A 66,170-nucleotide genomic window follows, 5' to 3' on the forward strand; every position below is an offset into this window, starting at 1 on the left:
ACGGGGCTGAGCCTCATGTGCATCCAGACACGAGGGCGAGCTCCAAAACCCCACGTTTTGGGAAGGCTCAGGCATTTCGGGGTCTCCTGAAGCCCCTTATTGTCAGCGAGAGTCGGATCCGTCCCACTTTGGGGGTCCTTTTGGGGCAGTCCTTTTGGGGCTGCTTCCTGAGATTTGGGCACCGAAGGAGTGAGAGCGGGTGGCATTTCCCTGCGGGTCCTAATTTTGGCTCGCTCCCCACTAATTTGCAGGGATGGGAAGGAAGCGGGGCCACCCCATGCACCGAGATGGGTGCCCGGATGGAAAAGGGGCGAGGGTGCCCACAATGGGGGGGGTCTCTGTGCGGCATCCCCTGGGTACGGGGCCATGGGTGCTGTCCCCGGCACAGCTCGTCCAGCCCTGCTGCCTCCCCCAGCCCGGGATTGAGAGTTTATTCACGCACTAATCAAAGTGACATGATGGTCGTGGCAGACTAAAGCCATTCACTCCCCGAGCCGGCGGGGTCGGGAGGTCGCCCAAGTTCGCAAGAATGGGGCTTTTGTCATGCAGATCGGCCCCGAGCGGCCAGATGAGCGTGGCAGGGTCCCCGCCACCGCCGTGGCATCGCGTGGGACCGCTGGGACCGGGGGGCACGGGTGGGGGCACCGCCGGCTGCTCGCGGGGTGGTTTTGGAGGCTCCGGGTGCCGGAGGGGCTGCGGTGTGAGGATGGGGTTTGTTCGGGTTATGGGGTGCAGGATGCTCGGCTCTGGTGTAGGATTGGCACGCAGCCTGCCCCGTGTCCCCCCCCTTCCCATGCATGGGTTGGGAATGGGATGGTTTTGGGTCCCTCTTCCCAGTGCCGGTTCAGCCTGGCCTTACTGCAGGGCTCAGGGGGGTTGCATGGGGCTGTGCGGACCCCAAATCCCCCCAGTGAGACCCCCAGGGTGTCTGCTCCGGGGAAATTCAACCCAAATCTGCCTCGTGCAAGGTGTGGGGATCGTTTGGTGGCTTTACGGACTTGCTGACCCTCGTGCACCCCTAAAAGCACCTGGGTTTTTTTTTTTACACCTGGCTTTTGACCAAAGGGAGAGTTTCCACGAGGGTATTTCTGAGCAAAAGGGAGCTGATGGCACACCATGGATGAGCTCGGTTTTGTTTCTTTTACTGTTGGTAAAGGTAAAATTAAAGGTGTCAAAATTATGTTGGAAAAAGGGTTCTTAAAACTGAGGAAATACCTCCAGGCGGCTGAGCTCTGTCACCTCTGTGGATGTCAGAGAAGGACGAGTTCAGTTTGGGTTTGAGGGCTCTGCTCTGGGAGGAACTGGATAAAAATCCTGGTCAATAATTCCGGGCAGAAGTGATCCCTTTTTGTTAAACCGGGGAGGAAATTTCCAACAAATTGAAATCTTCCAGGGGATTAAAACTTCGGAAAAACGTATGGCCGACCATGAGCAAATTCCGAAAGAAACAAGGTGAAAATAGAGCTTTAATCCCCAAATCCTGTGTTTTTGGTTGTTTTTTTTTTTTGTCAAACCCAACTGGGCTTTTGACCTGGAGAGGGGTGCGCGTGCCCCGAGCATCGCTCGGCCCTGGGCTCCTGATAGAGACGCAGGGCTGGTGGCAGGGCATGAAATCTGCCTGAAGGCGCCTCCCAGCCCGCAACCTCCCCTGCGCCCCCCGACACCGATTTGCCCCCCGGCGCCCTCCGGGGCTGCCCGGGGCAGGCGACACCGTGGGGAGGTTTTGGGGCCGCATCCCAGCTCCGGCTGCTCAGCGGTTTTGGGGTGAAGTGGGTTTTTGCCTCTTCGAACCGTGCCTTTGGGGGTCTTTTATTTGGGTGTGGGTGTATTCTGCGGTGTTTTTGCTGCTGGGAATTTAAGCAGGAAAAAAAATCTGTAAAAAGCTGGGAATTTCCCATTCAACCCAGCCCTGAGAGGAAAGGGAGATGTGTGACCAGACGTGCCTTCGCCATGGGAAAACCCAGCTCGGGGTGCTCAATGCGCTCGGGTCAGAGCGACGGGCAGGAGCAGGGTGGGTGCGGGGAAGGTTTTACCCCCACTTTTCCCATATCCACATTTCCTCGCTCTGAGAAACCTTTCCTTAGGTGATGGGGAAGGTGGCGAAGGGCTGGTGGGACGCAGGCGGGTTTCCTTCGGGGCTGCAAAATGAACCCAGCGACCACCACCCCCGGACAGAGAAAGCAGCGGCGGAGGCACAAAGGGGTGGGCTTTGGGCTTTCTCCCTTTTTTTTTTTTTTCCCTTTTTTTTCTTTTTTTTTTTTCTGGGGGAATACAATGTGATGAATTCAGTCCGAGGGCCAGCGCCACCCTTTAATATACTTTCAGCTAAACGGGGGTTTCTATGGCAGCCGGGAGAACCAGGCGAGCCCTGAAAAGATGTTTGTGCAGCGCTTTGCCAATGGCATCCGTGGCGAGGGGCACCGGTGCCAGACGGGCAGCGCCGCGCAGCCGCTCATCAGGCACCGACATCCACCCCATGTCCCCCCTCCCCCGATGGCTTTTTTTGGGGTTTAATGCCCTCAGACAAAGGGGGATGCGGCTGGCATCGCCCCCGTCCCCATGCCCGCGCAATCGTGGTGGATGCGGCTCTGCCGGGGGCAGGTGCTGGGGGTGGCTGGAGGAGGAGCAGGGCATGGGGTCCCTCTGTCCCCGTCCCATTTTTTGTTTCCCATGGTTTGTCCAAAAAAAAATAGAAAAGATTGGGGATTTTTTTTCCCTGGTTGTGCTGCTTTGGGTACCGACGGCGTGCGGTGTGGGATCTCCTCCCTCTCCTTCCCCACTGTGGGAAGGGGACGGTGGCACCGTGCACGGGGGGATCTTGGTGGCATGGAGGGGCTGTGGGGGTCCCTATTGCCCCTACTGCAGCATTTCGTGGCACCCCCTTCCTCCAGCATCGCAGCTCACTGCTCTGCCTCGTCCACGAGCTCTTTGAAGCATTTCCCCTTCATTTTTATTTTATGGAGAGGCTTCAAATCTGGTTTTTCCCCCAGCAAAGCCACCCGATCCCTGGACCATGGGTCTGTGTTGTCCCCAGAGACCCCAATGTTGGGGTTCCCCTGGGCAGGGGCTGCAGGGAGGGAAGGGTCAGCACCCCCCTGGCACCCTCACCCCGTGCTGCCCCCGGTGCTGGTCCCATCTGGCCCCTTCCCCTCCCCACGGGACCTCCTTGCACGTGGCTTCTCCAAAATCTCCCCCAAAATTCTCCAATTCCTTCCCCATGAGCGTTTCCATCCCTCATCTTTTTTTCCTTGCAGAGAAAACCTCTCAAATGAGGATTTTCCCTAGCAGGGTTCCTACAGATTCAAGGCTGATCTCATTAAGGCAGCCGGAAGGGGAACTGCGTGTTTTAAATTCATGGGCAATACTCGAGCTTTTTCTTTCCCTCTCCTTCCCCCCTTTGCTTCCACTTCTAAGAAAGAATAAGAGCAGAAACTTCAATGTTTTTCTCGGAGTGAAATTGCAAAGTAAATCACTTCAGACTCTATAATGTGGAATATTGAAATGAAAAGTGATTTTTTTTTTTTTAAAACAGGCTCAGCGTTCCTCGAAAAGCCCAGAGCGAAATGTGTTGATCTCATTTCAGTGCTTCTCCCCCCCTACCCCCCCAGTTTCTCATTCAAAACAAACTCTTGGTAGGCACGGGCTGTGCTTCTTTGGATGAATTGTCATTTCCCACCAGAAAATCCTCCGGCCAGCTCCACGCACTAAGCCGGGTGCCCTAATTTGTGCCCAAATATTGATTTGAGCTTTCCTTGCACCCCTCGGCCAGCCCAGCCAAACCCCAGAGACACCAAAACACCCCTGGGGCAGCTCCAGGGCTTGGCCAGGTTTGGGATTCCCCCCAATTTCCACTCCTGTCCCCCCCCACCTCCTCCCCATCCGCCCAAATCAACCGGGGGTGCTCGGCGTGCCCAGGGATGCAGGGTGCGGGGGTTTTGAAGGGAATGGGACTTGGGCATCCCCCCACTCTTCACCCAGAGAGGTTTTGGGAAGGCGAAGCAGCTCCAGGCTCAGGGAAGGCGGTTCCTGGAGGTTTTGCTCCATTCCTGGCGGGCAAAAGGGGCCTTGTGCTGCTTGTGGGGTTGTTGCCAAACGCTTGGCTCAGCACAGGGAAGGGAAAGGGTTTTTTTCTTTACAAGCAGAATTGTTTGGTTTTGTGCTTTTTTTTTTTTTTTTTCCCCAGAAAAATCAGGTGGGGAGCAGCTCCATCTCCCCCTGCCCTAATATTGGAGCCCTTTGGCTGAGGTCAGCCACCTCAACGTGGGTTTTAGTGGAAAGAAGGGGAAAGAAGAGCAGTGGCGGTGGCTTTGCCCTGCCAAGGCAGAGGGCGGTGGGTGCTCACCCTGCCCTAGACACCAGCGAGTCCCCCATCCCCGTGGAGACCCCAGGAGCTGAAACCACCCAGGGAGCTGTGCTGGGTGCTCTGGGTGTGTTTTTGGGACCGGGAGGTGATGGAGCATCTGGGATCATCGTGGAGGAAAGCAGCTCCAGGAGCCTCCGATTCTGCTGGAACAGCAGTGTGGATCCAACCTTGTGGGGGGGGAGCTGCAAAAAGCTGGAAAATGGGTGAAAAATGAACGACAGCTCTGCAGGGTGCTGGGGCAGGCTGGTGGGGACGAGCGAGCCCAGCTCGGATGCGAGGCCATGGGGCAGGGATGCTCGGAGCAGAGTCAGGGGTGTGCGATGGGCAGGGGCAGGATCCTGCCCTTCGTTTTTTAATGGAGCGTGGACACTTCTTAAACTTCCATCAAATAAAAATCAACAGCTTCTTGTATTCGAACAGAAATAACCCTCGATCTGTAAGCCAGATTTTCTTGTCATGAAATATCCGTACAGCCAGTGAGCATTCAACAAAAACACCGAAAAAAAAAAAAAAAGCATGCAAGAATATGCTAAAAATATTTTGACCACATCTGAATTTGGCCAATTGCTTTGCAGTTCCCCGTGCTCCATAGGTAGGATAATAAAAATGTCGTGTTTTTAGATAACACGTGTGATGAAACAGTAATAAATGAAGTTGAGCAGCGCGGAGTTCAGCCAGTCTCGAGGCTTAAAATCGTGGCACGGAGCAGCGATGCCTTGTTGTGAGAATCCCGACACCCGGATCCGCGGCTGTCTGCACGGCTGCAATATCAAACGAGCCCCTCGTCAATACACCGCCGCGGTGGAAATGAGGAAAAACATTTATTAGGGCAAAAATGACCCATCTCCCTAAATGAAAACAAATCCCTTCTCGGCTCTGCTGGCATTTTTAAAAGGGAATATTTGTCAGAGCCGCTCGGCGCTGTATTAATGCGGGGAGTGGGGAGGGGGGGGGGGACTGTGGCGGTTCAGCTGTGAAGAGCCAGTTTATTTTCCATTTATTTTCTGGACGTTAATGGCAATAAAACGCGGGGCACCCCCGCTAATGGGCTGGGAGACAAAGGGCCATTGTGCAGCAGCAGGTACGGCAAGTTGGGGTGGGAAGGGCAGCCGGGGCCGCGCACCTCCGCTGCTCTGGCCCCTGGTTCTTGTGCTCTTCGTTGGGTTTTGGGGGGCATTTTCGGGATGCTGCAGCCCCCGGGATTGCGAGCAGCGAGCAGGCGGTGGGAAGAAGCCCCATGACAAATCCCAAAGGGGTTTCTCTATTTTTACTCTTTTTTTTTGTGTGTGTGTGTGTACGTGGCTGTGCCACGCATCCCGCGCCCGCTCCTTTTCTCTCCCAAACCTGTTCTGGGCGAGCGCTTTGTTAATTGGAACAATCTTATTTAAAGGAAGATGAATTAAAAAAAAAATATAATCATCATCATCATCAGCCGCAGCCAGCTGCCCCCACCGGCCCCCCCCATAAATGTCATTGCTGGCGCTGCCTGGCAGCTGCTGCCCTCCTTTCCCCGCGGCGCGTGCCAGGGCGGCAGCTTTCTGCTGGCACCGGGAAGCATCCCGGTGGGTTTTAGGGGAAGAAAACTGCTCAGCGGGGGTCCTGGGGGGGTTGCTGCGCCCCTTTTAGGGTTTTCCTGTGGCTTGTAGTAAAGGCTGCCCTGCTGCAGGGATGGGGTGTGGGGAAAGGGTGGCAGAGCCAGGCTGGTGGCATCAAGGGAAGGGGGATGCCCCGGAGATCCCGCTGGTCCCCAGTAGTGATGCCTGGCTCTGAGGTTAATTTGGGGGCTGGCAGAGCATCCTGGGGGGGCACCGGGTCCCCTCTCTTTGGGAGCAACCCCATGCTCCTGCCTGGAGGTGGAGGAGCAGAAGGAGGGTGGATATGGGCTGACCTTGGGTTTTGGGGTCTCCAAAACCCTGCGGGGCGAGCGCAGGAACCTTCGTGCCCATTTCCCCCCAACCCAGCCCCGGGGCAGGGGGTGCTCGGTGGGTCCCATCCAGGGCAGATCACCAGGAATAGGTGAGGTTCATGCCTTTCTCGAGGATTTGGGGTCACTGTCATGGTGCCTGTCCCCTTCTCCTCGGCCCTGGGCAGCTCCCACCCGGCCTGTTTGCAGGAGTTTTAATAGGATTAGCGATCTTAGAAGCCCTTGTGTGCTAAATCCCATAACCGGAGCGCTAAGGGGGGAAAAGCCCACGCGGAGAAGGCTGAACCGAGCCCAACTGCAGCGAAATTTCAGGTTAGGCACCACGCTGCTGGGGGCCGCGTTTGGTGGGAATCGTCTCAGGAGGGCAATGCCTTCGATAAAGGTTTCGGAAAAAGTTATCGGGATGGGGAAGGAACGAAAAGCACGCAGAATGTTATCAGGAATTGTTTGTGCATCATTAAAGGATGCGTACAGGCGACTTTATCATCTTCCAAACAATAATGTGCTTTATTTTCTTTAAGAAAAAAAGTTCAGACTGAGCCATGCAGTGTGTGAGCCTGAGTCTGCTTTTGGTGGCGTTTTATTTTATTTTATTGTATTTTTTTTTTCTAGGGAAAAATGTGGTTCCTGCTTTGGGGCACCAAAAGCACATCGTTTCCCCCCCAAACACACCCCCAGTCTTCAGCTCGGTTTGAAAGCCAATTGTGCTTTATTAGGTTCAAGTTTCAAGCTCTTGGAGAAAATATTAAAAGGCATATTTAAATTGCTAGAGATGTTGAAGATCTGTCCTCTCTGGTGCTCCCCTCACCCTCACAGGGTTCTCAGTTCTGGTGCCGCCTTATTCTGAGAACACAAATCACTGCACAAAATGTATCTGGGATCTAAGAGTTTTCCACTGCAAAATCACCCTGCCACAACCCCCTTCCCAGAGCTGGGAAGCCCCCAGCATTGCAGGCACCTTGAATTTTATTTTATTTTTTCCCCTAAAGCCTGTAGTGGTGATGATAGAAGCTGGTTTAAGACTGGAGCAGGGAAGAGCACCTTTTTGGGTACGGGAGCATTGTGTCAAACACCACTCGTTTATATGAATGCTCCTTTCTGATGCTGGGGTGGAAGGATGGGATTTGGGGGATGGTTTGGGGGGATCTGCATCACCACTGGGGTGCAAGGAGGATTTAAGGGGAAAGAACTGGGGATTTTGTGGGCATGCTGGCTCCTTCCCAACCTTGAAGGGCCCAAAAATTGGGTGTCATTGTCCCATGGCCCAGCCCAGCTCCTCGTCCCTTTGCCAGGGCCTGATGCTCGGGTTGGGGACATGGTCCCGGGGTCCGTGCCCCCCCGGGACCCTTCCTCAAGGGGCTGCTCTGTGGGATCAGCGTCCACCCAGGCGGTGACTGAGGGGCCTCGTGTGCCACTGATGTCCCTGCCCAAGTAGCCGTGAGCCGGATTGATGGCACAAAGCAACTCAGCCCCAGAGTGTGACGGAGCTTTTTGGGGTGCCGGGACCCAAAAGGAGAGGATTCTGCCCCAATTTTTGCATGAATTTATGCAAACGGCCCTCTGCTTTCATAGGATGCGCCCGCTGGCAGCATAAGCGAGCCTCCCTGCACGAGGCCACTCTTCTCGCTTCTCCTGGGGTGAGGTTTCTGGGGAGAAATCACCTTGTTCTGCTTTTTGTACCAAAAAAAATGCAAAAAGGAGGGTCCTGGCTCCTGCCTGTGGCACTTGGGGAAACAGCAGTAATAATTACCAGCAATTAATATATTTATGAAGATATTTTCCATACTGGAACACTTGGATTTTTTTGCTTAAACCTGAATTAAAGTGTCCATACGTGAAAAAAGGCAGGAGACAGGGGCAGATGCTGCCCCAATATTTAAACTTTAGGGTGCCAAAGGCTGTCAGGCCACGAGTGAGCTTTTAGGAGCACATCCAGGAGGCAAAACAATTGCACTAGCTCCGGCGCTGGATTTCTGCTGCGCAGGAATAGCTTCCCATCAAATTCAAAAATATATTTGGGTGACATCAAACGTGTTAATTTGGGGGCTGTTTTATGTTAAATGGAATCAAGTAGTGACCGAATTTGCCAGTGGGGGGGAAAAGGCAAAATTCAAGTTGAAAAAAATAAAATAAATCACTAACAGAACTGTGCTGTAAATTAGAAAAGAAAGAAAGAAAAAGAAAGAAAGAAAAAAAAAACTATAATATTTCATGTGCTGTAAATGTAGGGATCGTGTTTAGGTATGAACAAAAAAATATCTAAAATTAAACCCAGTGATGTTAGTGATGGAGCATCAGGTGGAAAGCTTCCAACTGCCCAACTCCTGCCCTGTTTTTTGGGCTTTGCAGGGTTTCTGTGCCGCTGTCGGTGTTTTCATGGGTTTTGTGCATTTCTTCGGCTCCGGGTATTCCTGGGGGCTGCGGGACCCCCCCCTCAGCAGCGCCGTGGGTGCTTTGGGTGCTTTGGGTGCTTCCCGAGCAGCTGGTGCTCCTTGTGCTGATGTCCCTTGGCCGTGGGGCGGTGTAACCGGCTAAAATCCTCGTGTTTGACTTTTTTTTAAATTAAAAAAAAAATAGAAATGTTCTCGTTTGTCATCCCCCCGGCCATTCAAGCCTTCCTTTTGTTCCGCGGTGTGCTTTTTCTCGCTGTCCCCCCTTCCACACGCACACTTTTCTCTGCCCACAAGTGCTGGGGAGGACGGAGGGGCTGGGGAGGGGGCTTTGGGGTGAGCCAGCCATGGCCGGGGGGACCCAGCGGGACCCTCCACGCTGGGATTTTTTCCTCTCCTCGCCAGGGGTTGCCCCAAACCAGCCCCTTCCCAGGCGCGGCACAATGCGAAGCAAACAAAAAACCCCCGCGCTCGCTTTGGCTATTTGCAATTTATTTACGATTAGCCCCAAATTTAACAAAGATGACAGATTGGAAGGGGGGGGGGGGGGGGGGGGGAGAGGGAAGCAATTCAATTAATTTGTAATCTTACGTTTCATTAGAAAATGCAAGAATAATGATCGCATCCAGCAGGCAGGGGAAAAAAAAAAAAAAAAAAAAAAAAAAAAGAAAAATCATAAACGGAGATTTCCCCCTCCCAAATCAGATTATAAAATAAGCTTTTTTTAATTAAATTAGTTGATGCGCAGTTGATCAGAGTAACCCCAGATTACGAGCGAAGTAAACAGAACTAACAACCAACTGGAAATGACAAAGGACACGAAGTTAACTCTTTTCCCCCTTTTTTCCGTGCAGTCTCCGGGGCTGCCGGGGGTGGGGGGGTCCCGGCTGGGGGCAGAGCCGGGGGGGGGTCTCTGTGGGGTGCGGGGGGGCCCCGGCTGGCACCAAGCGACCCCGGAGCAAAAATTCGTTTGCAAACAGCGCTCTGCCGGCAGCAGAAAGGTCCGTGCTTAACTCGCAGCCACTGAATCGCTTTAACCCGGCTTTAAGCAAAAAAAAATAATAATAATGCAGAAAAGGGGCACTTGTGCGTGTGCACGGGGGGAGCCCCGAAATGCCTCACCCCCATCTCGAGCACCTCGGGTAAAAAAGAAAGAAATAAATAAAAAAATCAGAGCCCGGCTCTTCTCGCTCCGTCCCGGCTGGGCTCTGCTGTCCCTTGCTTTTGCAGTTAAAAAATAATAATTAATAATAATAAAAATAAAAATCGGTTAGATTTCTGCTCTGCCTAATTATTTTTTTTTCTAGGAAAAAATGTTCCTGTTTGGTCCCGCGCGGGTTTGCGCCCCCCTCCAGCCGCCCCCTCCGGGCGGGCGAGGGCGTGGGAATGTTCCCCAAATCCCCCGAATTTCCCCCATTCCCTCCCCGCCAAACTTCAGCTTCGTTTTCTGCCGTTTCTCCCCTCATTTCTCCCGCCTATCAAGTCGGCAAAAACTCTTCGCGTGAACTCAGTTTGTCTTTCTTTCCTCTCAAACTCGTTGAAGTCGAATTATTGTCCCCTTGAAACCCGACAGGGGAAGTTTGGGGCAATATCACGCGTTTTTGGGTCTGGTATCAGCTCCGTGCGGGAGAAAGTGTGAAATTTCGCCTGCCGCACGCTCAGACAAAGCCGTCTTGTTCCCCGGGATTTGTCGGGTCGAGCAAGATCCCGTGTAAGCCCGTTCCGAAATGTAATTCTCCCACCTTGTCCCTGAAATTAGCAAACGAAAAAATACTTTTTTTGCTCGGGGCAGAAATCGCAGCGAGCATTTGCCCCCAGAAGTTTAAAAAGGAGATTTTGGTTACGTTATTATTACTGCCACGAGAAGAACCGTTTGCTAATTTGTAGAATGAGCAGTATTCAAGAAATGTTTGGGCATGCTAAAATGCCAACATTTTATTATAAATTATTGTGATAAAAAGTGTATTTTTAATTACAATTTAAAATGCCCAGATGGAAAAAAAAATCTTAATAAGGCTTTTACAGGGTCCTGAGCTGGTGGGAACCAATTTAGCCCCATTGTGTAGCATCATCCTAGGGTATTTCCTATTATTCTTAGGAATTTGGATAGACTCTTTATTGTGAACTAAATATTTTCCTAGTGTTCTTGTTTTTCTCTTAAAAAAAAAAAAAAAAAGTGTCAAAATAAGAGAGTGTTTTCAGACACTTTCAGTGCATAGACAGGAAGATAAAATCCCAGGTGTGCGGCTGATGGAGAGTTTCTAAACTTGGGTCAATCACACTCAAAACTAGTTTTGATTGAAAAACAATCCTCAAGCCTGTCAGGTACAAAAGCTTAATCAGTTCCGAAGCTGGTGAAAATTTTCAGGATGCGATTAAAGCAAAAGGAGGGCGAACACGGCAAGTTTTCACTTTTTAAAGATAAAACAGTTTCTTTTCATCCCCCCCTGCTCGGAGGCATTCAGAGCCGGTGCAGCAAAGCCATTGCTGCTCCAGGAGTTCCCTGGCACAGCGAAGCCGTTTACATTGCAAACATTTTTGTTTCTCGTTATGGCAAGGAGGAGGGGTGGGGGGGAAATAAATGGGTTTTGAGAAAGATCCTTAGAAAAAAAAATGTAAGCTGTTCTTGGGATTTGGGAAACCACAGGTCCTTGCCTATGGTTTCAGGACCCTCCAGGTGGAAATAGCTGCCTACAAAAAGAAAAAGCATGTTTTAGTGAAGCCCCCCCCGATCACCGTGGTTGATTTTGGAAGGGGCAAGCGCCTGCTTTTGTAGGCAGGGCAAGGTGAAGGTCTCCTCTGCTGCAGGTGGAGCTCTCTGCCCTCTCCTCTGCAGGCATTTTAGCCAAATTTCAGGCCACGCCGAGGGTCTTTTGCAGAGAGTTGGTTTTCACCATTGCAATGGGTATAAAATAAAAGCTCCTGCAGGCTTTGGGCAGGTTTGGGGCTGAAAACATATTTTGTGTGGCACAAAGGGGCCCCGGTGCCAGCTGCGGCCAGGGGTCCACAGCAACCCTACTATTGGCACTGCTTGCTGAAATCTCCCTGGCTAGGTGCAAGAGCCCCCACTTTGCACAAAAACGAGGCTGAAGGATCGCTAATGTATCATTATAATAATAATTATTTATTGTTATTAAATCTGGAAGGCAGAGGTGTCCTTAAAAGCCACCCTGCTACCTCAGTCCCCCACCCTTGCGCGTGGTACCAGCGACCAGCATTGTGCACCGCTCTCCAGCTCTGCTCGGCCTTTTGTCAGCCCCCTTTTCTGTGTCAATCAGATGGCTTTTGTCAGGTCCCAGACATGTTGTGTCCACACGCACACAAATATCCCCGCGCAGAGCGTGGGGAGCATGGTGCACATTCAGATCATGCACTGCACCCTCCCGTGCACGAACACACACACACGCGGGCGCACACGCATGCTAAAGAGCCGCCACCATCGCTCCCTCCCTGTTCTTGGGGGGATTTGGGGTTTGGGGACAATGGGAAGCAGTGAGGGTGCTGCTCGAGGCGATGTGGCAGGTGTCCATGCATCCTCGGGGGCTGTCTGTCCCCCTGGATGGAGCCAGGGGCTGCTGGCACCTCTCTCCCTCACTTGACTTTCCCCCCTCATTGTTTTTTCTGTTTGTTTTTTTTTTTTTCATTTTTCCCCATGTTTCTTGAGCACGGGTTAATGTTCAGTCAAGTCTGGGTGGGTGTGTCAAGGTGTTCCTAGAACATATATATTTTGCAGTGCTGTTTTGGTCAGTCTGTGTGTAATTTGTGGCTCCAGGTGACAGCAGCAAGCTCGGAGAAAACAGAATTTGTGTTCAGGGCAACATCCCACATCTCTTCCCACCCAGACCCCTGGGCTCCACTCCCTCAGCTGCCCCAAACCCCTCAATTTCACAGGCACTTTTGGGACCTTAGCTTGCTGAAACTCAGGGAAATCTGGGGCTAATCCCATCACTTTTGGATGCTCTGTGGTGTGGGGCAAGGCTTGGGACCTTCCTGGGGTTGCCAGCTCTGTTCCTTGGCTGCTAAAACAGATCAGTTTTGCAGCTGGCCCCTCATAGCACGGTCCCGACCAGCTGGAATTGAGCTTTTTACCCCAATCCCCATGGTGCGGCCATAACCCCAAGCCACCTAGACCCGGGGCGGCCATAACAACAACCCACACCTTGACGGTGCCCGCAGGTCCCGATGGCACCCGCAGGCCCCCAAGGCCTCCGGGGCCTGGCAGAGGACACGAGGGACGAGGAGGAGGCAGGAGGGCGGTTATGGCAGCGGGCTCTGAAAACCCACAGCAGCCGCCTCCCTCCCGGGGCATCCACAAAATGGCGGCAGGGGCTCCCAAATGGCGGCGGGGCCCCGGCGGGGAAGATGCCGGCGCGGTGCCAGGGCCGCTGCGGAGGGCACAATGACTGGCACATAACGGCCCCTCGCCGCGGCCGCCCCTCAGCCGCGGCGGTGCCAGCTGTAGCCCCCCTCCCCTCCGCCTTGGCACGGGCAGGCGGCCCCGCCATGGCCGCCTCTGAGGAGGATTAAGGCCGCAGTTGTGTCTCCCTCTTTCTTTCCCCCTCAGTGGCTGAGAACAGGAAACGTGAACCTATCTGAGACTAATTGACTTGCAAATTAATCGTTTGTCCCTGTGCCTGATAATTAGTGCTAACGATTTTTACACCCCCCCCCACCCCCACCCCCCCTTTTTGCCTCTCCTCCTCTTTATTTTCCATGGGGCCGTTTTCCCTTTCTTCTTCTTCTTCCCCCTCTCCTTTTCCATCCCCAGCTGCCCCCCGCCGTGGGGTGGGGATGGCAGGGGATTCGGGGGGCCATGGGGCCCGGTGGGGCGGCCGCGCCAGCACCCACAGCTGCTGCTTCGCTTCCCACGACTCGGTGCCAGCCCCGCGTCTGCCCGCCAAGGACAATGAGCGGGGGGCCGGAGAGGGGGGCTTGGGGCTTTTGGGGGGGCTGCAAACGAGCTGGGAGACGGGCGGTGGGGATGTGGCGCCGCTTTGGATGTGGCTGCAGGGCAGCACATGCTTCCCACCTTCCCAAATCAATGGGGAAGGGGCGTCAGAAAATATAAAGGATTGCATCGGTTCGCGAGGATGGAGGATGGGGGGGGGGGGGGTGTTGTTCCCCAGCCTTCCCTCTTCCTTTATTTGGGGGGGATACATCTCTTTTTGCACATCGGGAGGTGTTGATCCTCAAGGAGCCCAGTGATGCTCTGGTTCCTTGGATCCACGAGCAGCGGCTGGTGGGGCTTTGTCCAAAAACCTCACCTGGACCAGGAGTCCTGCAGGGCATGGGCGATGCCGCTGCTGGAGCCTGCAGTTAGTAGGGGATAGAGGGAAAAAAACATTTTTTGGGGTCGTTCCCATGGTCCACAGTGCAATGACTCCTCTTGGCGCTGTCTCGTGCCTGAGCCTGGGAGCAGCATCTGCTTAGGGCTGCAGGGAGAGACATGCTCCAGTTCGCTGGTGATATTTCAATGGGAAAAGCAGTTTTGCTGGAATCGACACATTTTACGGGAGCATTTTTTCCTGTCAGCAACAAAACAACCCCGCTAATATATTGTTCTAATTCTTTTATTGAGGACTGGTAACGTGAAATGCCACGAAGTACCTTTATTTTGATTGTTTCATTCCGATAAACTTTTGCTGGGTTCTGTATCTCTAATCAGACCGCACTATCTAAATCACCGGGAATTCTGTACGTCCTCTTCTGATACAATTCAAACCAAAATGCCCCGCTGCCTCTACACGGGAATTCTTGAGAAATCCCACGTGCCAAATTTCATTTTTTTTCCCTGTCATTGGGAAGAAAGAGATATCATTTTGGGGAAGTGCAGGGGGCTCCCCTTTCCCCGCTGCTGGACGGGGTCTGTGCCCTCCCCGCCGCTGGCTGCGGGTGGGAGCCCCGTGCCCACCTTCCCCCCGCTCTCCTCCAGCCACATCCTCCTCTGCTGCCCCACCGTAGATAATTAAAGGGATCCTTTTCCTTGCAGCTTGCCTCCCCAAGTGCTTCTGGTGCCTGACACGATTTGTCAGCTCTACCCCTGCTGTAATCCTATTTTTGCCACCCCCTCCCTGCCCTGCTTTGTGTCCGGGGCTCTCTTCCCCTCTCGTCTTGCAGCTCCCGCTGCTCAGCTGTTCCCTCTCTGGCCGGTCCCTTCCCTGGGAGCCTGCAGTCCATCAACCCCAGTGCAGCTCTTCAACTCGGCGCTTATCAACTCGGCGTGTTTGGTTTGACCAGAGTTAATTGCACACAAGCCCCGGCCGTCGGCACACAGGGGCTCTTTGTTCCTGCAAGAATCGCCTGCCCTGTAGGGTCGTGGTGGCCACGACCTGCCATCCCCGAGGGTCGCTCCACCGACGTGCACTGTCGATTCAATCGGGCACCGTGGCGGAGGGTGGGATGGTGAGGATTGGTGCGGTGAGACAGCCGAAATAGGGAGAGGGACAGCCAGGAGCGGGCATTGGAGCCTTTTGGGGTCAGGTTCATTGAAGTAATGCAATGATTAGCAACGACCATCGAGCTTTATGGCTGAGGAGAGAGGGTGACAAAGAAGTTCGGGGTGGATTAACCCCCGTCAGACCTGTACAAGAGGTCTCCCAGATTAAGTTGAAGTTCAGTGGTCTGTGAAGGCTCCCTTTTCACCGGGGTGCTGTGCTGGAGCAGCTGTGGGGCCGGGGATTGCTCTGCAGCCCGTGGCTGTGGACCAGGCTGTTGTGGCATCTCAGTTCCCCACACACCAGGTTCAATTCCCCTTAACTAACACCCTGTGTCTTTAGGGACCTGAGTCCCCATGTGGCTTTCCTGGGGGGCTTTTCAAGCTGCTCGGAAGCATCCAGTGAACTCTTATCGGTCTTGTGCGTTTCCTCCAACAGGCTCGCGTTGTGTTCTCATCAGTACGGTGCTAACAACATGAGGACCATCGCTGTAAAGCACCTGGCAAGCCATGGCAGCCAGGGCCTAGGGCTCCTGGGTGGCACTTGGTGCTGCTCAGAGCCAAGGGAGCTGGTCAGGGATGAGCCACTTTGCTCTCCTGCCATCCCTTGGGGCTGGCGTGCCTGGAGGTGGCTGCTAGGAGGTACCAGTGCAACCAGCGCTGATACTGGTGGAGGGCTGGAGGCACCAGCCCTGAGGTTTTGGTGCCCCTGGGCCAGCAGAGCCCTCCATGGGGACCCTTCCTGACCTTCCCCATCCAGCCAGGTCCTCCTCTGCTGCTGCTGGGGAAGGAAACCTCATCAACAGCCTCTGGGCTCCACCTGAGCGAGCTCCAGAGAAGGGTCAGGCTCATTTTGGAGGATGCAGGGGATGGTGGCTGGCAGCAGCAGTGGGGATGAGCCCCTTGTGAGCATTTCCTTGGTCCTTCTGAGCATTTTCTTAGCCCTTGTGAGCATTTCCTCGGCCCGAGCCATGGCTCAGGCAGGTGGGAACGGCCCCGGAGCGGCGCGGGCTGGCGAGACGCTGCCTCGAGGCGGTTTCCCAATCCTGCGCACCTGGTACTCCGTCAATGCAGCCACTTGGCTAAATGTGGGTCATTGTAGGAGGGTGCAGCCACTCGAGCAAACAAGCCTCAATTGCCCACTGATTGGGGTGGCTGAGAGCACCATCGCTGAAATTTCTGAGGGGGGAGGCATTAATAATCCCCATTCTGTCTCTGCAGCCCTTGCCCCCTTGTTATTTCTCTCTTTGTGTCTTAATTTGGCCCATTATTATTATTTTATAAAAGGGCCCTTTCTCCACCCCCTCCCTCTTGAAGACACTCCTTAGACCGATGGGAAAATGGCAAGGAATAATTATGAAAAACATCAGTGGAGAGAGGGCCATCTGAGAGGGATTAAAGGATTACAATTAAAACTCATTTTAGGGAGGTGATGTGACATTAGCGTTTTCATTCTTCCCCCCCACCCCCCTTCCCCAAACACCCTCCAGGCTATCTGGGTCTAAGTTGATTAAATGACAAACTCCAGCTCAGAGGGAAACAACAACAAATTAAAAAGAGAGTAAAATGAAAAACAACAACCCCCCAAAAAAATGATTTGCGAAATTAAAGCGAAATTGAGGTCACTGAGAATTATGGAAAGTCCTGGCAGCAGCTGGAAACGGGGTGGACAAAGCACCTGCTGCTGATACCGGGTTCCTGGCGGTGGGAGCATCTCCCCTCTGCCTGGTCCAGCGGGCAGGGGGGGGTCTGCGAGGGGTCTCCCCCAGGAGCTGGGCTGCAGAAACGCCTCGCAGGCTTGCGTCGTGGTTTCGTGCCCACCCTCTGCTCCACGAGGTCTCGTCCCCAGGAAGGGGACGCGGGGTTTGGCCGTGGGACCCTGCGCTCGTGGTGCTTTTCCTCCGTCGGCTGCAGCTTTGCAGCAGGGAGCACGGCCCGGGAGAGGTGAGCGTGCAAAATGCTACCGGGGGCCGTGGAGCCCTGGTTTCTGCCTGGGTGCTTTCCCTCCTGCCATCGCTGCCTGGCACGTTGTTCTCTGCTCTGGCTGCTCCGATTCACACTTTGCAGCTCCTACTAGTGGCTGGAGCCAGCCAGACCCTGCCTCGCTCGGGTGGGCTTCGTGCCGGCCGCGGCACGGTTCCGACCCCCGGAAAAAAAAGCAGAAAGAGTGGAGGGCGAGGAGACCTGCCCTCTCCTCCTCGCCCATGGGTTTCCTGCCCCTTTCCTCCTCCTGATGGTGTTCCTGAGAGCAGGAGCTGCTCCGCGTGTTGGCTCAGTGCTGTCGTAAATCAGGGGCGGTGGGAACGCTCCGGGGAGCTGGTGTTTCCCCGTGCCGGGACTTCATTTTGGCAAGGAAACGGAATTATAGACCGATCGCTGGCCGTTTGGGCTAATGGTGGTGAAGCTTGGGATGGGGGATTTCCCTCCATAAATCAGAAATGTCTACGAATCAAGTGATTCTGATGACGGGGGCACCTAAACCCATGCTGGCAGCCCCGTTGGAAGGGGAGACGATGGGAAGACGCGAGGCAGAGCTGTGCAGCTCGGATTCACGATGCTTTTTGGGCTGCAGGGCCCCAAACCCACATCCTCTGCCCTGAAAACACAGATCCCACTGCACAAATTAAGGCAAGGAGACCTGCGAGCACCCGAGCTGAGGTCGCTTCCCCCCAACCCGTGCGTTTCAGCGGTGGGAGCAGGGGTCGGGCACGGGGAGGCTGCGTCCCACGGCCTGGCACGGCGGGCGCCCCATCACGTGGAGGCACACGTGGGCACGAGCGCTTGTCATGTGGGGTGCCACATCGTGTCTCGTACGGGGAGGCAGGGAGAGCTGCAAAAAGCTTAACGGAAGGGAAACTCCCCCTCCTCCTCCTCCTCCTCCTCCTCCTCCTCCTCCTCCTCCTCCTCCTCCTCCTCCTCCTCCTCCTCCTCCTCCTCCTCCTCCTTCTCCTCTCTCCCCCCCACTAGATCCAGCCTATTTTCTTTCCTCTCCTTTTGTTTCTGGTTTCCGGAACTATGCGGCAAAGCAAAGCGTGGGGAGAAGAAAGAGGCTGAAGAGAGCTGGCATCTGGCAGGGAAAAGAACAAAATAGCGGAGCAGGGCTCTGGGCGGAGGTGCAAAGGGCCCCGGACCTCGCCAAGCGGCGGCTGCCCAGGACCTGGGCGAGCCCCAGGAAAAATCAGGGTCTGAACAGGGGACAGGCTCCCGGGGAGGTGCAGAGCAGCACGGGGTCAAGATCTTGATGGGTGACGGTGGCAGAAAGCCAACCCTTGAATTTAGGGGCCGTGTGGGCACCTCTCTGGGTGCCCCCCTGCATCCATCCCCCTGTGCCACACGCCTCCCCCAGCCCTGCACCCTTAGGTGCGCCCCGAGCAGCTCATTTCTGGGTGCTCCCAGCACCAAGGGGCCGGTCTTTAGGTGGTCTCATCCTGCACCCGTGGCGAAGCACAGGAGGAGGAGGAGGCGGAGGCGATGCTGCCGTGGTCGCTGCCTCGGCTGCGATTTTCGGAGCGGCGTGTGTGCCTCCGCGATGTCCCTTTTACAGTCGGGGTGAGAGATGCCTGAATATGTTTGATTCCTGTTTTTTTTTTTTTTTTTTTTTTCCTCCGTCCCGGCCAGCACAGAGAGGTCTTTGCATACAGCCCTAGTGAAGATAATGTTAATTGGGTAAATTAATTAGAACCAAGATGCAGTGTTTTCCCCCTGAGGAGGAAATACAGTAAACTCCATTTTTTTTTTGTGAGCTGTTTTATTCAGCCAGGGGGGTCGCGGCAGAATAGCGGTGTCAAAGGAGCTGCCACTTCCAAGGTCCTTGTGTCCCCCCCGTGCCGCCCCAGAAAGGGAACAAAACTCTGTTGACAGCAAAGTCCCAGCAGGAGCCCTGGGCTGAGGGGCACGGGGCGGCGAAGCGGAAAGGGTGCCAGGTTTCCGAGCGCCGTGAGGGAACAGGCTTTGGTCTCCGGCATTTCAATGGGCCGGGGGAGGCAAAATCAGTCCTTTCAGGGTCGGTCGCGTTGTTCTCTGTCCCTACGGGGACAACGTGCTGCTGGCAGCAGGATGGGGCGCAAGGGACAAAGGGGGAACGGGGAGCGGGCACGGTCCCACCTCGGGATGCTCCCGGAGGCACCCGGACCCCGGTGGCTGGGCACGGGGAGTGGCCCCAGGAGTGGTTTTGCAGCACCCAGGGGTGTTTCTGTCCCAACACCTTTGTTGTGCTGTCCTTCGAGGTGCACAAAATGCCTCCAGTGCACGGGCACGGCTGCACCACGCTCGCTCGCTGACCCTCTCCTGCTGCAGCCCTCGGATTTGCAGCTTTTTAGGCTTTGGACCCCAAAATCCCTCGACCAGGAGAGCCCAGCCTGGACGTGGGGTGTTTCTGAGTGCCTCCACCACCCGTGCTGTGGGACGGGAAGGTTTGGGGCTGAGCAGCGGCGGGTTTGGGGATTTTCACGCCGGGCGCTGCTGCACCCTGGGGATGCTCAGGGCTGGTCCCAGCGGCGTTTTCCCAGCGCTGCCCCAGCACCACCTCCCGTCAGCATCCCCCGGCTCGCAGGCAAGTGCATCCTGGGAATTTCCTTCCCCAAATACCTTCACCCCAAGCCCGGTCGGGCAGACAACCTTCCATCGTCATATTTAACTCCCCCTCCCGCTGCTGACCGAAGCCAGGATGAAAGCAGCTTTTTTTTTTTTTTTTTTTCCCCTCTTTCTTTCTTTCCTTTTTTTTTTTTTTTTTTTTTTTTTTTTTTTTAATGGCGTTTCATTAGCCTCCAAATCAGACAGGCTAAACAATGGCGTTCTGTCAGCGATGGGCTTTCGTGCTGATTTCATCTCCTCTCTCATCCGTATGCAAACCAGGCTCCAGCAGGCTTTGGCCATGCCATGGAAACCGAGGTGCAGGCCCGGAATGGGGGTTCTCGGAGTGAGAAATCTCCCGGTCGCTTTTTCCCATTTGCATAATGCAACTTTTCTTCCTGCAGACACTGAGGCGCTTTTGTTTATAGAGAGCCCAGGGAAAGGGGGGTGCCGGGGCCGGAGGGGGGCCTTGGGGGGAGCGGGGAAGAGGAGGACAGCGCTCGCCAAAGGAGAAAGGAGCGGGGAGACTGGAAGGGAATAAATATGAGGATGGGAACCGGGAGATGGGGCAGGGACGGGTCCCCCCCCGGGTGCTCCTTTGGCCTCTCGGTGGTGGGTGAAGGTTTTGGGGTCCTTGGGGTGCCGGGGAGCGGGGTGTGCGCTGGATGAAAGCCTCTGGTCGTGAGAACCCCCCAGAGGGAGCAGGAGCCTTGTTGAGCCCCCCTTGAAACACCTCGAGGGGTTCGTGCAAGGAGCCTCCAAACCTCAGCTGGGGGAAACCGGAGGAAGCTCGGGGGTGAAACCATCCCAGGTTTACGCCCAGGGATGTGTGGGGACAGAGGTTAAGGGCACAAAACCGCAGCCCTTTCCTCTCCCTTGAAGCGCAGCGAGCTCCAAAGCCTCAAGGGGAGGTGGAGGAGGCAAGGATCCAGCCCGAAGTCTGCTTCCCAGCGGTGTCCCTCGTTTTTTTGGGGATACTCGGAGCAGTTTGCGTCCTGTCGTGCTCCTCTCCCTCTGCAAAGCAGCAATCCAGACCTCCTGAGATCAAACCGGGGAGCAGGGGGTTGCTCTGACCGCTCTCATCGTCCCCGATAGCTGCGTCCCCTAAAAACGAGCCCAGGCTCCATCCCAACCATCAGGGCATCTGATTTTTGGGTGGGATGGGTGCGTGTCTCACAGCAATAATAGCAATAATCGCAGAGAAATGTATTCATCAGCGACACACGACAGACACGGAACCTGCAGTTAGGAGTGTTTGGAGAGGCGTAAAAATCCCTGGGAATAATTCCGAAACGGGGTGTGGGAGCTGAAGCTGGGGAGGTGGGGATATTTGGGGGTTTAGCCTCAAATTGGGGCCGCACTGTTTTTAAGGTGATTCGGTGTGAGTTGGACGGAGATCAGGGGAAAGTCCTGGCATGGTAAAAATGGAGTTGGTGCTCCAAGGACAGGCATGGGACATGTCACCAGAGCGAAGCCTCAGCAGCACGTGGGCACCGCACGGCTTTGATCTGGAATCGGATCCAACCCCACTTCCAGGGCTGTTTGTGCTTTGGGGTCTGGTTGCACACACGAGTGGGGACCCGGCGCTCCTCCATCCCCTCCAGAGAGCAGCTGGGATCCATCCGAGGTGACCCAGCTGATGTAAAACACCAAATCTCAGGCGGGCAGCACCTTCGTTAGCGCAGCCCTGCGTCACCGGCGTGGCTGCGATGCTGCTAACGCGCTGTAAAAGGGATGGGGATCTTGAGGAGGCTGCTCTGGGGCTTTTTTTTGGTTGTTTTCAGTCTGATTCCTGCAGAAAGTGAGATCTCCATGATCGCAAGGGCGCATCTGTCGTTTCTCACCTCTCTCCCAGGAGCTTCTGAAATGGGGCGACTTCAGCCCCGTTCGGCTCGGTGCCGTTTCCCGATCCCCAGCCTGCAGGGACTGCTTTGGGGCTTCGGTTGGGTTTATTTTTCGGAAGCTGGTGTCTGGTGTTAGCTCCGAAAAGCAGCTTTTGCTTCCACACACAGGACTGGTGAAGGTCTCAGCCCAAGGAGGCTCCTGGGGATCTCACCCCAAAAGGATCCCCGCTTTTATGGGCACTGCCTGCCTGCTCCTGCCCGCGCCGAGTGCCCTCCTCGTGGAGCAGGGAGGTTGCCCGAGCACATCAGGGGCAGTGCCATGAGGGGAAAGGAGCCCGCTGGAGTCAAACACTCGCCTTGGGTGCAGGGGGAGCTGCTTCGCACATGGCCGTGCCAGCAGGGGAAGGGGCAGCTCGCTGCGGCGCACCGGGCTCCGCCGGAGCAGGGAGAGGGCTCCCCGGCATCGCTTCCACCCTCCGGCCCACTGGTCATGCCAATTTGTCACCAAGCTGGGATTTCAATTAAACCCCCAAAGGAGGGGTCAGGGGTTACGCAAACACGGTGGCAAAGGCCACTCGCCTGGAGGGCTTCCCCCGGGGCCGCCGCTGCCGGCCCCTCGCTTTACACAGCCCCAATTGACCCGGGCTGAGGGCCGGCATTGTTCCCCCCGTGCGCCATTCAAGAGGCCGTTTGTCAATAAAATTGACCTCTGGGCTCCCAGGGATGCAGCCTCCTCCTCTTCCTCCCTCTCCCAGCGGCTCGGAGCGGAGCCGGCAGCACCTCGACCGTCCCCGTGCCCCGGGGGGGGGAGCAGAGAGGGGCGAGCTGGGGGGCACGGCAAGGCCCCCGGTGTTGTGCCGGGCTCTGCCCTTTGCTCCCTGGCGTTTGACCAAAACCATTTGGTGATTTCCAGGCAGAGCAATTGGGGAATTCATCTTAAGCACCGGCATCATCCGTCCCCAGCACCGGCATCGTTCCCCCTCTCCGGTTCTCCTCTCACAGCCTGCGCCCCTTCCCCACGAGCACCCCGTGATGGTTTCCCACTCCTCTCCACCCCTTGACGCAGGGACCCAGCTTTTTTTTTCGTCCTCCATCAGAGCCAAGTCCTTTTTCACCCCCAGCAGCATCTCTCCGTACCTGCCTCACTCCCCTTTGTTTTTTCGGGGTACCACGGGGCTCCCCATGGGTTTGGGCCCCGCTTGTGCCAGGCAGCGTGGTGAACCTGCAGCCGCTTGGCCGAGCGGGTATCGCGGAGCAAGTGGCAATTAGCGTGGGTAAAGAGCCCCTTAGTGCCTGTCCCTTACATAACACCTTTGTTCCCTCGTAAATAGACTTGACTCCTGTTTTTTTTTTTGCCGGGGGCCTTTATTCCCTCTTGATTTTATTTTATCGTTCTCGGGACCTGGCGGAAGAAGGAGCCGATTGTTCGCCCGGTGGCACCAGCGATTTTAATTGCTCTGCCCCCGGTGCTGGCACCCGGGGGCTCGTTACGCCGCTGGCACCGAGCAAACGGAGCAAACCGTAATTGCAAGGGGTCAAAGGGGTGCTCCTGCTGGGGGGGGCTTGGCAGCGGGGCCGGGCTTTACCCCCCCTGGGGTTGGGGTCAGGGAGGGATCCTGGGTGGCTCTGGGTCGGGATCGGTTCACGCCGTGCCCTCCTGTCGCCAGATAACGCAGGGATCCAGGGGGATTTGCACCCATGGGTGGTGCCGGGGTGCCATGGGGCACTTTGGGGTGCTGGTGCCAAGCACCGGGGGTGCTGTTGGGGCTCCCCCTTTGTCACGGCACCGCTGGTGTTCCCGAGGCCCCGATGCCAGCACCGGCGGTGCCGCGTGGCCGCGGGGAGCCCTCGGGCGCTGCTCTTTGTTCGGAGCGGGGATGTTCGGGGGGCCCCTGCTCCTCTCCGGAGCCTCCCCTCTCCCATCTGGCACCCATTATCGGGTGCGTGCCCCAGCCCCGTCTGACACGGAGCCTTACAGGTGTCGCTCGGATAACGATTCACACTCCCAGGAAGGTGGGAAAGATGATTAGCTGGCTTTCGATCAACCCGCACACGGCATCAGCTGGGCCTGGGGGGGGGGAGGCGGCGGGGGCCGCCGATGTGTAAGGACACGTCGGGAGCCCGGGCTTTGTCCTGCCCCTAATTCCAATGCACTCGTGGGCACCCCTTTTGTGTGCCTTAGTTTCCCCAGCTGTAGCAGAGAGATGTTGTTATTGCCTCGCCGTGTGAAACACCCTCGGAGCAGCTGATTGAGCTCAAAAAAAAAAGAAAAAAAAGGGGGAAAAAAGAAAAAAAAAAAAAGAGGTGATTCAGGCAGGGCTCTCGGCAGCTGGCGCAGTCGGGGCTCCCGGGGGACAGGGCTGGGAGCAGGGGGGGTGATGTGAGTTAGATGAGCCCGTGGCTATGGCAAACAGCAAAATCAGCTTTTTTTGCCCCATTCTTTGTGTGCCCAGGCCGTGGGGCATCCCCCTGGGCTGGGCTGCGGGTTGCGAGGGGTCACGGAGCACAGCGTGCCCTGCCAGGCGGGGAAACTGAGGCACGAGGGGTCTCGGGGCTGGAGAGACATCAGGGTGAGGAGCCGAGGCTGCTCCCCGCGGGGATGTCACCGTCACCCCAACATCACCGCCCGTCCCGGGCCCCCGGTGCCGCGGGCAGAGCCGGCGTTGCCTCTCCCCGCAGAAGCGGGGCTCCGGGATTATCCGCTCAGCCGCGCCATCTGTTCGCCAAACTGCCATCATTATGTTCGACTTGGGAAGAAAACGGCCCCTACAGAGAAGCAATTTGTTCGCTGACGAAACCTTTCAGGCTCTCGCCGTCCCACCCGACCCTCGCCGCCGCGCGGGCGAGCTCTCGGCGCGCTCGCCGGGGCTTAAACAATCCTGCGGGGAGCGCGGCGGCGCGCGAGCCGGCCGTGGGGAGGGTGCGGGGCTCCCTAATCCGATTACCAAACATAACAGCCCTCGGAGGGGCCGGGGTGGGCGAGGGGAGGAGGAGGAGGAGGAGGAGGAGGGAGGTGGGCTTCGCGCCCGACCCTTGCGTCGGAGGGTCTCGCAATGATCTCACTGGAGGGGCTTTTCTTCCCCTCGCGGTGGGTTGCTTTTGAAACGTGCCGGGAGGGGATGAAAAAGGGGCAAGGGGCTGCCTGGGAAAGACAGGGGGGGTGGGAAGGGGGGGTGGGAAGGGGCTGGGGGCTGCCGGCCGGAGCCCTGCCCCGTTACTGCTTCTCCATCCCATGTCCCCATGTGTGCCGGGGGGGTCCTGGCCATGGGACGCGTCCCCCCTGGTGAGCAGAGTGGGGCTGGGGTCTCTGTGTGGAGCGGGGGCAACAGAAGCCCCCCAGTGGCCGTGGTGGCAGCGGGGATGGAGCCGTGTGCCCCATTGCCGTGCGCTTTTTTGTGGGATTTCGGTGGCACCAAAGCACCGAACTGCCACGGAGTTTCACCGGGTTCTCTGTAAGGAACGACCCCAAACCCTCGGGAAGTTTGGGGCAGGGTTTGATGCGCATCAGAACCCAAAATTGGGAACTCCTGCTGTGAAATGATTCCTTTCCTTCCACCTTTGATGCAACCTTTTCGGGTGCTCCGAGAGCAGCAGGAGTTAACAGACAGCGGTGCCATGCGGGGCCGTGCCGGGTGGGCAGCAGGGCGCAGAGCCCCGTCTCCCACCGGTGTCACCCCCCTCCTTCCCGCTGCCCCCCACCCGGGTGCCATCCCTGGGTGGGATGGAGCTGCCCCCCCAGCACCTGGCGAGTGCCAGATTCTGGCACCAGAGGTGTGAAAGCGCCTGGAAGCTGCCGGCAGGACGAGGCCCCCCCAGGCACCCTCCTGCGGGGGACCCCGGCACGGCCACCACGGCCCCCCCAAGAATCCCCGGATGGCCATAGGAGCATCCCTGTCTCCAAGGGGGGGCATTTTCCTGGTTTGGGGGGCTTCTGCTCGGCCACAGTCCCTGTGGGAGGTGTGGGGTGGGAAGGGGGACTCAGGGGCCACCTCGGTGCTGGGGACCCTGGTGTCACCCTGGGCTCTCCAGGCCCGTCGCACCCTCTGGTGGCGAAGCTCTGGAGGATTCCCCCTGTGGGCGAGGATCAGAGCGAGGCACAAAACCCACAGGGTCCCCACAGCATCACCGTATGGGGTATGGGGGGGTGCGTGGGGGCCTTGCTTTCCTCCCAGGAAAGAAACCCGAAGGCAAATCCGCCAGCAAAACCGATGCGTGAATTTATGGGGAAAGCCTGAAGTTACGAAAGGAAAAGTATTTTAATTGTGGCGTTCCAAAGCGTCCATAAAAAAGTCTCTGCTGCTTGCCTTTCCCCTAGGCACACCCCTTCCCCTAAAAAAAAGCCCCCCCCCCGTGGCTCTCCTCTCTCCCCCACGTCTCAGAGAGCAGCGGGTGGGGAAACTGAGGCACGGGAGCGACACCTCTCACGCTGAGCAAGGTCTGGCTCCACGTCGCATCCCCGGAGCAAGCTGAGCCGTGCCTTCACCCCCAAAAATGCTGCAGCATCTCCTCGCCACGCACCCCGCTGCTCCCCAGCCATAGGGACCGGGTGCTGGTCCCATAGGGACGGATTTGGGGCCGCCCGGTGCCGGTGTTGCTGCTGGAGGCGTCGAGCCCGGTGCTGCAGGACCTCAGCGTGGCCTCGGGGCCGTCAGGCGAGGGTGCTGCCACCCAGCTCCTCGTCGCTCGCCTCAGGGTTGAGTCCGTCCTCGGGCACCTGCAGTGATGTGGAGACGTGGATGTGGATTTGGGGGGGGCTTTAACGGAGCTGCCTCCCACCTTGGGAACAGGGAGGGTCCCCACCCCAATAAACCCACACAGAGGGTTCCCATGCCAATAAACCCCTAGGGTGCCCCCAGATAAACCAACAGGGAGGGTCCCCACCCCAATAACCCCCCATGGAGGGTCCCCACCCCAATAAACCCCCATAGAGGGTCCCCACACCAATAAACCTACAGGGTCCCCACAGGAAGGTCCCAATGCCAATAAGCCCCCAGGGTGTCCCCCCCAGTAAACCCTCAGGGAGGGTCCCACCCCAATAAACCCCCAGGATCCCTCCTAATAAGCCCCCAGGGAGGGTCCCCATCCCAATAAACCCCCAGCATCCCTCCAGGAAACCCCAAGGAAAGGTCCCCATCCCAATAAACCAACAGGGTCCCCCCCAGTAAACCCCCAGAGAGGGTCCCCACCCCAATAAACCCCCAAGATCCCCCCAGTAAACCCCCAGGACGGGTCCCCCACGCCCCCAAACCCACTGTTACCCCCCCCAATAACCCCATTCTTTACCTCTCTCAGGACCTTGTTTTCCATCTCCGGGCTCTTTGGGGTCGATCTCAGCGCCCTGATTCTCAGGAGGGTTCCTGGGGACGGCCGGAGCCGGGCGGGGGCGCACTGAGCGCGGGGGTCTCCTTGCGCTCCCCGGGCTTCCCCTGCCACCTAGCGGCTACCGGGGGTGCGCACGGCCGCGGACACGCGTGGGGGGGGTCCCGGGGAAGGGGTTCCCGCAGGAGAAACTCACCCGTGAGGCTGCCCCCGAGGGAGGCCAGGATTAGGGTGAGGGGCAGGGCGCAGAGCTGCCACCACGCCTGGCTGCTGGCCGTGCGGCTGCCCTGGGCCACCAGCGGGAACACGTTCTCCATCCTGAGGGTAGAGAAGGTGCAGGGGGGGCTCTGCTCGTGGCCGGAGAAGCCCCCAGCTCGGGGGTCGTGGGGCAGTTCCCTCCCCACCCACCCTAAATTTAGGGTCTTCTCACCTGCCGCCGTAAGCGTCGGCGGTGGCCAGCCCCGCCAGCAGCGTCCCCACCAAGGTGCCCAGGACCCCCGGCAGCCCGTGGACGTTGTGGACCCCGCACGTGTCCTGGATTTTCAGCCTGGAGCTCAGGATGGGCTGGGGGGGGAGCACGGAGAGGGGGTGAGGGGGGACGCTCGCCCAGGGAGGCTGCGCTGCTGCTCGTTTTGGAGACGATGCAGCCCCCCCAGCGCACCCAGAGGGGGTCCCCCACGTCCCCACGTCCTTGGTGTCACGGGGGGGACTCACCGAGAGGAACCTGGAGCCCAGCAGGGAGAGGTGGCTGGCCAAAAACCCCGCCACCAGGGCCCCGAAAGGGGTGAGCAGCATCTCCCCGGCCATCCCCATCACCGCCGCGCCGACCAGGGCGGCGTCCTGGAGCTGGGCCTGGTGGAGGACACGGTCAGGGCACTGCTCCCGTGGAGAACGTCACCTTTGGGCCGGGATTTGGGCTGCTTCAGGGCTCAAGCTGGGTCTTCACGAAGCCGAGGGAGCCAACAGCATCCCCTTGCCCCTTTATGTGCCCCGTGGGAGGGGACAGGACCTACCGCCTGCAGCGTGCCCTCCTCGTAGAGGATGGGCGAGAGGACGAAGGTGGCCAGGGTGCTCGCTGCCATCGAGAAGTAAATGTTCAGCACTGCCCAGGGCTCGGCGCCGTCCTGCGCCGTGGTGGCCGAAGCAAAACTGGGCCAAAATATCCAGAGGTAGAGGGTCCCTGCGGGGAAGGGGGCCAGGAAGGTTTTGGCACCGAGGCCGCTCCCTCCGGACGCAAAACGGGACCGAGGTCCCCATTTGGCAGTGCAGGAGGGTCACGCTGGGCAGGAGGAAAAGCTTTTTCCCCCGTCCCTAGGGAGGTGGAGGCTCCCTATCCTCGGGGATTTGGTGGCCTCAGGCTGCCCCGTGCTCCCAGCACCGTCCCCGTGCCCCCGGTGCCGTCGGGCTGGAGCTCCGTACCGAGCACGGCGAAGGCATCGGGCTGGCACCCCGCGTCCTGCTGCTCCCCCCGCTCATCCACACGGGGCTGGCGCAGGGCTCGCGAAACCATCAGGCCGAAATAAGCTCCGAAGGCGTGGACGGTCAGGGAGCCCCCGCTGTCGCTGATCTGGTGGGTGCAGGAGACACGGGTGGGGATGGGTCCCGACGGGGGAGGCAGGAGGCCCGTGGCCAGCCTGATTTTGGGGGGGCCACTCACCCCCAGGAGGCTGAGCAGGATGAATTCGTTGCAGGCGAAGAGGGGAACCTCCAGCAGGGTCATCAGCAGCAGCTGGATGGGGTTTACCCTGCCCAGAACGGCTCCGGATGAGATGAGGACGGCGGCGGTGCAGAAGTCGGCGCTGACCATGCTGGGAAGGAGAGGGAAAGGTGTGGGGATGGATTTGGGGCTGCTGGCTGTGAGTGTGGGCACCACAGGAAGGGCTGGAGGTGAGCCCGAATCCTGCATCCCAAACCCTGAATCCCAAATCCTGTGTCCCAACCCCTGCATCCCAAACCTGGTGTCCTGACCCTACATCCCAAATCCTGCATCCCAAATCCTTTGTCCCAACCCCTACATCCCAAATCCTGCATCCCAACCCCTACATCCCAAACCCTACGTCCCGACCCCTGCATCCCAAATCCTGTGTCCCAAACCCTATATCCCAAATCCTGCATCCTGACACTTACATCCCAAACCCTGCATCCCAACTCCTACATCCCAAATTCTTCATCCTGACTACATCCCAAACCCTGCGTCCTGACTCCTGCATCCCAAATCCTGCATCCCAACCTGTATATCCCAAATCCTTCATCCTGACCCTTACATCCCAAATCCTGCATACCTACATCCCAAATCCTGCATCCTGACCCCTACATCCCAAATCCTGTGTCTTGACCTCTACATCCCAAACCCTGCGTCCTGACCTCTATATCTGAAATCCTGCATCCCAACCTGTATATCCCAAATCCTTCATCCTGACCCTTACATCCCAGACCCTGCATCCCAACCCCTACATCCCAATCCCACACCCTGCATCCCGCTGCTCCTGCAGGCTGAGCCAAGGCTGTTGGTGCCAAGGGGACGGGGTGGCTCGAGGCAGTCAGGGCCCCCCCGGTGCCCCCTAAAACCCAGCTGACGGCTCCCAAACCCGGTCCCTCTTGGCCTCCCCATCCTCCGGAGCACAGCGGTGAGTTTTACAGAGGAGGGAGCCAGCGTGCAAGGGATGGAGCCGGCATCGGCACCGTCCCGTGGCGGCACCTGTCCCCGCCTTACCTCTGTGCGCCCACGTAAATCTTGCCCTTTGGGGAGAAGTAGAAAAGCCCCTGGGCCAGGAGAGCCCACTGCAGGGCGAAGGCCACCACCAGCAGGCTGGTGGCCACGCTGCCCGGCCCGTAGCGGCCGAGGAAGGCCAGCAGGAACCCGAAACCGAGGAGAGCCTGGAGGTGGGCATCGCGGAAACCTGGCGGGGAGAGGCACGAGGGGGGATTTGGGGCACGTGGGGGCAGGCGCGGGGTCCTCTCCGTGGGCGGTAGCGGTGCTCGCCCAGCCTGCTCGGCCACCTTTTGGGGTTCAAACAGGTTTTGGGGTGCTGGAGCCTTCAGCCTTCCCCACCCATGTGTCCCAGCGCCCACGGTGGATGTGTCACCGCCCTTGGAGGTTTCCGGAGGGGACCGTGGGTGAACGCCTGTCCCTGCCCGACGTGTCCCTTCCAGCTCACCCCACGTGCGTCAGCCCCACGCAGACAGCAGCCTAAACCCCACGTGGGGTGCCCCACAACCTGGAAGCTTCCTGGGGCGGGTGACACGGGCGCAAAGGTGACCAGAGGAGAGGTCACCGGCCACAGCTGGGGACCCCCCTGCTGCCCCTGGAGACATCAGGGGGGACGAGGGGACCCGAAACGCAAACACCCAGGGATGTCACCCCACAACTGGCAGCAAAACCCAGCAGGGGGGACCCGGGTCTCCCTTGGGGGATGCGTCCTTTTGGGGCTCGGTGCCGTGCCTGCCCCGCAGGGACCGGTGACTCAGCACCGGGTGCGGTTACGCGGTGGAACTGGGCAAACCGGCCAGCTGCTATGGGGCCGGGGCAAAGGGCTGGGCCCGGGTGAGTTTGAATCACCCGCCTGGCCCCGCTGCTGCCCCAAAGGGGCTACGCAGGGTGCTGAGCCCCCCCTCCGTGATGGTTGAGGGGTACGGTCAGGATCAGCCCCTGCAAAGATGAAAACCCCATGGCGGGGGCTTGGGGCGGTTCCCTCGGTGCTGCGAGCCCTGCGGGTGGTTTTGCAGCCCCCCAAGCGCTGGGAGCAGCTCCTGGGCTTCCCATCAGGGGATTGGGGGCACGATTGGGGCCACCAAGATGTGGGTCCCCCACCAGCCATCCCTGCTGAGGGCTTCCCCACCTGGGGACTTGTGCCGGGGTCAGCACGCGCGCCTCCCAGCCACCAGCCCCCCTTGGGGAGCACACAGCACCCCGGGGAGCCCCACGTGCCCCCTGCTCCCTTTTAGGGTGCGGTTCAGAGCATCCAGCAGCACCAAGAGGTTCTGCACCCCTCGGGGACGGCGTACTCACGGGGGTACCCCGACCCGGGCTCGGGGTCTCTCCGGCTGCAGTTGGACTGCGGGGAGCAGAGGCCGGGGTCGCTCTCGGGGCCGTACCGGACAAAGGCGGCGAAGAGGATGATGGTGAGGAGCTGGAGGAAGAAGCACAGCCCGGCCAGACGGAGCCTCGAAGGGGCAGCAGCACCCTCAGCCATACCGGGGGGGGGGGGGGCAACAAACCCCAAATCGGGCGGGCGGCTCCCTGCAAACCCCTCCTGTGGGGCCGCCGGCTCCTGCCCGCACCCCGGAAGGATCGAGGCAAACAAGGGCGAGGAGAGGGGCCGGAGGCTGCTGTTGGCAAAGGAAAAGGGGGAAGGAAAAGGGGAGGGGGTCCCCTCGGGGGGGGTCCCCTCCCTGCCGGGCCAGCTGGAAGGCGAGGGGTTTGTTTGCTTTGCTCTCCTCCGCTCGGCTTTCCGTTGGCTGCTGCCGCCGGGACGTGTTTGTTGTGCGCCCGGAGCGCAAACCCCGAAAAGGAAGAGGAAGAGAAAGAAAGGAGCCCAACGAGCGCCTCGCCTTTGGGAAACGGCTGCGGTGGCTCCCGGCCCTGCCAGGCTGGGACTTTGGGGACCCGGAGCTGGGTTGGGGTCCCCGCACGGGGCAGGACCCAGGGCTGGGGTTGTGGTTGTGGCGGGGCCGCTGGGCGCTGCTGCTGGGACACCGCGAGCACCGGCACAGCCCCTTCGTGGTGCCGCGGCTCCAGGAAGCAGCAGCCGGCCCCAAACCTCAGCCAGGCGCTTTTAGGGGGGGATTTAGGGTCTGTTTTGGCAGCCACGCACACAGCACAGAGCCCGCAGCAGCACAGAGAGGAGCGTGCCGGGCTGACCCCGTTGATTTTTCCTTTCTTTGCGCTTTTCCGTCCCCCTCTGGCTCGTAAAAATCACCGAATGGTTTGAGCTGCAGGGGGGAGACGTGGGGGGCTGCTCGTGCAGGCAGCTCCGAGGGGGTTACAGCGAGCCAGGGAGGGGGCACATGGTGCTGACCCCCCCAGGAGGGTTGTTTTTTGTGCCATATGAGGCCGGGAGCGCTGTGTCCTCCGGGGACAGACGGCCACTTGTCTCGCCCTTCGTTTGCCACGAGCTTCGTCCCCCCCTGGAGCTGGACCCAGGGCTGGGGGTGCTGATAAAGGGGGGGCCCAGCACACAGCCCCATTGTGCCCCCCTGCTTTGTTCCCGGCCCCAAGGTGACAGCAGGGGAGCCTCTCGGGTGGCTTTTGGGGTGGCAGGGGGGACCCCAACCACAGGAGCCCCGCAGGATGGCATCGGAGAGCTGGGAACTCGCTGTGGGGGGGCAGGAATTTAATCCGTGAGGCAGGGAGCAGCGTCCCCAAGGGGGACTGGTGCCCAGGGGGGGTCTCTGCCCGCAGCAGGGGCTGCGGAGCCCTGCGTGGCGCTGACATTTTCCCCTGAATTCCCCGGCTCTGTGGCCTGCGAATAAAAGCACGCTTGTTAGCCGGGAGCGCTGTGTTTTTGCCCAGCAGAACAATAAAGAGAAAGATGCTCACAATGGGAAATTGTGCTTCCTCCTCCCCGTGCGTTCCTCGGGGAGGTGTTTTGGGGGAAAAAAAAGAGAAAAAAATAAGAGAGGAGAAAGCAGGAAGAGACGGGGACGGGGCAGGGAGCGAGGGCACGGCCATGGGAGCAGGCACCGAGGGGCCGCGGTGCCGCGGGGCTGCCGGGACGCTGCCAGCACACGGACGGTGACGGTGACAGGGACACCACGGGGAGGGCAGGGGCCAGCTGGGAGCACCCCAGGCCACCCCTTGCACCCCTGGGTCCCCTCGTCCCAGCAGCACGGCGCAGGTTTGAGCTTCCCGGAGCCCTCGGTGCCACCGGTGCCACGTCGGGGCGGCGGTGACGGAGCCGGGACGTGGGCGCTGGGCGCTGGAGGGGGTGGATGGGCACGGCGGCTCCCCTGGGGACGGTAAGAGGTGGGGTGGTGCTGGGGGGGTCCGATCCTGCCCGGCTCAGTGCTGGGCTCATCCCATGTGGAGTTGTCCCCTTGGCAGGGCAAGCGTTGAGCCGATGGCTGCGGATGTCCCCACCGCGTCCCCTGGTCCCCAGCGAGGCCGGGGGCCGTCCCGCTGCACGTCCCTGAGCCCAACGCTCCCCCCGGGCACCCTCCTGCCCCCAGCTCCAAAGATGCTCCGGCTTCTCCTGCTCAGCTCCCTCTGGCTCCTGGCAGCGTCCCCGACCTCCAGCACCTTCCAGCGACCCACGGGGAGCCCGGGTACGGAATGGGGACAGGGACGGGGACGGGGGGCGCAGGGCGCTGCTGCTTGGGGACGGCACCGGGGGGGCTGAGCTACGCTGAGCCAGGCTGGAAAGCAGCTGGAGGTGCCGATGAGGGCGGTGGGGAGATTTTGGGGGCGTCGTGGAGGTGTCCTGAGCTGGTGCCCGGCGCCCCGCAGCCGCCCCACGCCTACAGTACCTGCTGGAGCCCCTGCACGGCGCGGTGCACACTCAGCGCGGTGCCACCGCCACCCTGCCCTGCGTCCTGCGCGCCCTGCCCCGCAACTACCGGGTGAAGTGGAGCAAGGTGGAGCCGGCCAACTACGGGGAGAGCGTCATCATCATCACCAACGGGCTGTCCCACAAGAACTACGGGCCCCTCAGCCCCCGGGTGCGCCTGCGGCACAGCCACCGCTACGACGCCTCGCTCACCATCACCGACGTGGCCTTGGAGGACGAGGGGCGCTACCGCTGCCAGCTGGTCAACGGGCTGGAGGACGAGAGCGTCTCGCTCACGCTGCACCTCGAGGGTGAGCCTCGGCTGCCTTCCTGGGGTGGGGAGAGGGTCCCGGGGGGGAGAGGAGGCTGTGGGTGCCCCCCTTTGCAACGCCCCTTGCTCCTCAGCACCAGGTTCTCGGGGGCAATGAGCCAAAACCCTTTTGGAGAGAACATCTCCGTCCCTCTCCATCCCTGTCCCCCCTCCCCAGGCGTCGTCTTCCCCTACCAGCCCAGCAACGGGCGCTACAAGTTCAACTACCACGAGGCCAAGCGCGCGTGCGAGCAGCAGGACGCCCGCCTGGCCACCTACCAGCAGCTCTACAAAGGTACCGCCCTGCTGCTGTGGGAGGGGGGGACCCCAAAAAAAAACCCTTCCTGCCCCCAAAACACGCCCTGCTGGACCACGGAGGAGGGGAGAGCTGCATGGTGATGCTGAGGTCCTTGGGCGCAGCGCGGCCCCGTCCCTCAATTTGTCAATTTGTCAATTAGTCAATTTGTTAATTTGCCCCCCCTCGGCTCGCCCCACAGCCTGGACGGAGGGCTTGGACTGGTGCAACGCAGGCTGGGTCCTCGACGGCACGGTGCACTACCCCATCATCAACTCCCGCGAGCCGTGCGGGGGCCGCCTCCTCCTGCCCGGCGTCCGCACCTACGGGGCCAGGGACAAGCAGCGGGATCGCTTCGACGCCTTCTGCTTCACCTCGGCGCTGCAAGGTTGCCTCCGACATCCCCCGTCCCCATCCCCGGAGCCCACCGGGGGGACCCTCGTGGGGTTCCGCTCACCCTCCGTGTCCCCACGTGTCCCCCCCCCAGGTGAGGTCTACTTCATCCGGGGCCACCTGAGCTTCAAGGAGGCCGGGCAGGCGTGCCGAAACCACGGGGCCACCGTGGCCAAAGTGGGGCAGCTCTACGCCGCTTGGAAATTTTCGGGGCTGGATCGCTGCGACGGGGGGTGGCTGGCGGACGGCAGCGTCAGGTACCCCATCACCGCCCCCCGGCAGCGCTGCGGGGGGGTTCCCGAGCCCGGCGTGAGGAGTTTCGGCTTCCCCAGCAAGGAGCAGAGGACCTACGGCACCTACTGCTTCGCGGGGGCGTAGGAGAGGTGGGCTGAGAAGCGGGGGGGACGGCACCCAGGTGGGGGGCTCCAGGTGGGGGCCGGGGGTCTCCGGGTGGGGGTGGGTGGTTTGTGCGTCCTCCGGGGAAGCGGTGGGGGTGATTTTGGGGGGCTCCTGCATCCTCTGGTGGAGCTGCTGCCCCCATCCCAGCTGCTCCGGGGCTCGCTGGGCGCTGGGGGCTCGCCAAAAAAGCCAGTCCCATTGCCAGCCCAGGAAGGGGGGCTCCAAAACCCCCCGATCCCCCCACCCCCGGTGTGTTTCTCTCCCCATTTTTGCTCCCCGCAGTCGCGAGGACAGTGGCCGGTGCAGGCGCGCTGGAGAGCTGGGCATTAACGAGCGTGACTAATGGAGTTTCGCTTTCTTAATTAATAAAGCGACGGTAAAGCTGCACGCCGAAGCCGTGCCCTCACCTGCCCTCTGCCCCCGGCACCTCCCGGGCTCTCAGCCATGGGGATCTGCCAAGGACTTCTTGTTTCCAGCAGTCCCAGTTTATAGGGACCCCCCCCTTGGGGTGTCCTGGTGTTATCGGTGTCCCTGGCACCGCTCTGGGGGGGTTTTGGGGTTGGTGACGCCGCCGGGGACAGCTCTAAAAAGCACTGGCACTGGAGATAGCGGCGTGGGGAGACCCGGGGGGGTCCAGCCCTACAAGGTGCCCCCTTCCTCCTGCACGTCTGCCAGCAGCAGCTTCCCAACCCAAACCCTGCCAGCTCCCCGCGGCCACCGGGATTTGGGGATGTTTTGGGCTGCGCCTCCCCATTTCCGTGGCTGTGGGGACACCGCGGTGCCAGCAGCACTATCGTGCACCCCACATTCCCAATTTTCGGGCCGGGTACCCCTGCCTCTGCCTCTCGTCTGCCCCGTTTATCTGCTTTAATCCCACAGCAGCACCCAGGGGGGTTTGGGCGATGCGCACCCCCCCCAGCAGTGTGGCCGTGTCCAGGGCACCGCCTCGGTGTCCCCATCCCACTGTTATAGGGTGAGGACCCACGGGGCAAAGGTGCTCCAAGAGGCTGGAGATGATGCTGCCACCTCCAAGCTGTGACCCCCACCCCAGGATTCCTCCCCCCCAACCCGATTTTGGCTCTGTGGTCCCTCCAGGACCCCACCAGCCCTCGTGCGAGGTGAGACGCCAGGCGGGTGGCTGCCGGCTCCTTTTTGGGGGATCTTTAGTTATGGGGGTTTCTTTGTACAGATATAAAACAAGCAGAGGGCGGGCACCCACGGGGCAGGCTCCTCGCCCCACCGGTGCCCCCGCTGCCATCCCGGTGCCGTCCCCATCCCCCGGGGAGCCTCCTGCTTCGGGGACCCCCTCAGTCTCTGGGGTGCTGCGCCAACCCTGGATGAAGGAGAAAAAACAAAAAAAAACAAAAAAAACAGATGAAGGGAGAGATGCTGGGGTACGATGCAGGGGGAGGGGGTCGGGGACCCCCCCCCGGTGCTCACCAGGGCGGCAGGAGAGCTGGGGCTGCTCCCAGGTCCCGTCCTCGCGGCAGCGGATGAGGGGCGAGCGGCGCGGGGCGAAGCCGCGGCGGCACTGGTAGCGGGCGGTGGAGCCGACCTCGTAGCGTGGCTTGGCTTTGCCGAAGGCGTGGGCATTGCCCACGGCGGGGGGGGGCCCGCACTGCACTGCGGGCAAGGTGGGGGGCAATTGTGGGCACCCCTGTGCCAGGCGGACCCCTCCCCTTGATGCCACCCCCAAGGTTTCCAGCGTAAACCCCAAGCAAGGGGAGGGTGCCCCCAGCCCCTCTCCTCTCCCCGTTTTGGGGTCGGGGATGGGGGAGAGGGGGGTAAGGGGGGGGGCAGGGCTTACCCAGCCCCATTTTGCAGGTGTAGGAGAGGTGGTAGTTGCAGGGGACGTCGCTCCACTGCCCCCCGTCGTGCCACACGATGACCACGCAGTTCTCCCCGGAGAGAAAGTAGCTGTCGGGCTGCCCGGGGTGCCAGTTCTCGTAGAGCTGAAACATGGGGGGGGGGACAGGAAGGGCTGGGGGCTGGGGACAGCTTTTTTTTGGGGTGACACGGGGCCCCATCCCCGTGCTGCCAGCCCCGGGTCCCAGACACCCGGGGGCTGCTGTGCCCGAGGCGTCGCGCGACACTCGGCGCCGCCGCGGTTTTGGCAACGGCTTCAAAGCCCGGCGCTGACTCACCCCAAAGGATCGGTCCCAAGGGATGGAGAAGGATGAGGAGTTGCCCCCGGGGGGGCTCCTCATTTTTTGGGGGGGTGCAGGGAAGGCTGGCAGCCTGACTTACCAAGGGGCTCCCGTCAGACCACTGGAAATCCCCCTCGATGGTGCGGTCGTTCAAGCCGATCCATTGGTACTCCCGGTACTGGTCTGGGGGCACGGGGGGGGCTTGGGGGGCACAGCCGGCCCCCAGCACCCCCGAACAGGGCTCAAGGGCTGGAGGCTGTTTTTGGGGGGGGGCTTGGGCGAGGCTGGGAAGTGGGGAGGGGTCGCCGGGAGAGGGCAGCAGAGCCCTGGTGTCCCCTCCTGTCCCTGGTGGCTTTGGTGTCCCCGGCAGTGAGCCCTGGTTCCCTCTGTCCCTGCTGTCCCCTGTCCCTCTGTCCTCCTGTCCCTCTGTCCCTGCTGTCCCCTGGCCCCATAACCCAGTGGAGCAAGGGGCCCCTTTTTGGCTTAGCTTTCCGACCCTAAACCCAGCGGGGCGAGGGTCCCGGTGTGCCCCCGTTGGCTCCCGGGGTCTGTAGGGTCTGGGCCGTCCCCACGTACCGTTGATGAAGTCCTGCTCCTCGGGGGTCAGGATGGTGGCCAGGTGCCCCCCGTAGTGCCTGCACTGCGTCTCCGCATCCTCCCAGCTCCTCCGGGTGGAGAAGTGCTTGTAGCAGGCTCCCTGGAAGCTGTCCCAGCCGGGGCTGCACCTCCTCAGCGCTGAACCACGGCGGGGGCCAAGCGGGGAGAGAGGACAGGGTCAGCACCGCGGAGCCCAGCCCGCGAGCAACCCCAAAAAATACCCCAAATCCCTACATTTACGCCTCCGGGGCTGCTTTAGGGTCGGCACAGTGCTGGCCCCGTGGGACTCACGTCTCTCGCAGCTGCTCCCTCCGTAGCCGGGCAGGCAGAGGCAGGCGAGGTGGGCGCCGTCCTCGGTGCAGGTCCCTCCGTTGAGGCAGGGGTTGGGGACGCAGCCACCTGCAAGGCACGGGCGGCCCCGCTCAGCGCCGGGGTTTCGGGCGAGGGGGTGCGGGATTTGGCCACCCCGTGCACAAAGTCTGGGGCACGGTGGTGTGCCCGGAGGACTTGTATCTGGCTGGGTTTTGGGGATTTGGTGTCCCCCGGGCGCACAAAGCCGGGAGTTGGGCGCACCCCTCGCGCCGGGGGCTCGTCGCCGTGCCAAGCCCTGGGCTGGGGACAGCTTGTGTTGGAGTGGCGCCGCGATGGCTCTTTTGGAGGGGACATTAAAAGGACAAGCCCTTGAGCTCGTCCTGGCCGCACGTCCTCAGCCTGGGGGCGAGGCGAGCCTCGTGCCTGCCCCCCAGCCCCGCAGCTCTCACCTTCAGCCTGGCCGGGGCTGAGAACTCGCCCGGTGCCGGCGCCAGCCCCCAAAGCCCTTCCCTGGCTGGCACCAGCTCGTTCCGGTCATTAAGGCACGCGGTCATTAACCCGTCCCCGGTTCAAGAGCATGATTAAGGGCTCCAGCGGAGCGGGGAGCGAAAGTCCTTGACACCCCCCCAGCGCCTCGGCGGCTGCCACCGTCCCCTCCGTGCCAGCCCCGCGGCGCCGGGGACGCGCGGATCAGCTCCAGCGGAGCGCAGCGGGGCGAGGGACGAGCTATTTAGGGCTCGGGCACGTCCGGATCTCTCTGAGGGCATCTCTCCTTGCCAGGACAAACGCAGCCGTCCTGCAAGGTGCGGGGGTCCAGCAGGACCCGGGCACCCACTGCAGAGCATCGTCCGGGGGGGGGCACAAAAAGGGACCCCGCTTGGGACATGGGGCAGCGCCTGATCGCGGAGCTGGGAGCATCCCGGGGTTGGGGGCTGGAGGGATTTGGGTTGAGGTCACAGCTCATGCATCCAGCATCCTCCCGCAGCGTGGGGGTCCCACCTCAGCCCCCAGGGGGCTCGGGACTGCCCCCGTGCACCCCACAACCCCCTAAAACCCTGCAGCGCTTTGGGGCGCTTGGCCGCGTGCACCTTGGGGGTGCTCCCTGGCACGAGGACGTGGGTGTCGTCCCCCCCCCCAGGGCATAGGGGACGGGAAGCCCCCGGCTCAGATCATGCTCAGCCCCCAAAAGCCCTCATCCAGGGCTGGGGGGCGCAGGGCCGGGGGGATTAGTTCGTCAGTGGGGAACGCGAGCGAGGCAGCAGGCGCGAGGACGAAGGGAAGAGCTAGCCGAGGTGCGTGTTCTAGAAAGCTTTTAATTAATTCCCTTTATTAGTACCACTGTTAGTCAGAGGAGGGTTCGGGGCCTTCTTTTGATATATATATATCTTTTTTTTTTTTTCATGGAAACAGTCATTAAAACACTTCACAGAAGTAGAAGAGAATTAAGTGCATGCGGAGCTCAGACCAATTTGTTTGACAAATATGCGCTTCTCCGGACCTTTAACCTTCCCTTACCCAGCCGAAGAGAGGAGGAGAGAGAGAGAAAGAGAGAGGAAAGAGACAGACGGACGGACGGACGGACGGACAGAGGGAAGCACAGCGTGAAGGAAAGGCGTTGCTGTTGCCTAGTGCCAGCGCGCAGCCAGCAGCGCTGCCCCCAGCGCGAGGGCAGCGCGGTGCCGGGGGTCCCCGGCCGAGCTCGCCCCCGCCCCGAGGCTGGCACGCTCGGTGGGGAGGGCGGGCAGGGGGGCGTCCGTGCTGGGGGCCGGGTCCCCAAAGGGGGTCCCTGCTGGAGACACCCCGGGGACACCAGCACGGGGAGAGGTGAGGCCATCCCCGAGGGTCCCACCTGGTTCTCCGGGAACGGCTGGAAGGAAACCCTCCACGGTTGCGACAGAGGGCACGGGTCGCTCTTCCTCCTCCTCCTCCTCTTCCTCCTCCTCTTCCTTTTCCTTCTCCTCCTCTTCTTCTGAAGACGCAGCGGGGGTCCCGTGGGCAGTGCCCGGGGTTTGCGGCACAGCCTCGTGTCCCGTGGCCGGTGCGTCGCTGCCACCGGGCACCTCGGCGTGCCTTGGGGTGACCACCGTCGCCTCCACCGCGGGGACCGTGCCCCCGTCCCCTGGGGCCGCGGGCGAGGGGAGCCACAGGGCCCCCGACTGCTCCTCGCCGTCCTCCTGCAGCTGCGAGGGGGGCAGCGGGGACGCCCCCCGGGGGCTTTCGGCCACGTCTCCGGACAGCTCGGCGTCCTCGGCACCCCCCGTGGCAGGGCCGGACCCGCGGCCGTGCGTCCCGTGGCTGTCTGTCGAGGTGGCAGAAGTGGCACGGGTCGGAGGTGTCACCCCGCTGTCCCCGTGCCCGGGTGGCCCGGGGCTCCTGGTGTGGGCCGGGCGCCCCACGGCTTCCCGCGGGCGGCTGGGGAGGCTCGAGGGGGCCGCGGGGGGCTGGGGCTGTTCATCGGGTGGCTCTGTGTCACCTGCTGAGGCCACCGCTGGGGACAGGGCATCGGAGGGTCCCTCAGCTCCTGCCGTGTCCGGCTCCGTGGGCTGGCTGGGGTCTCGCCGTCCCTCCGGGCTCTCTGCTGCGGTGTTCCTGGGGTCCCCACCCAGTGCAGAGCCCACGGCTGCTCCCTCTTCCCCTGCAAAGCGCAAAGAAGAATTGGGGTGAGACGCCTGCGCCCGCACCCGGTGCTTCGGGGATCTGGGAGGGAGACGCGGCACGAAGATGCTCAGGGAGGCAGAAACAGCCCCGGGGCCACGGGATGCTTCCCCCTGCGAACCGGTGCCATGCTCCGGCTCAGCCACCTCGTGCTGCAGCACAGCAGGGTGCTGCTCAGCCCCTCGCCACCTCCTTTCCCTCCTCGGGCTCTTGGCGTGGCTAAAGCACCGGCCGGTGCCGACCCTGCCCAACGCACGGCGCTGCCTCGGCCACGACATCCCCGAGCCGGCGACGTGCGCGCCGGAGACGTCGCCTGGCACCGCTGCGCCGAGCCAGCCCGGCCCTGGGCGCACCCTGAGGGGGCAGAGGCGGCTCGGCCACCCCCGGGCACCTCGGGCGAGCTCCACGCCTGCATCCCTGCGGCTCCTCTCGGCTCCCAAACCCTGAGCGCCGCGGCGGCCGCTCCACCTACCCGTGCGGGACGGCTCTCGCCCAGCCTCTGCGCACTTTCCACCCGTCCCTGTCGCCCCTTCCTCGTCTGCGGGGGACGGGCTCCCCGCTTTTGCACCGCAGCTAAGCGGGATGCCTGCCTCGGGGACGGCCGGGGCCGTGGGGAAAGGGGCGGCGGAGGCTGGGTGACGTCCTCGAGCCGAGGACACGGAGGTAGCTAGCGGGGGGTGCCGGGCCCCCGGCCCTGGAGCATCTTCGGGGGCCAGGCTCGGCTTTTCCAGCTCAGCGTCAGCCGCGTCCTTAAAGAAAGGGACGGCGTAAATAGCCCCTCGCGACTCAATCTCCACTTGCGCTTTGGGCAGCTGCAGCTCCTCCAGCTTTTCTGCCACTGTAACAATCTCCTGGAGGCCCTCGGGCTCTCCGGCTCCGTATTTTCCTGCGGCCTCAGGGATAGAGTTTGTCCCTTCTGTGGGCAGAAAGAAAGCGGGGTATTACTGCCCTGTCCTGGCCCCGCGGCGGCTGGGGACAACCTGGCACCCGCTCGGGGGGACCCGCTGCTCCTCGAGCCCCTCCGCAAAGGGCAGGATCAGGCCCCCCGTGATCAGCCCTGACCGAGCTGGCAGCTCCCAGGAGTTAGTGGGTTACGGGGACGGCGGCGCGGCGCTGTGGGACGGCTCCATCCTGCCTACCCCTGCCCTCGGAGGCAACGGGATTCCCGCTGGGAGAGGGGGAAACTGAGGCACAGAGGCACGCGGCGGCCGCTTGATCCAGGAGAAGTCCCCATCCTGCGAGCCCCCATGGCCCTGAGGGGACCCTCGGGGAGGTGGGATGGGGAAGGTTCAGCAGGAGGGTGGCTTTGTCCCTCTGCCTGCTGTCCCTGTCCTCGCTCGTCCCCTCCTGGGGCACCGCAGACGTCCCCTGGTGCGCAGGGTGCCCTCGGCACCCCGGCTGAGCCCACGGCTGCTACCCATGGGTTTCATTCCCTACCCACAGCCACGACGTGTGAGCCCAGGCAGGCTGCACCCCACAGCCCACAGGGAGCCCCAAAATGCCCCCAGCAGCCTTATGGGGCCAAACTGTGCCCACGCAGCCCCCTCACCCCAAGGCTGGGGCTGGTGGCACCGATCTGGGAGAGCCTCTGCCCCCCAGAGCTGACCCTGAGCTCGCGCAGAAGGACGGCACCATGGGGACGTCCCTGCTCTATTGCGATATAGCAGCATGCAGCGTTCAGACCAGCCCCACCATGTCCCGATAGACTATTAGGATCATGCAGAGCGCCCGTCCTCCATCACGATGCATGCAGCGCTGAGACCATGCGGGTTATCCCTCCCTAACCGAGCTCATGCAGGGCACCCCTGTCCCGGCTCCTCATGCACCACCGAGGCGGCACCGACAGCCCTGCTCCATCGCGACCCGGCGGCACGGCGAGCGCACGGGGGGACCCCCATGCGAGGCTGCACCCCACAGCCCTGTCCGAACCCCTGCCCTGCGCCCCGGGGGTGCCCCGGTTACCTCGGAAGCAGTACGCATCGTATCTGCTCTGGGCATCGGGGAACCCCGTCTGGTTGCGGAAGAGGAAGATGGTTTTGACGCCGGGCAGCGCCCCGCCGCAGCGCTCCCGGGGGGTGACGATGGGGTAGCGGACGCTGCCGTCGGCCAGCCAGCCGGGGCTGCAGGCGTCCAGCCCCGCGCTCCAGGCGGCGTAGAGCTGCCCCGGGCTCGCCAACGCCGCGCCCCGCGCCCGGCAACGCTCCTCCGCCTCCTCCAGCGTGAACTTGTCTGGGGCCGTCTCCAAAAAGATCTCCCCTGCCAAGAGAGGAAGGAGGCGGGCGTCAGGAGAGGGGCTCGGGAACGCGGCTGGGGCTGCCACGCCGCTCAGGGCTGGGTGCGGGGGGCACGGTCTGTCCTTGCTGAGCGTCCTGCTCTGATTTCCCGAGCTGCCTGCGCTTTTCTGAAGCCTGCTGCGGACCCAAAGCTTCCCAAAACCAAAATGTGACCGACACGGGGGCCGCTGCTTCCACCTGGCACACACGAGCAGCTCCACAGCGGGGATGCGGCCCCAGGTCACCAGAGGTCCCCTGGCCACACGAAGCATCAAAGCTTTGCTAAAGTCACCTCTAAAAAGGACCGCAGAGGAGCAAATCCTTGCCCTGCACGGAGCAAGACGCATGTGGCACATTTCTCAGAGGACCCGCAAGCCACCAGGGAGAGCCCAGGGAGCTGAGTGAGGCAAAACCACCCCAGAAATGCTCCCGCGTGGGGAGCGGCACGGCAGCACCCAGCTCCCGCGCACACCGGAGCGCCCAAAGTCTCGGAGAGGCTTCGGAGACACGAGCAGTGCCTACAGCTTGGGGAAATTTCTGCCAGTTCTTGGCCCCGTGCGCTGGTGCCCGTCGGGTTGTGGGATGGGGGGGTTACGGGGCCGGGTTAGTGCGGGGCCGCAGGGAGGGGAAGGGCGCAGGGTTGGTGGGCACCTGGCAGGTCCTCGGCGTAGCAGTAGACGTCGTACATGTCCTCCGGGTCCACCACCCCGTAGTTCCTCACCCCGGGGAAGCCGTTCATGTCCCCGTAGCAAGCCTCGCGGGGCGTGTGGATGGGGTACCTGGGGCACGAGAGGAGAAAGGGGGCTGGCGATGGAAAGAGGGGCACAGGGGGGCCCCAGGAGGTGCCAAATGTGTGCCGGGGGTGCCAAACGTGTGCTGGGGGTGCCAAACGTGTGCCGGGGGTGCCCACCTGACGGTCTGGTCGGCGATCCAGCCGGCATCGCACTGCTCGTAGCCGCCCAGGTAGGCAGCGTACAGCTGCTCGGGGGTGGCGATGCGGGCACCGATCCTGGCACAAGCCTCCTGCGCCTGGGCGAAGGTGTAGGCGTAGCGCATGGAGCCCTCGCGGTAGTGAAACACAACCCCTGGGGGCAGGAGGGAGGCACGGGGTGGGCAAGGGGCTTCGCAGCAGCCCCCCACCCGCCTGGGTGCACCCACGCGCGAAATGGGAGCCGAGGTGTGGATGTCTGTGCCCCCAGCCCCCCCAAAAAACCCTCGCTTCTCCTCCGGGTACCTTTGACTCTGAGGTCGAGGATGTCGTGGCCGTCCTCGATGCCGTGCTGCACGTCGCAGCGGTAAATCCCCGAGTCGTTGGGGCGCAGCTCGGTGAGCAGCAGCGAGGCATTGGTGTACCGCTGGTGGAAGATGGGCAGGGAGGCGCGGAGCCGATAGTCCTCGCTCACCTTCACCCTGTCCCCCCGGGCTACCAAGATCTCCACCTCCCTGCCCTCGGAGATGAAGGTCCACTTGACCCGGGGGGCGCCCAGCACCGCCCTGCGCCCGGCCGTGCCGGCGGTGGGCAGGGGCCCGAGGTAGGTGATGAGGCAGGGGATGGTGACGTCCCCCGCCAGCACGGCGTCCAGGGCAGGGTGCCGAGGGATGGAGACCTGCAGCGCCTTGAGGTCATCTGGGAGGGGAGAGGAGAGGAGATGTGAGAGGGGTCGGCGCGTGGAGACCCCCCCCAGAGCCTGGTTATGGGGTAGGGGTAAGCGCAAGGCGCGGTGACGCCGTTACCTGTGCCATCTCCGGGGCCAAGCACCTCCGGGACCACCGCGGGGGTAAAGGCGCAGAGCAGCAGCAGCAGCAGCGGGAGGGCTGAGGCCATCCTGTGCCCTGCGAGGGGGAGGCAAAACCCAGCAGCGGTGCTTAAAGTGGGAAGGAGAATTAAAACAGCCCTTCCCTGCGCGAGGGGGGCAACGGGGGCGAGGGCGAGACCTCGGCCCGCAGACCCCCGGGTCCTCTGGGGACGGCAGAGCCCAGCCTGGCCCCGGTGGCACGGAAAATCTGAGCGCAGCCGGGCAGGAGGCGATGCCAGAGCCGGAGGCACCGCCGTTAGAAACCTCAGGCAGGGTTTTAAGAACTGGTGTCGAGCAGGGATGAAGGAACGAGCCGCCGAGCCCCGGCGTGGGCAGCGAGTGCGCGTGCACACATGTGCCAGGGGGGATTTTCGGCGTGCCCACACGTCTGCGTGCCCCGCTGCACGCGTGCGTGCCCGCCCGTGGGTGCACACGCGTGTTTGCACATGCGCTTGTGCACGTGTGGGAGCGGGCTTTGGCCGGAGAGCTGCCGGGGGGGGATGCCGAGGGCGCACAAAAGCGCGGGGCGGAGGGGGAGGGACGGAGCAGGAGGGCTTCTCGTTGCCATTCAGCTCACGGCGGAGGTTCCCCGCGCTCAGGCTGGGAAAAGCGGGGCCGAGCAAAGCAGTCATTATGTCCCGGGCCTCTCTCAAGGCTGCCTGGCACAAAGGGCTCTCCCCCGCCGGCTGGGGAGCGGCTCTGAAAGGAGAGCCCCGCCGCCGTCGCCAGCCCCGAGAAGCAGCCCCCGGGGACGCTGGGGACGTCCCCGAGGGGCTCCGGCCACCCCGTGGCACCTCGCAGCTGTGTGGAGAGGATGCGGAGAGGCCCCCGCGTGGCGCCTGGTGCTGGAGGGGGGCACGGCCCCGTTATCCTCACACCCTGCTGCAGAGCCACCTCGGGGCTCGGGGGGTTCCCCGGCTCCCCGTAACAGTGCCGCACCGGGACGGGAGCGCAGCGCCCCTGAGCCTGGGAGCGGTTTTGTAATTTACGAGCTCTTTGTGCCGAATCGATTTTGGCAGCCACCGAAGGGGATTTTGGCACCGCCGCGGGGAGCTCTGGCCCAGGTCGCCAGCTGCCAGAGCCAGGCTGCCGGGAGGATGGCCTCGCTGCCCACAAACCGGGCTCCCGGGGTTCCCATGGGGCCGATGCGTCGGGAATTGGGTGTGAATACAGCACGGGGACCAAGGACAGACAGCCCAGCACCATGCCCCGTGCATAAATAGCCCCTAAAACCATACCCCATGAACATCCAGCCCCTAACACCCTGCCCCATGCACATCCAGCCCCTAGCACCCCCCCCTCCCCATCACGACCTCCCCCAGAACCTGGCTGGCCCTGCCAGAGCCAAGCCAGGGGCTTTTTTCGGCTGGGGCTGGATCATTTTGAATTCAGCCCCACGGCTCCGGAGCGAGGGACGATCCCCCCTGCCCGGGGACGGTGGCCGGGCTCCAGGACGGGGGCTGGCCGCCGTCCCCCAGGGCGGCGGAGCGAGGCAGGCTTTTGTCACCGGCTCCTTTTCTCCCCGTTCCCAAGGCGCCGCGGTGGCGTGAGCGGCGGCCGGAGCAGCCCACGAAGCCCCAGGGAGGAAATTCAAGGGATAAAAAAGTCGGCGGGGAGGCAGCGAGCCGGGGACACCGGGCGTCTGCTCCCCTCCTACGGCTGGGACACCGAGGGTCCGAGGGGCCGGGGGATTAAACCTGGCCTCATCCTGCCCGCGGGGTTCCCGTGGTGGCAGGAGACTCTCAGGCGTCACCGTCTGAGGTTTGGGGTTTGAATCTTTCTCTTTTTTTTTTTTTGCCACAAACGGAAAAAATTTTTTAGCCCACACATCAGGAAGGGAAAAGGCTGGGAGCAGCACCAGGGGCCGGTGGCCAAAAGGCTCGGCGGGCAGCGAGGGGGACTCGGGCACCTCCAAGATCCCGGCCCCGCGGTGACAGCCGGGGGACGGGGACGGCGACGAGGCGCTCGTGTGCGCACGGCCGCCCTCCAATTCCGTGGGAAAGCGGGCGGAAAATGGAGCTGCAGCCTCCTTCGGGACGGGAGCGACCTTTCCATCCCTCTCCCCCCCGAGCCCAGCCCCGCTTTCGGAGGCAGCGAAGCGCCGGAGACGCCGCGAGCGGGCACCCCGCGGCCGAGCCCCTTCCCCTCCCTGCCACCACCCCTTTTGGGGGGCTTTGTCCCCAGCTCTGTCCCCGCACGTGCTGGCTCCCAAGGTGCCCTGGCAGCCCGCAGCGAGGCAGCGCGGTGGAGCAGCGGCTTTCCAGGGATGCTCAGCTGCAGAATGAGTCAGCAGCCGCGGACGGAGCCTGGCCCCGCTCCAGCCTGGCCCCACGGCCCCACCGGCACCGGGCTGCGGGCACCCCGATGGCCCCGGGCACGTGCCCAGTTTCCCCCATCCCCGTCCCATTCCCTTGCTGCAAAGCGCTCCCGCACCCTGCGCCGCCCGCTGCGCCCTGCTCGGCTGCTCGGGGGTCTCCAAGCGCCGAGCCCCCCCATTTGGGGTGGGCACTAGGGTCGCTTTCGGCGCAGGGGGTGCTGCGGGAAGCGCCCGGCAGCCTCTTGGCAGCGGCCGCTGGCAGAGCCCAAAAGGCAGGAAGCAGGTGGGGAGGAAAAGGGGGGGTCCCTCCGGCTGCCGGAGACGCTCCCCCCCCCCCAAAAAAAAAAAGTCTGTGTGGGGAAAAAGGGGTCCTTGTTGTAGGGTCGGGACGTGCCACTGAGGCTTGGGGAGGTTCCCGAGGTGGAGCCGAGGAGGGCAGCCCCCCCCCCGAGGGACCCACGCACGTGGAGGTTTTGTGCGCCCCCCCCCCCCTCCGCTGCAGGGCTCCAGTGGGGAAACTGAGGCACAAAATGGGGCAGGAGCAGCGGGGGGGGGGGGGTGCCCCAGATTTCGGCGGTGCCGCCCGGCCCCTCAGCACCCTCCCTGGAGATGCTCCCTCGAAGATCGCGGCACGCCGAGGAAGGAGCCAGGCTCCCAGTTTGCCCAGTTCAACCCAGTCCCTGCAGAACAGCCCCAAAATCTCCTGAGCTCCCTCGCGCCGTGGTGCAGGGGGTGGGCGAGGACCTGCCCGGAGGGGGCAGAAGCCCCCCAGGGGGGACAAGCAACAGGTTCTGGGTTTTGGGGCTTTTTTTGGCCGGGGAGCAACAAAAATTTGGTGGGATGGGGGCAAGGGCAGCTCTGCCCCCCCCTCAACTGGGGGATGCTCAAGGGCAGCGCCCTCACCCCGGGGTTTGCTCCGCCTGGGGAGGGGGCTTGCAGGAACCCCCCCCCCATAGCCCTGGGTGCTCTGCACGCACGCCCTGGGGCTGCCCGGTGGGGAAAATCCTTAAAAAATGCTGCAAAATGTTCCCCTTCTCCCCCCAGCCCCCCCTGTCCCCTTCGGGACACCGGCAGAGCCTGGAAAAAAAAAAAAGGAAAAAAAAAGAAAAAAAAAGAAAAAAAAAAGGAAATCCCTGCGGTGCTGCAGCCACCCCCGGGGGGCAACTTTTTCCCCCTGCGCCCCCGGGGAGACGCAGCCGGGCCCCTGCCCAGCTCCGTGCCTCAGTTTCCCCCCCTGGCACTGCCCTGACCGCAGCCTCCTTGGCACGAGGACCTGTGCGGAGGCTCTGCCACGGGGAGGGGACCCCAAAATGGGGCGCTCGGGGGGCTGCGAGACCCCTGCCCCCCCCCCCCTCCCCAAAGCCTCTTCTCCATCTCTGCTCGCAGGACCCCTCCCCGAGCCCTGCAGAGCCGCGCGGAGAAACTTGCAGAGCGCACGCACGCTGCCAAGGACAAAGCAGGGACCGGAGCATCCCCACTTGGGGAGGGGGGGTTCACCCCCAAAACCTGCACCCCCCCGGAGAGAGGAGCGAGCCCAGCCCCCCCAAACCCCCCTCACTCTCCCCTGGCGCAGAGGTGAAGGGAGCTCTCCAAACCCCCCTCGCTCTCCCTAGCGCAATACGGCAGGCGCACCGCTCGGCTCCCCAGCGCCTTTGCCCGGCTCCCACCTTGCTCGCTGCTTTCGGGGGGGGGTCCGGGGGTCCGGCACGGGGCTGAGCTGCGGCTTCTCGGGGGCAGAGCTGGGCAGCAGGTTGGCAGCGGGGCTGGGAGCGAGCTGCACCGGGCATAAGTGCAGGGGGGGGAGAAGAGAGGAGCCCTCTGTGTGCGCGTGTGGCCGTGGCCGCGGCTCCTTTTTTTTTTTTTTTTTTTTTTTCTCTCTTCTTTTCCCTCCTCTTTCCCTCCTCCTTTTATATTTTATTCCTTCCCCTAATTAAAAAAAAAATAAATATATGTTACCGTGCTGGCAGGCGCCTCGTCCCTCCCCTTCCCTCCCTCCTGGCAATGCCAGCACGGGACCCGTGCGGCGGATGCGCCGGGCGGGCACGAGGTTTAACCCTGTGGATGCAAGGGGCCCCCCCAAACTGACCCCCCCCCCCAACCTCCCCACCACAGCCCCTCATTTTTTGGGGTGTTTATCCTAATATTTGGCATTTTCAGCTGGATAGGGGAATGGGCTGTGGGTAGGGGTCCTGGTGGCTGTGGTTTTGTTGTGCGCCCCCCTCCTGTGCCAGCTCCATGTGTGGAGCTGGGGGGGTCCAGGGGGGTCCCGGCACACGCCGTGCCTCAGTTTCCCCACCTGCAGCCCATGGCTCACAGATTGCTCCCGGGGGGGTGCTTTAAGCTCGCCAAGCCCCAAATCCTCCCCGCGGAGCAGGATGGGGGTGGGCTGCATTCGGGACCCTGGGTGCAGCCAGCATCGGGGTCCCCCCCCCCCATTAGGGAGCCGAGCTCCAAACCGGAGCTTTTTTTAACCAGATCTCGCTCCAAACTTTCTCCGGCGTGCGGCATCCTCCACCCCGGGGGGGCTGGCGCGGCGCCTGCCGGATAATTGCTCGGGTGAGTTTGCAGAAAGCCGCAGCTCCTGAGCAGAATTAATCACCCGTCGCCCTGGGAAATAATTAGCAGCGGTGGGGAAGGGCTCGGCAGCGAGGCGCACGGCGTGGTGGCACGGGGCTGGGATGGATACGGGACGGACACGGGGACAGACACAGGGACGGGGACAGGGACAGACACGGGGACAGATGTCCCAAGGGGTAGGGGTGACGCTGGGCCCCCCCACTGGATCCTTGTGGATCCTCGTGGCCATGAGCTCACATCCTGCGCTCGGGATTTTGTGGCCGAAATCTCGGGAATGGGGGAAAGGCGAAGTGCCTGCTCAGCAAGGAGCCTTACCAGCCCTAATTGGGAACAAATGTTCCTCTCCAGCTCGCCAAAGAGGCTCCCCCACGCTGCGCCACGGGGCCACCGCGGTGTCCCCGGGGTGTCCTGGGGAGAGGGGACAGCCCCGGGGACAGCCGGTGCCTGGGGGCAGAGCGGTCAGCGCAGGGTGGCAGCGGGGCACAACCCCTATCAGCCATCAGAGAATCCCCACCCCGTGCCCTACAGGAGGTGGTGGGGCCCCCCCAGCCCTCCCCATCCCAAAAGTGTCCCCCGGACACCGGTGGTCCCCAGCTGTGTCCCCTTCGTGGTGAGGCTGGAAGCGTCCCCGTGCCCAGCTGTGCTTCCTCCTCCTCCTCCTCCTCCTCCTCCTCCTCCTTTTTGGGTGGTGGCCCCCCCAAAACCTCCTGCCCCCCACTGCCACCCCCAAGCACCCCGCAGAAGGAGGGACATCCCCATCCTGGGGGGGATGGGCAGACCCAGGGTACCCCACAGGGACAGGGATGTCCCCATTTAGGGCCAAATCCCAACCCCAAGCATCGCCCAGGGATGTGGATGTTCCCCTCCTGGGGGCATCACGACCCCAAGAACCCCCCCAGGGACACCGATGTCCCCATCCCAAGCAGCTCCAGGCCCTGAGCACCCTCGGGGAGCACACAGACCCCCCCCCAACCTGGGGCACCCCGCACACCACAGGGGTTTTGGGGTTTTGGGGTGTCCCCCTGAGCCCTGCCGGATTGCCACGGGGACCAGGGGACGGGGGCACAGCAGGGAAACCCACAGAAGAGCCTCGGGGAGGAAGAGGAGAGCGAGGGCAGGGAGGAAGGCAGCGCTCCGACCCCACATCCCATGGGACAGACACCGGGGAGGCACCGGAGGAGGAAAAATCTCAGCACGTCTGGCTGCAAATTAGGTGGAAAAACGACACTTTTGGGGACCCCAGCGCCCCCCAGGCCATGGCACGGGGGCTGTGGGGTCCCAGCCAGCCCCTGGGTGGCTCCGGGTGGCTCCGGGTGGCTCCGGGTGGCTCCGGGTGGTGTTGCCAGCAGAGGGGACTGTTGCTCGCCTCAAATTGGAGCAGGGTGGGAGCTGGCTGGGAGCCGGCCGGGAGCCAGCTGGGGAGGGGACGTTGCCTTTTTTTTTTCTTTTTTTCCTTTTTTGCCCTTTTCCTCCTTGGAAAGGGGCCGGCGGGGACCCTCCCCACCGCCTCTCCGGGAGAGGAAGGGCTGGGAGAGAAAGAGCTGGCAACAAAAAGTCTCTCCCCGGATGATTTTATGATTTTATTTTTTTTTCGTTCCTTTCTTTTGTTCACAGCAAGCTCGCGCCCTCAACTCCCTCCCCCCGAATAAATCAGCTGGGGGAAATAAAAAGAAAGAAAAAGAAAAAAAAAAAAAGGGGAAACAATCCCCACGACGCAATTCCTTGCCCTGAGGATCGGAGCAGCCCGGGGGGGGGGGGTGGACGGCCGCGGGGCACAACCCCAAACTTTGGGCTGCTCCAGGGGAACCTGTGGCCATCGGCAGCCCCCGTGGGGCTCCCAGCTCCGGCAGCACATCTGGAACCCGAAACGGGCACAGCTGGAAGCAGGGGGGGCTGCTGGGGGGGCTGCTCCGCTCGCCTCCTTCTCCCCCCCCCCCAGCAGTTTGCCCTATGCCTTTTGGGGTGGATCTGGGGTGCTGGAGCAGGATCGGTGCCAAAGTGGTGCCCGTGGCTGAGCCCCAAGAGGCACTGGGGTTGCTCAGAGCATCCCCACGGGGTCGTTTTCTCCTCCCCGGGGTGCCAAAACCCCCCCAAGCCCCACAGTGCTTCGCTCACCCCGTTTTTTGGAGCATCCCCATGGGGTCTTCTCCTCCCCGGGGCGCCAAAACCCTCCACGGCCCCATAGGGGTTTGCTCACCCCGGTTTTTGGAGCAGCACAAAAGGGTCCCCGTGGCCAAGCCCTGGGGGACAGGTGTCTGCCAGCCTCCCTTGGAAAACCCCAAATAGCTCCGCGCTGAGCACCACGGCGGCCAGCCCAGCACCTCCAGGTGCCAAGGACGTGACGTTTTTGGGGAGGGGGCGGGGGGGCTCCCCAGCGGGATCTGAGCCAGAGGGGGGGGCACCGCAAACTGTGCCGAGCTCGGTGGGGAAACTGAGGCACAGCAAAGCCCAGGCACCCCCCCTGCAGCCCCCTCCTCCTCGCCCTCCCCAGCGTGGCGCTCGAGGAGTGCCGGGCGTCCTGAGGGGACACGGGGGGGTCGAGGAGAAGAAAGGGGGGGACACACGAGGATGGTTTGGGCAGCAGCTGCGCCGGCTGCGGAAGAGTTAAAGCCGCTCCTCTGCCCGGGTCTCGGGGGCCTCCCACTCGCCCGGGGTGAGTATGAATAGCTGCTGCGCTCGCCATCGCCGGCACCGCTCCTGCCGGCGTCGTCGTCCTCCTCGGGCTCCCCCGATGCTGAGCATGGAGGGCTTGGTGGGGGCCAGGCTGCTGGGCGAGGAATCGCTGCAGATGTGGGACCTCAACAAGCGGCTGGAAGCCTACCTGGCCCGCGTCAAGTTCCTGGAGGAGGAGAACGAGGGGCTGCGCGCCCAAATCCGCGGCGCCAAGAGCGGCCCCGCCGCCGAGCCCTGGAGAGCCAAGTACGAGGAGGAGCTGCGAGCCCTGCGGGCAGCGCTGGACCGAGCCTTCAGGGAGAAATGCTCGGCTGAGCTGGCCAGGGATAACCTGTACGAGGAGGTGCAGCACGTGAGGAGCAGGTGCCAAAAGGAGAAGGAGGCGCGGGATGAAGCCAAGAGGCAGCTGGCGGCCGGCAAGAAGGAGCTGGAGGAGGAGAGGAGGGCGCAGATCTGGCTGAAGGAGCGAGCGGCGCAGCTGGAGAAGGAGGTGGGAGCCCTGCTGGAGGTGCACGAGGAGGAGAAAGCGGGGCTGGACCGGGAGCTGGCCGGCTTCTCGCAGAGCCTGGAGAGCCTGCGCTGCGCCCCAGCGGCGTTCCAGCCGCTGGAGGTGGAGGATTACTCCAGGAGGCTGGCGGAGATCTGGAGAGGGGCGGTGGAGACCTACAAGGCGGAGGTGGCGCAGCTGGAGCGCTCGCTCGGCCAGGCCAAGGAGAGCCTCTGGAAGGCGGCGGAGGACGGGCAGCAGAGCCAAATGCAGCTGCAGCACCTGGACAAGGAGCTGGCGGCGCTCCGAGCGCGCAAGGAGCTGCTGGAGGACAACCTGGCCCGGCAGTGGCAGGAGCAGCGCGGAGAAGCAGAGAAGTTCCAGGTGGGGAGACGCAGAAAGGGGCGAGGGGGAGATGGAGGGGAGGGGGAAGGAGGAGAAGACCCCCAAAACGGGTGGAGAGGGGCGGCTCGGAGCCCCCCCGGGTGGGTTTTTGTTGCCGGCGTCCTGCCGGTGTTGGGGAGGAAAAAGTTTGTCCGGCTGCAGCACAGCTGCGAAACTCATCGAGGAAAGGGAGGCTGCGGGGGGGGGACGGGGCTGGAAATGCCAGGAATGGCCCCCAGCTGGTGGCTGGAGCTGCAGCCCCCGCGCGGGGCAGGGTCCCCTCTTTGTTCCATGGTGGGGATGGGGAAGGGGGTGTCCGTGGCCGCCCACCCCCCCCCCAAGGACGCATCCTTCCCACGCCGGCATCGCCGGGTCCTGAGCCCCCCTTCCAGCCTCTCCATCTCTCCTCCAGCAGCTGCTGCCCACTCGAATTTCTGCCCGGCTCCTTTCCTCGCCCACCTCTCCCCTCTCCAAAGCCCCCGGGAAAAAAAAATGACCCCCCTTGTGACCCCCTGCGGGGTGCTGTGCACCCAGGGGTGGAAACGGGGGTCACCCCATGGGGTGCTGGGTTTGGGGATGGACCCGGGGACCCTCTCGGTGCCGTGGCTCCGGCTGCGGGCGGCTCCCGGAGCCAAATCCCAGCCTTTCCCCCCCCCCCATCCTCCGGAAGGAGCCGGAGCAATAATTTCCCCTCATTTCCCACGGGAGCCGAGGGGTCAGGGCCGGGAGGAAGAGCGGCGATGGATGGGGGGGGGGTTGGCAAACCCCAGCCGGGGATGGAGCCCTCGGTGCCACCAGAACTCCCGGCCTCGTGTGGGGCGATGTGTGTTTGGGGGGGGTCCCGGTGGTGCCGTCCCCGACCCCCTGCTTGTCCCCGCAGCTGGCCATCGAGGCTCTGGAGCAGGAGAAGCAGAGCCTGCGGGCGCAGATCGCCCAGGTGCTGGAGGACAGGCAGCAGCTGATGCACCTCAAGATGTCCCTCAGCCTGGAGGTGGCCACCTACAGGTGAGCACCCTTGGGTGGGGGGGCACCCACGGGGCACCCTTGGGTGGGAGGGCACCCATAAGGCACCCTACGATCCCGGGGGGGCACCCCGGTGTCCTCCCAGCCTGGTCGGAGAGCGGGGACGGGACCTTTGCCCCCCCTTTGGGACCCCCAGCCCCAATCCCAGCCCCTCCAGATGGCCCCAGACAAAGGGAGGCTGTGGAGGGGCTGGGGAGGGAGGGGGGGGGGGCAATTAGCATGACAATAGGGGCTGTCCCCAGCCCGGGGGCCTCCCCGCCAGAGCTGATGTCACCCGGGGGCTTGGAGGGGATGGGAGGGGGGCCCAGGAGGGGCGAGGGGAGACCCAGGAGGTGGGGGCACCCTTGGGGACCCCCCCGTGCCCGCACCGAGCTGGGCGCACGCAGCGAGGTTGCCAAAGGGGTTGGCATGAGCGAACCCCCCCAGGCCACTTCGTGCCTCAGTTTCCCCCCATTCAGCCTGCTGGGGGGGTTCAGGGAGACCCCGGGGTGATGGGGGCTGTGGGTGCAGCCCCCCCCCAAATTGGGTATCCCCCCCACCCACCCCGGCACCTCGTCTCCTCGCAGGACGCTGCTGGAAGCGGAGAGCACCCGGCTGCAGATGGCCCCCCCGGAGTTCAAGCTGGCCAACGGCTTGCGAGGTAAAAGGGGGGGGTACCGAGGTTCCAAGGCCAAGGGGGGGGCACCAGCACTGTCCTGGCAGCGCCGCTCCCCCCCCCCCCCAAGCAGGGAGGTGTGATGGTGGGGTGCTGGCACCATGCCCCCCCTCCAGGCACCTCGGAGCAGATAAGGGCTTATCTCTCTTTGTGATTCCATTAAATTCCTGCATGGGGGGGGCCAAGCACGGGTCCCCGGGCTCAGCAGCAGGCTGAGAATTGTTTTTTTTTCATAAAAAATATAAAAAAAAACAGACACCCCCCCCCACCACCACCATCCCATTTGGTGCCCCAGCGGCGCGACCCCGCTGCGCTCCCCACCCGGCCCCCCCCCCGGCGGCTCTCCGGGGAGGAATTTCCCACTTTCTGGGGAGGAATTTCCCACTTTCCGTGGCGGGGCTGTTTTAAAAATAGGATCGGGGTCACCGGGAGGGGAGAGAGGAGCCTCTGGGATGAAATTCCCCCAGCCAAGCACCCAGCGTGCCCCCCCAGACCCCCCCTCTCCCCTTCACCCGGTGCCTCCCCGCGGTGTTTCGGGTGCTGCTGTGCCCCGTTGGGGTCCCATTGGGGCCGAGACGTTTTTTTGGGGCCGTGCCCCCCCCCTCCACCGCGCTCCCCCCTGGCTCTTTGCAGATGTCAAGCTGGAGGCGAGCAGCAGCAAGCACCGTGCCGGCCTCACCACCTTCCCATGGCCGGAGGGGACAGCGCAGCCCCCCCGGGCCCTGGGGGACACCCAAAAGGCTCCGACCCCCAAAACCAAGAGTCCCAGCGTGAGGGAATCCCAAAAAATCACCTCGGCCCTACAGGCACCGATCTCTAAGGAGCTGGCTACCCCTACCCACGCCGCCCCGCTGCTCTCCCCGGGGAGCCTGGGCGCAGAGGGTCCCACCCGGCCGGGGGGGGACACAGGGGAAAGGAGCCCGGAGGAGCCCCCCGAAGGTCCCGAGGAGCCCCCCGGGACGCCCCCCGCCCGGGACCAGCTGTACCCCGAGCAGCTGGTGAGCCACGTGCTGCAGGATGCGCTCAGGGAGGTGCGGGACGATGATGCCCAACCCAAAGAGGAGCCCGCACTCGGCGCCCCCCGGTCCAGCCCCTCTCCGCCCGTGGAGGTTTGTGAGAAAGGGGGAGAAGCGGCCCCAAAAGCTGGGGATGGGGGCCCCGAAATGGAGGAGGAGGAGGAGGAGGAGGAGGAAGGAGATGAAGGAGCCGTCCCCGAGGGGCTGGGGGGGGAGCGCAGCGCTCGGCACCGCGGCACCGCTCCCGCTGCGCCCGCGTCCCCCAGCGACACGGAGAGCCAGGAGGAGCCGGGACCCTGGGAGGAGGAAGAGGAGGAGGAGGAGGAGGAGGAGGAAGGAAGCAAGGAGGAGGAGAGAGAGAGCCCACCGAGCACGGGGCAGAGCGGGGGGCCGCGGGGGGCACCCCGGGAAGGGGACGTGAGCGGTGCCATCCGGGCGGGGAGCGGCCAGGAGGAGCCGGAGCTGGGGGAGGACGACGTGGAGGCCACCAGCACCGAGGCTCTGCACCTCTCGGAGGACGAGGAGCCGAGGGGAGCCTGGAGCCCCCCCAGGGAGGACGAGGAGCTCCTGGGGCAGGAGAGGGAGAGGAGAGAGGAGGAGACCCCCCAGGGGGGCATCGAAGCCGCCCGTGCGCTGACGCTGGGAAGCCGCCCGGGTCTCCCCTCCGAAAGCAGCCTGGAGGAGGAGGAGTTGGTGGGGGGAGAGCAGGAGGAGTTGGGGCAGGGGGAGATGCCCCCCGGGGGGGCGGCTGCAGGAGGGGAGAGGGAGCAGGAGACGTGCCCAGAGCTGGAGCCCCCCGGCACAGAGGAGGTCGGGCTGGTGGAAGAAGACTCGGCGGGGGCTGAAGGAGGGGAGACGGCAAACGGAGCAGGGGACGGCGAGGAAGAAGAGGGAGAGGAAAGAGAGGAGGCGATGGGGGGAGAGGATCCCCAGGCAGGAGAGGCCTGGGGGGGCGAGGAGCTGAGGCAGGAGAGCGGCGGCTCGGAGGAGCTGCAGGAGGACGCGCAGGAGCAGGACGCGGAGCTGCAGCCCGGAGAGGACGCCTGGGGCAGGGGGGACGAGGACAACGGCCGAGAGCAGCGAGCAGAGGACTGGGAAGGAGCCGCGGAGGGGACAGGAGGGGACACCGGCGTCACACCCCGAGAGCCAGCTCGGGTGGATGACGAACTGCCCAGCACGGGGGCACCGGGAAGCCAGGAGGGAGCTGCGGAGATGAAGGAGGCGCAGGAGGAGGAGGAGGAGGAGGAGGAGGAGGAGGAGGAAGCTGCCGGGAGCCAGGTGCTGAGCCAGCTGCAGGCACCAACACCAGGAGAAGAGGAGCAGGAGGCTGAGACGACCCCGGGGCTGGAGGAGACTGAGGAGGGGGGCACCACGGAGGCACCCGGGGATGCCCAGGATCCATCCGAGGCGCTGGAGGAGGTTTGGGGGGCACAAGGAGCTGGAGGAGAGCTTGGATCAGAGCCAACGGAGCTGGAGAACGGCAGCAGAGACCCCGAAACACCTCAGCAGGAGCCAGGCAGCGGCGTGGGGGGCGCTGAGCCCGTGGAAGAGGATGCTCAGGATTTGGGGACGGGTGGGATCGAGCTGGAGGACACCCTGCCCGACAGCACCCCGCTGAGCGCGTCCCAAGGGGGGAGGATGGCTGCGGCCAGCCCAAAAACCCCGGAGGGCGAGGAGGCCACGGAGACAGCACCCGGAGCCGAAATGGAGCCGGGGGATGAGGAGCAGCCGGGAGGGAGCCACGAGGAAACGGCCGCCTCGGTGCCGGAGAGCCGCCAAGAGGAGCCGGAGCCGGAGCTGGCTCCTACGAGGGAGTGCGCCGAGGAAGAGGAGGGGTATTTCATGGTGTCTGCTCCCAGCCACGAGGCGTCCAGCTCGGAGGAGGCTGAGGTCTCGGAGGACTTTGAAGAAATTCAAGTTGAAGCCGCCCGGGATGATCTCAAAGCTCCCGGAGACGCCTCTCCGGAGCCAGAGGCCGAGGAGCGCTCGGAGGCTTTTGGGGGCGCAGAGGAAGCTGCGGAGACGCCCCCAGAAGAACGGGAGGTGCCGAAGGATGAGGAGGAAGATGAGGATGATGCTGGGGGCTTTGCCACGGAGCTGGAGGAAGGCTCGGCCGTGCTGGGGGCACAGCCCAGCTCCCCGCTGACCGAGGGGGCGTCTGGGGGGCGCGCCGATGACGACGCCCCCCAGGGTGACGAGGGACAGGGCTCCAGCACCGAGCCAGAGGAGGAGCTGGATGGCACGGGCGAGCAGGAGCAGGGGGCCAGCGGAGATGCGCTGGGACCCCAAGGACCAGCGGAGACCCCCCAGGACCGCAGGGACCAGCAGAGACCCCCCCGGGGCAGGAGGACGAGCGCATCCCCCCGGAGGAGCCCCAGCCACCGGCGGCTCCGGTGTCTCCACCACCCGAAAAAGCACCCGAGGAGGAGCTGCCCCCGGAGGAGGACACCCAGGATGGGGACAGCCCCCCCGCCAAGGAGCCCCCCCACCCCGAGCCGCCTTCCCCGGGCTCCCCGTTGGAGCAGGGAGGTTTGGAGGGGGCCGAGGGCAGCCCCGAGGCCCCGCGCAGCTGCCGGCGGACGTCCTGCAGGACTCGGATATCCTGGAGCTGGTGGAGCAAGCCTGGAGCTCAACCAGGAGCTGGTGCTGGGGCCAGGCTGGCAGCGAGCGAGCAGGGGGGCGGGGGCAGCTCGGAGCCCCCCCAGGAGGATGAGGGGGGGTCCTCATCCAGCGAGGAGCAGCCCACGGTGCAGGAGGCGCCGGCGGAGCCGTGCCGTGCCGAGGGCGCCGAGCTCAACGGGCTGCAACCGCCAGGCCAGCCTGGAGGACCCTGCCCGAATTCGCCGAGGAGGGGCTCACGGCGTGGCCCCCCCGGGCCAAAATAACTCCTCCAAGCCGCTGAAGCCCCCCAAAGCCTCCCCCTGCCCGCAAACACGGTGGAGCCGACGCCGTCCCCGCGCTGTCCCCCCCCGGGGACCAGGTCCCGCGCCTGGAGCCGGAGCCTTGGGCTTCGGGGGACGAGTGAGGGTGGCGGGGTGTCCCCCCCCCCAAATATCAGCCCCGCTCCCTCTCGACAATCGGACGCCTCCCGTAGCCCCCCCACCCGCGTAGCACGCCCGTTCCCTCGTGGTTTTTAACCCTTTTCGTGTGGATTTTGCCTCTTTTTTCAGATGCCGGCACAAGGGCGCGTCCCGGAGCGGGGTCACCCCGTGCGCCCCCAGACCCCACAGCCCCCTTTGTTTCGTGCCCCCCCACACCCCCCAGGTGCGCTCTCCACCGCAGTATTTAATTTAAACCCTCTCATCTCCCCCTTCCCTCCCTGGGGGTGGGGGCACAGTGGGGTTTGGGGACTGTCACCTCTGGGCGAGGGCACCCAAGGGTGCCCATCCCGAGCCGCCCACGCTCGCGGCGCTGCCCCACGGCGGACGCATTCGCTGCCTCGACATTAATTTAATAAAGTCTCGGCCCCCCGGCCCCCCCCTCCCACCTGCTGCCTCCCTCATTCCTTCGGGGGGGGGGGGTGGGAGCGCGACGGGAGCCCCCACGGCTTCGGGACCGGGCTGGGGGTGCGGGGAGGGCGCAACGGGGGCTGTAAGGAGAAGCTGAATCCCCCCCCCCGAGCTTATGGGGGTGTTGGAGCTGGCACACGGCGGGGGGGGACGGGATGCCAAGCCCCCCCTGACCCCGTGCAGCACACTCAGCGATGAGACAGCAGAAAAGTGGCTGCGAGCCCTGCCCGGCCCGGGCACGGTGCCCGCGGGGCCGCCCTGCCCCGGAGCTACCCGGGACCCGAAGCATCCTGACCCCGAGCACGGCGACCACAAATGTCCCGGCCCCAAAGATTCCAATCCTGAGAATCACGGCCCAAAAACTATCCGACACTAAATATCCCGATCCGGAGCATTCCGAGCCCAAGCACCCCAACCCCAAGCAACCCGACCCCGAGCATCCAGACCCTGAGCATCCCAACCCCCAGAATCCCAACCCCCAGAATCCCAACCCCGAGCACCCCGACCCAAAAATCCTGACCCCAAACATCCCAACCCTGAGAGTCTTGACTCCAATCATCCCAACCCCAAATATCCCAACCCTGAGCATCCAGACCCAAGAATCCTGACCCAAGAATCTTGACCCAAGCACCCAACCCCGAGAATCCCAACCCAAGAATCCTGACCCAAACATCCCAACCCTGAGAATCCTGACCCCAAGCACCCCAACCCCAAACATCCCAACCCTGAGCATCCAGACCCCGAGAATCCTGACCCCAAGCACCCCAACCCCAAACATCCCAACCCCAAGCATCCAGACCCCGAGAATCCAACCCTGAATATCTTGACCCTGAGCACCCCAACCCCAAGCACCCCAACCCAAGGACCCAACCCCAAGCACCATGACCCCAAACACCCCAACCCTGAGCACCCCCAACCCCGAGAATCCCAACCCTGAGAATTCTGACCCCAAACACCCCCAACCCTGAGCACCTGACCCCAAGCACCCCAACCACCATGACCCGAGCACCCCAACCCCAAGCACCCCAACCCCTTCCCACCCTTTACGAGCCCCCCCCCCACGGGGTGCGGTGCCCCTCAACCACCCCATTGTGCGCCGGGCCCCGCGGGCGCCTTTCTGCCGGCACGGCGGGGGGCGCCCCAGCACCCACGGGTGCCCCCAGCACCGCAGCTCGGCCGCCGCTCGCCCATGTCCCGGATTTGGCCCAGCCGTGCCCTTGGCACCGGGGGGGGGGGGCACGGGGGGGGGGGGCTGATAAGGGCACTCGGTTTCTCTGATAAGGGCTCTCCGTCTCTCCGATAAGGCCCCTCCAATTTTCAGCCTTGGCCCCACGAAGCCCCCCCCCCGGCCCCCTCCCTGCCCGCAGGCGACGCCTTCCTTTTAAGGCCAAACTCGAGCGGATCCCATAACTCCCCCCCCCAAAAAAAAAAAAAAAAATAAAAAAATTAAAAAAAATCCCCGCTGATTACTTTAATCAGGCGCCGAGCTGCGTTCAATCAGCCCCTGGCCCCCATCCGGCCCCGCAGGGGGGGCCTGGGCAGCCGTCAGCCCGGCGGCAGCTCTGGGTGCCCCCCCCCCCAAAAAAAAAAAAGCGGGTCGTGGCCGTGGGGGCGCAGCGGGATGGGGCCTGGGGGGGGGTCTGGGGGCCTCGCCGAGGGGCTGGGAGCCGAGCGAGGCGGGGGGCGGCGGGGGGCGCATTCCTCCCGAAATGAAGCCGCATTCCTGGCGGCCTGGGGGGGCTGCCAGAGAGACGAGGGGGGACAGATGGCGGGGGGGGGGCAGCCCCCAGCAGGAGGAGGAGGAGGAGGAGGAGGGGGAGGAAGAAGCGAGGGCTGGGGGGTGGCGGTGAGGGGGGGGGACACGGCCATGGGCGCTCGGCGAGGGGCTCCGGCGATGCACAAAATCCTAAATCGGGCGTCCCCAAACGGGACGAGAGTGCCCCCCCCTTCCTACACTCCTAACCCCATCCACAGCCCCCCCCCAACCCATCCAACCCCCCCCAGCTCCTCCAACCCCCCCCAGCTCCCCCAACCCCCCCCCAGCACCCCCAGCCCCCCCCAATGCCGGGGTCCCCCCCCCGTGCCCATCAGAGCGCACCGGGGCGCACCGAAAGCCACCGACCCAATTTGGGGGCTCCCCCCCCCGCCCCACCCCATTTATTAACCCAACCAGACGCAATTTCATTTTGGGGGGGGGCTTTTGGGGTGCTGGATGTGCCCCCCCCCGGAGCTGCTCACCCCCCCCCCCCCTACACCCCAAGGTGCTGGTGCACGGTGCGGGGCACGGCTCGCGGCACGGTGCCGGCCAAGTGGGAGCGTTAAAAAAAATGCTGCCCCCCCCCCCCCAAAAAAAATAAAAAAAATAAAAAAATTAAAAAAAAAGCTGCCCCCCCCCAATCCTTGAGGCCTGGCCCCCGCCAGACAATGCCGGGTGTTTGTTTCCTCGCAGCCGGGGATTTCAATGGAGCCCACACAAAAACCTCCCCGAAGCTTGGAGGGGGGGGGGGGGGGGGGGGGGGGGGGGGGGGGGGGGGAAACAAAAGGAAATGGGGCGGGGGGGGGGGCACAGAATTGGGATGACCTCAGCGATGACTTCACCCGGCTCGCGGATCCCAAAAAATCACGGAAACCTTATAAGGGAAGGACTAAAAATAATAATTCCGCCCCCCCCCCAAACCCATCCCGAGGGGTGCAGGCGGCCCCCGCCCCCCCCCCTCCCCAAAATAAGGGATGCTCGGAGCGGGCAAGCCAGATATAGGGGATATAGGGGAGGGGGGGGCACAGTGACCCCATAAAAAGTCCTGATCCCAAAAGGGGTGTGCAGCAGGTGCCCCCCCACACCCAAAAATTGCCACCCGTGGCGGCACGGCCCCATTCATCCCCCCCCCCCGAGCCCCCCGGGGACGTGCCATGGGGTCCGGCCCCGCCACCCTATAACGGGTCCATCACTGGGGTCGTGCCCCCCCCCGCCCCAAAATAGGTCCCGGTGGTTATAATAAGCTCGGTCCCGTTTTTGGGGGGGTCGCCCAGCTGCTGGGTTGCCCCCCCCTGACAGCTGCGGGATGCCGGAGGCCAAACCCCGAGGCTGGAATGCGCGGCTGGGGCCGTCCGTCAGTAGGGGGGGGGTCCCAAATCTGGGGAGAGGAGACCCCAAATAGGGGCAGGTGAGATCCCAAATCCAGGGAAATGAGACCCCAAATATGGGGAGCTGAGACCTCAAATATGGGGAGAGGAAACCCCAAAAGAGGGGAGATGAGACCCCAAAATATGGGCAAATGAGGACCCCAAATCCAGAGCAATGAGACCCCAGAGCAGGGGAGATGAGACCCCAAATATGGGGAAATGAGACCCCAAAAATGGGGAGATGAGACCCCAAATCCAGGGAATGAGACCCCAAATCTGGGGAGAGGAAACCCCAAACCGAGGGAGATGAGACCCCAAATCTGGAGCAATGAGACCCAAATCCAGGAGAGAAGACCCCAAATCTGGGGTGATGAGACCCCAAAACCTAGAGCAATTTGGGGTGATGAGACCCCAAACCCAGGTCTCTGAGACCCCAAACCCATGGCGATGAGACCCGAAATCTGGGCTGATGAAATCCCAAAACAGGGCAATGAAACCCCAAATCTGGGGTGATGAGACCCAACCCCAAAGAAATGTAAGCCCCGTTCTCTCCCCCAAAATGGGGGGGAGCAGGACGGGTTCTGGGCCCGGGGGGGGTCCCGGTTGGTGCCTCAGTTTCCCCCCCCCGCAGTGGGGCCGGAGGTGACGTGGCCCCGCAGGAAACCCCAAAAAGCGGCTCCTTCCCGGCCCCACAGGTGGCACGGGGACAATATAGGGACACCCCGAAACGGGGCCGAACTCAGCGCAGATTTGGGGGCTGAGTCCCAAAATTGGGGTCCTCAGCTCTGAATTGGGGTTTTCAGCCCCGATTTGGGGACTTGAGCTCTGATTTGGGGTTTTCAGTCATGTTTTGGGGACCTCAGACCCGATTTGGGGACCTCAGCTTGGATTTGGGGACCGAATCCCGAATTTGGGGTCCTCAGCTCGGATTTGGGGACTCAGCCCCGATTTGGGGACATGAGCCCAGATTTGGGGACATCAGCCTGGAATTGGGGTCCATCATCCCTGATTTGGGAACCTATTTGGGACCTCAGCCCCGATTTGGGGTCAGAATCCCTGATTTGGGGACCGCAAACCACTTTGGGTCAGCATCCCAATTTGGGGACCCTGGCTCTGATTTTGGGACTGTATCCCTGCTTTGGGGACCACAGCCCAATTTGGGGTCAGAATCCCTGATTTGGGGCCCCCAGCCCCTTTTTGGGGTCAGCATCCCAAATTTGGGGACCCTAGCCCCTATTTGGGGCCCCCAGCCCTTTTGGGGTCAGAATCCCCAATTTGGGGACCCCAGCCCCTATTTGGGGACCTCAGCACCTTTTTGGGGTCAGCATCCCTGTTTGGGGCCCCAGCCCCAATTGGGATCAGAATCCCCATTTTGGGACCCCCCTCCCAGATTTGGGGACCGAATCCCCAATTTTGGCCCCCCCCCCCACCTTCCCCCCCCCCCAGGAATTCGCCTCCCCCCCCCCCGGGGCAGGTGGGCGGGGGGGGGGCGACAACTGCGGCTTGGGGTGGAGGGGGGGGGGTCATGGGGGGGTCGTGGGGGGGTCGTGACCCCCCCCAGGAGCTGCGGCTGTGCCCAAAAATGGCCTGGGGGGTGCGGGCCCCCCCCCCCCAGGAGTGGGGCGGGGGCTCCCAGTGCCTCCCAGTAAATCCCAGTAAATCCCAGTGACTCCCAGTAACGCCCAGTAACTCCCAGTAACGCCCAGTGACACCCAGTGACCCCCCCCAAAAAAACAACCGGGGGGGGGCACACCCAGCACCCCCTGCTGGACCCCCCCCCCCCCCAAAAAAAAAACCCAAACCAAAATTTTGGGACCCCCCCAGCCCCCCCTGCTGACAGCGCCGTGCTCTCCCCCTGTCCCCCCCCCCCCAAATAAAAATGACCCCAAAACCCCCATAGAAACCCCCAACCCCCATAGAAACCCCCCCCCCCCCAAAAAAAACGCGAGGCCCCCAAGCCCCCCCCCAAAGTCCCCTAAAAAAATCCCAACCCCTCCAACATCCCCCAACCCCCCCCAAAAAAATCCCAAAGCCTCCCAAACCCCCCTCGACCCCCCCAAAACCCCATAAGACCCCCAAAACCCCCTCCAAAAAATCCCAAAGACCCCCAAAACCCCCCAGACCCCCCCCAAAAAAACTCATAAACCCCCCCAAAAAATCCTAACGCCCCCCTGAACTCACCCCCATGCCCCCCAACCCCCCCAAAAACCCCATAACCCCCCCAAACCCCACCCAAAAAATCACCAACCCCCCCCAAACATCCCCCAGACCCCCCCAAAACCCCATCCAAAAAATCCCAACCCCCCCAACCCCCCCCAAAAAAAAAAACATAAACCCCCCCCCAAATCCCTCCAAAAAATCCCAAAGCCCCCCCAACCGCCCCAACCCCCCCCAAAAAAAATCCCCAACCCCCCCAAAAACCCCATAACCCCCCCAACCCCCCCAAAAAGTCCTAAAGCCCCCCCAAACCCCCCCCGGACCCCCCCCAAAACCCCATAAACCCACCCAAACCCCCCCCCAAAAAAAATCCCCAACCCCCCTAAACCCCCCAAAAAACCCTTAACCCCCCCCAACCCCCCAAAAAAACTCATAAACCCCCCAAAACCCCCCCCAAAAATATCCCCCCCCCCCAAAAAAAAAACCCAAGACCCCCCCCCAAGACCCTCCCCCTTGACCCCTGAGGTCGGGGCCCCCCCCAGCCGTGCCCCAACTCCCCGGGGGGGGGTCCCTGGGGGGGGTCCTGGCCCCCCCCCGGCATTTTTGGGGGGGTCCCGGCCCCCCCCGCCCCCCCCGCCCCCCCCCCTCGCTCCCCCTCCCCATGGCGCCCCCTGGCGGCGAGGGGCGGAGCTGCACCTCCAGGCCCCGCCCCCTCCTCCCTCCCATTGGCCGCCCGTCTCGACCAATGAAAAACGAGGGCGTCGCCCGGGCGCGGCCGCCTCAGCCAATCAGCGCCCGCCTCCCTCCAGGCCTACCCGGAAGAAATCCGCGGCCGGCAGCGGGCGGGGGGGGGGGGGCGGGGAAGGAGGAAGGGGGGCGGGGCTTGATGAAGGGGCGTGGCCTATGGAGGCGGGGAGAAGGGAGGGGCAGCCAATGGGAGGTCGGAGAGGGGCGGAGGGGGCGTGGCCGGCGGGGCGGGCGGCAGCCAATGGGGAGCGAGGGGGGCGTGGCCGGGCTTCCAGAGAGTTCGGAGACGGGCGGCGGAGCGGCGGTGAGTGCGGGGGGGGGGGGCGGCCCCCCCCGGGACCCCCATCACGTGACCTCCCCCCGGGGACCCCCCCCCATCACGTGACCCCCCCCCCTCCCCAGGACCCCCCCCCCAAGCTCGGGCCTGGCCCCCCCCGGCTCCTTTTGGGGGGGCTCCTCCGGCACCGGGACCCCCCCCAAAAAAATTTTGACCCCCCCAAAAAAATTTTGGACTCCCCCAAATTTTTTGACCCCCCCCCCAAAAAAATTTTTTTGACCCCCCCCAAAATTTTTTAGCCCCCCCCCCCCAGTGAGCTCCGTGCGGTGCGAGCCGGGGGGGCGCTGCCCTGCCCCCGTTGTGCCCCCCCCCCCATTTTTGTCCCCCCCCCCAAAATTTTTGGTGTCCCCCCTCCCCCTTCAAAATTTGCCCCCCCCACCCCCAGGGGTCCGTGGGGTTCTCGCAGGGGGGGCCCTCGCTGTGCCCCCCCCCCCCCGCGCTGTGTCACACCCCCTTTGTGCCCCCCCCACCCCTTTAACAACCCCCCCCTGACACCCCCCTGTGACCCCCCCCACGACTGACACCCCCTTCCCCCCCACTCCCCCCCCATAGCCCCCCAGACTATGACCCCCCCATGACCCCCCCCGCACTGCCACCCCCCCATAACCCCCCCACCTCCCCCCCCCCCCCATTTTACCCCCCCCATCTCACACCCACA

The 66,170-nt window shown here is 62.7% G+C and overlaps 5 protein-coding genes across 12 annotated transcripts; 3 read left to right on the top strand and 2 right to left on the bottom strand.

Annotated features, from left to right (window-relative positions):
• Positions 1-25,763: 25,763 nt before the first annotated feature.
• RHBG (Rh family B glycoprotein) lies at positions 25,764-31,136 on the bottom strand. Of its 3 annotated transcripts, XM_068662744.1 has the most exons (10): positions 30,855-31,136; positions 29,559-29,745; positions 28,503-28,653; positions 28,265-28,412; positions 27,859-28,025; positions 27,560-27,697; positions 27,276-27,409; positions 27,042-27,163; positions 26,810-26,883; positions 25,764-26,240 (listed from the first exon to the last, which is right to left on the bottom strand). In XM_068662744.1, exons 1-10 carry the CDS (start codon positions 31,036-31,038, stop codon positions 26,175-26,177), a joined length of 1,371 nt encoding a protein of 456 aa, XP_068518845.1. In that variant the 5' UTR covers positions 31,039-31,136; the 3' UTR covers positions 25,764-26,174. The 3 variants fall into 3 exon arrangements, with proteins under 3 accessions (XP_068518845.1, XP_068518847.1, XP_068518846.1); XM_068662746.1 differs by lacking the exons at positions 29,559-29,745; positions 30,855-31,136 and adding an exon at positions 29,128-29,544 and having other exon boundaries at positions 28,503-28,759; XM_068662745.1 differs by lacking the exons at positions 29,559-29,745; positions 30,855-31,136 and adding an exon at positions 28,969-29,544 and having other exon boundaries at positions 28,503-28,842.
• Positions 31,133-35,114, top strand: HAPLN2 (hyaluronan and proteoglycan link protein 2). Of its 4 annotated transcripts, none has more exons than XM_068662751.1 (6): positions 31,133-31,263; positions 32,889-33,109; positions 33,291-33,641; positions 33,819-33,935; positions 34,138-34,323; positions 34,423-35,114. In XM_068662751.1, the coding sequence occupies exons 2-6, from the start codon at positions 32,905-32,907 to the stop codon at positions 34,704-34,706; spliced, it is 1,143 nt and encodes a 380-aa protein (XP_068518852.1). In that variant the 5' UTR covers positions 31,133-31,263; positions 32,889-32,904; the 3' UTR covers positions 34,707-35,114. The 4 variants fall into 4 exon arrangements, with proteins under 4 accessions (XP_068518852.1, XP_068518850.1, XP_068518851.1 ...); XM_068662749.1 differs by lacking the exon at positions 31,133-31,263 and adding an exon at positions 31,411-32,803; XM_068662750.1 differs by lacking the exon at positions 31,133-31,263 and adding an exon at positions 31,411-32,682.
• A 759-nt stretch (positions 35,115-35,873) lies between these two features.
• BCAN (brevican) lies at positions 35,874-48,627 on the bottom strand. Of its 3 annotated transcripts, XM_068662732.1 has the most exons (14): positions 48,492-48,627; positions 44,446-44,544; positions 43,946-44,338; positions 43,622-43,796; positions 43,363-43,490; positions 42,401-42,694; positions 40,911-41,354; positions 39,633-40,418; positions 37,763-37,870; positions 37,451-37,609; positions 36,975-37,057; positions 36,535-36,679; positions 36,168-36,350; positions 35,874-36,060 (listed from the first exon to the last, which is right to left on the bottom strand). In XM_068662732.1, the coding sequence occupies exons 2-14, from the start codon at positions 44,534-44,536 to the stop codon at positions 36,035-36,037; spliced, it is 3,015 nt and encodes a 1,004-aa protein (XP_068518833.1). In that variant the 5' UTR covers positions 44,537-44,544; positions 48,492-48,627; the 3' UTR covers positions 35,874-36,034. The 3 variants fall into 3 exon arrangements, with proteins under 3 accessions (XP_068518833.1, XP_068518834.1, XP_068518835.1); XM_068662733.1 differs by lacking the exon at positions 42,401-42,694; XM_068662734.1 differs by lacking the exon at positions 40,911-41,354.
• Positions 48,628-52,019: 3,392 nt separating this feature from the next.
• On the top strand, positions 52,020-59,125 carry NES (nestin). Its single transcript, XM_068662755.1, is given in 10 exon segments — positions 52,020-52,945; positions 53,826-53,950; positions 54,535-54,608; positions 55,257-58,081; positions 58,084-58,195; positions 58,198-58,257; positions 58,260-58,283; positions 58,286-58,443; positions 58,445-58,552; positions 58,554-59,125. Coding segments are annotated over 10 exon segments (4,482 nt in total). The 5' UTR covers positions 52,020-52,060; the 3' UTR covers positions 58,665-59,125.
• A 217-nt stretch (positions 59,126-59,342) lies between these two features.
• Positions 59,343-59,756, top strand: LOC137845422 (prophenin-2-like). Its single transcript, XM_068662582.1, has one exon. It carries the CDS (start codon positions 59,343-59,345, stop codon positions 59,754-59,756), a length of 414 nt encoding a protein of 137 aa, XP_068518683.1.
• Positions 59,757-66,170: the final 6,414 nt, after the last annotated feature.

Source organism: Anas acuta, chromosome 28 (assembly GCF_963932015.1).
Source record: "Anas acuta chromosome 28, bAnaAcu1.1, whole genome shotgun sequence".
Lineage (NCBI taxonomy): Eukaryota > Metazoa > Chordata > Aves > Anseriformes > Anatidae > Anas > Anas acuta.

Bases quoted from the DNA above. Each gene is read 5' to 3' on its own strand.
- RHBG (XM_068662744.1), bottom strand. From the start codon at position 31,038: ATGGCTGAGGGTGCTGCTGCCCCTTCGAGGCTCCGTCTGGCCGGGCTG. The intron at 28,026-28,264 runs GTACGGAGCTCC...CCTTCCCCGCAG, and splicing joins CGATGCCTTCGCCGTGCTCG to GGACCCTCTACCTCTGGATA. The intron at 27,410-27,559 runs GTGAGTCCCCCC...CTCCCCCCCCAG, and splicing joins TGGGCTCCAGGTTCCTCTCG to CCCATCCTGAGCTCCAGGCT.
- HAPLN2 (XM_068662748.1), top strand. From the start codon at position 32,866: ATGTGGAGTTGTCCCCTTGGCAGGGCAAGCGTTGAGCCGATGGCTGCG. The intron at 33,110-33,290 runs GTACGGAATGGG...GGCGCCCCGCAG, and splicing joins GCGACCCACGGGGAGCCCGG to CCGCCCCACGCCTACAGTAC. The intron at 33,936-34,137 runs GTACCGCCCTGC...CTCGCCCCACAG, and splicing joins CTACCAGCAGCTCTACAAAG to CCTGGACGGAGGGCTTGGAC.
- LOC137845422 (XM_068662582.1), top strand. From the start codon at position 59,343: ATGAGACAGCAGAAAAGTGGCTGCGAGCCCTGCCCGGCCCGGGCACGG.
- BCAN (XM_068662732.1), bottom strand. From the start codon at position 44,536: ATGGCCTCAGCCCTCCCGCTGCTGCTGCTGCTGCTCTGCGCCTTTACC. The intron at 44,339-44,445 runs GTAACGGCGTCA...CTCCCCTCCCAG, and splicing joins TGGCCCCGGAGATGGCACAG to ATGACCTCAAGGCGCTGCAG. The intron at 43,797-43,945 runs GTACCCGGAGGA...TCCTGCCCCCAG, and splicing joins CCTCGACCTCAGAGTCAAAG to GGGTTGTGTTTCACTACCGC.